This window comes from Cryptomeria japonica, chromosome 5, assembly GCF_030272615.1.
Source record: "Cryptomeria japonica chromosome 5, Sugi_1.0, whole genome shotgun sequence".
Classification (NCBI taxonomy): domain Eukaryota; kingdom Viridiplantae; phylum Streptophyta; class Pinopsida; order Cupressales; family Cupressaceae; genus Cryptomeria; species Cryptomeria japonica.
In genome coordinates, this window is record NC_081409.1 from 818,343,682 (window position 1) to 818,415,770 (window position 72,089).

Sequence of the window (72,089 nt, forward strand, 5' to 3'; positions counted from 1 at the left end):
GTGACTCTACTAGTGGATCCGACAATGGAAAGGAATAGGTGTTCTATGATATTGTTAGATTTTGCCAAGATCAAGAGCTCAATGAAATGTACAAAATAGAGACACAATATAGGACAAGAATAAATTATATTCTTATCAATAGAAAATGATCAATAATCAACTGGATTCAATTGGTTCAATCGTTACATACAATGAATAGAGTCCTTCTTATATAGGCAAGGCCATATGGATGTATGAGCACACAAATATGACATGTGGCTTAATGAGAAACAAGGGTAGGTAGGAAATAGGTGTGGGTAGGTAGGAGAAATAATATAATATTCCACATGAGGTGGATCACCCATCGAAGGTGGAATTATCACTCCACTATAAGTGGATATGATAGTGTAATAACAAGATCAACACCATAAAAGGTGGAATTTCTCCTACACACACTATCCCAATGTGGCACAAACACCCAAGTGTCTCATATCCAAACTACTAAGAAATGCATTATCCTAAGTAAACTTAAGTAAGTGTAATAATATCCATGATGAATAATTATTTACACCAACACCCCCCCTTAAGTGCAACTTAGCGGAATGCACTTAAGTCTACAATGCAACTAAGCAATGCAAGATGGGTCCCAGCTACTAGGCCATGTTAGGTACCCATGTACAAATGCAAATGCATGCAAACCAATGCAATGAAATCTCTCACAAAGTGGGGAAAGAGAGAAAAACCCAATGGGAAAAAACCCTCCCCCAAAAGAGAGATGAAAGCTATACAAAAACTCTCAAAGAAGTATGTGAGGAACAAAACCCCATGTGAGGAAAAAGTCCCCCCCATATGAGAGAAGAAGGGAAGTCAAACTATGACCCCCCCTCAATGGAGAATCTGCACCAATGGAAGAAACTCGATGTATGAAGAAACTGCTCCATGAACGTCGAACAACATTCCTCCCCTTAGGAAGAAACAAAACCAAAGGTGTATCCATGAAGTCTCCCCAATCATGAAGGGAAGATGTATGAAGAAAACTCATGATGAAAGGAATCTCTAAAAACTGCTCAAGTGTCCCCATGTCGATGCTAAAAGATACCTCCTCCAAAGGTGGTAAACTGTGCGACACTACTGAAAAAGGCACTCCAAGATCTACTGGAGATGGATGTAGAACATGTCCCAAAGATTCACATGTCTCCTCAAAAAATAAAGAGACCTCCTCTAACTGTTGTACATAAGTATCCACAATCATGTCAGCCTCGAAAGAATGATCATGTAGAGAATGAACAAGAGGGTCAGAGTGTGCCCTCACAACAATCGAAGAAGGATCATCTTCATCAAAGAGAAGATGAATGTCATCAATGATGTCTCCCAAATCTGCAATGTAGGATTCCACAAACAAACCTGCAATGTCTGTCAAGTAATCATCCCACGAATCTGAAGCTGGAAGACAATGAATATCCTGCTGCACTAAATCACATGAAGGCAAAACTGTTGCACTATCTGCATCATCAGGTGCAATAGGTGATGTGATATCAATATGAGGAGATGGAATACAAGGCTCAAGAATGGGGTCACATGTGAGAATCCCCATGTTCAAGTGTCTAAAGTTCTCCTCAAAATCTAAACCATCACAATAAGTGTGATCATGATGTGTAGTATCATCAAATGTGAAATCATCATCATCAACAAAATCTGAAAACTAGTATAACCAAGATGCATGATCAACCACCCCAGTCGTAATGATAGCTCTAGTCTCCAAGTCTAATGAAAACTGAGTCAGGTGTGAACTCCACAACTCTCTTAGTTGCGCCATGTGTGATTTGATAGATAGAAAGGAGATTGTTTGTCAAGTGGGGTACACACAACACATCATTGAAGGAGTTATCCCCAATGTCAATAGATCCTTTCCCAATCACATCCATGTATGTATGATTTCCCATCAAGATCTATGGCATGGTGCAAGGCTCAAATGTAGAGAACATAGACTGCAAAGATGCCATATGATGAGAAGCCCCTAAATCTAGAAGCCATCTCTCTGAATCATGACTGGTAGTAGCACATAGAGTTTTTCCTTTTCTTGTTCCAAAAGAGTGAGTCTTCCCACTTGGAGAAGCCATGAATTCTTTCCCTTTTCCTTTTGAATGTGAGGAAGTGGAAGTTGATGAATCATCCTTCTTGTAAACTTTAGGCAAATCAATGTTATGCTTTTTGATGATATGTGTGAGTTCATCAATCTTCTTAGAATGGCAACGATGCTCCTCATGACCAATATTTTTACAATAAGCACAAGTAGGTCTCTCCCTCTTTGGTGAATTATCTCTCTTGGAAGAGGATGAATCTCCTTGTTTTGGAGAAGATGGTGCTTTTTCTTTAGGCTTTGATTTCCATTTCTTCTTGTTTGAGTTGTCCTTTCCTTGATTTCCTTTGTTCCCTTGATTTTCCATTAATGCTTGAGACTTAGAAGCCTTAAGAATGCCCATGCTTATCAACTTAGTTTGTTCCATCATCAACATTTCATTGAAAGCATCAAATGTAGGCATTTTGTAGCTTGAACCCATTGTCATCCTATGGGTTTGGAAACTAGAAACAAATGCTGCATATTCTTGTGGAAGCTTGCCTATCAAGTTGAATATCAATTGAGTATCCTTTTTCTCAATGCCACAATCTTTGAGTTGTGCCCCCAACTCATTTGCCTTAGTGACATAATCTTGTATAGTATCAAAGTTCTTGGGATCCAACATGGTGAGATCACTATCAATTTGATATCTCCTAATCTCATCAACTTGACCATATAAGTCTTGAAACTTTTGCCAAGCATCCTTGATTAGAGTACATTTCTCAATATGAAAAATGAGATCCTTTGATACATACTTTCTTAAGGTACCAATTGCCATGATATTTTTAGTGAGCCAATCCAAGTGACCAACTGGATCAACCTTAGGATCAGTGGGAGCAACAATAGTTCCATCAATGTAATGAGTAAGTCCTTTTTCCATAAGTTTACTCCATGCATCAATTTTCCAAGTAGCATAATTATGTGGAGTTAAGAGAGGAAACTTAGAAGAACCCATAGCAGCAAAAAGGAAGGAACACAAGAGCACAAAAGCACAAGAGACACCCCACAAATTCAATCAATCAAAGTACCCCCCCTAAAGTGATGATTTTGGCACTTTATACTTAGTGCGATTACAATGAGCCACTTGCAAAACAAGGCAAAGTGGACTTATGATGCAAATTTTACAACTTCTCAAATGAGATACAAGAGACTTCAATCAATAGTGCAATGAATCTAACTGATATTCAAGCAAATATACAAGTACCAAGAGAGCCAAAAATGGCCAAGATCTGAAAGTACAGTTTCTACTTACAATGACATCAATTTGATAGCATCATGTGAAAGTAGATGAAAAATACTCACTTTCAAAAAAATGGCACCTAAAAAGGAGGTCGTATGACCCCAAATGAAGCCTCTAAAGTTGCAAAAACTAGGATTACTCAGGTACAGTCACCAAAAACTGCATTTTCTAAAAAATCCGTGCATCAAAATCAGAAAATTTCTTCACCACTGTGGAGAGCATGAAATTCTAGCCCATTTCAAAAAACATTGCTCCCAAAAAGGAGCAAAAATGAGCAAGTTATGGCCATTTGAAGTTCAACTGCAAAATCAAAAAGCTCAATGAGAGGGGGGTCCAAAAATTTTCAAACCTTGCTGATGTGGCGCTGACATCAGCAAGTCACTGGGTTAAATTTGATGGCTGTATGACCATCACAAAAACTTCACCTTCTGCTGACTGGGCGTCTGTACTGTATGGACGGATGACATGGCAGGTGACTATAAAAGTGACTGTGCAATCCGTATTGTACGGATTTGCTGACTGGGTAGCTCTACGTGCAGTGTACAAAATCTGACATGGCGGATGACTCGGCGACCATACTGATGGGTTTTACCCACGGGCCAGTGGCCGCCTGCCACGTGGCGGGTGCAGGTCCTCTGGTTTATTGGTTGCCGGTGGGAGAAGGCGGTCGGAGCTGATGGAAGCCGGTGGCGGTGTACAGAGGCAAGCGGCACCGGAGTGGTGGATTGGTGGCGGTCGGGAGTTGCCGGAGCTGGTGGGCGCGGTGGCACAGAGGGCGGAGACCGGCGGAGGGAGCGGCCAGAGGCAACGGTGTTCAGTGGCTATTGGTGGGTACGGGCGGCTTGTGGCGACGGCGTTCACTGGTAGTCTACGGATATAGTCGGCGGTACCTACGCGCAGAAGGATACAGGTACGGGGGGGTCTGCGGACCCCCAAACAAACCTTTTTTTTTATTTATTTTTTTTTGATATGCTTTTTCAATTTTTTTTTTCAGATTTTTTGATTTTTGATTTTTTTTCTAAAAATTTTTTCTGAAAATATTTTCTTTTCCAAAAAATATATTTAAAAAAATTGAAAATCTGTACGATACTAGTAAAATTGGAGAAAAAAATTTTCTCACCAAAATAGGCCGACTTTATAACCAAAATTCATGGAAATGGCCTTCTGAATGTAATGGTGAGGTCGGATCTAGTCTAGGACGCCTCCAAAAGATGCTGCTCCTCAGATCTACCTCTTGATGTCACAATAATGCCTCTTCAAGATGAATCAATGAAGCCCCAATGGCTCTGATACCATGTTAGATTTTGCCAAGATCAAGAGCTCAATGAAATGTACAAAATAGAGACACAATATAGGACAAGAATAAACTGTATTCTCATCAATAGAAAATGATCAATAATCAACTAGATTCAATTGGTTCAATCATTACATACAATGAATAGAGGCCTTCTTATATAGGCAAGGCCATATGGATGTATGAGCACACAAATATGACATGTGGCTCAATGAGAAACAAGGGTAGGTAGGAAAAAGGTGTGGGTAGGTAGGAGAAATAATATAATATTCCACATGAGGTGGATCACCCATCGAAGGTGGAATTATAACTCCACTATAAGTGGATATGATAGTGTAATAACAAGATCAACACCATAAAAGGTGGAATTTCTCCTACACACACTATCCCAATGTGGCACAAACACCCAAGTGTCTCATATCCAAACTACTAAGAAATGCATTATCCTAAGTAAACTTAAGTAAGTGTAATAATATCCATGATGAATAATTATTTACACCAACAGATATAAAGGAAGATGAACAAGAATTGGTTATCCAGAATGAAGAAAAGCCCGTGGTAATAAAAGTTGAAGACAAGGATGAATGGGTAATTAATAGTGGATGCTCACATCATATGACTGGAGATAAAAGAAATTTTTTGTCCCTACAGTAATTCAAGGGTGGTCAAGTCAGATTTGGAGATGACAAATCATGTATGATCAAAGGTAGAGTTATTACTTCTCTAGATGGAGAGCATAATATTGATAATATTTATTATGTAGAAGGTTTGAAGCATAATATTTTAAGTGTTGGTTAATTGGTGGACAATGTAGTCCAACTTCAGTTCAAAGATAGAAAATGTAAAATCATTAACAAAACTGGTTTGGAGATTGCAGCCAGTACTCAGACTAGAGTTAATATCTTTCACTTGAACACTGGTGATAATACATGTTTGATTGTTCATATTGATGAGAGTTGGTTATGGCATAAAAGGTTGTGTCGTGGTAATTTTGATTCTATTGTTAAGATTAGTTCAACAAAGGCAGTTAGAGATATACCTAAGATTATAAAGCCTGACAATCTAGTATGTAAGGAATGTCAATTGAGAAAGAAAGTTAGAACTTCTTTGAAGAGCATACGTGTAAATCTAATGATGTGCTTGATTTGATTCATACTGACTTATGTGGTCCAAGGACTAGAAGCTTTCAAGGTGATACATACTTCATGATAATATTTAATGATTATTATAAAATGATGTTGGTGACTTTTCTAAGGGAGAAGTCTGAAGATTTTGAGGAATTCAAGATCTTTAAAGAGATGGTTGAAATAGAAAATGGATTGAAAATCAAATGCTGGAGATCAGATCAAGGCAGTGAGTTCACTTCTCATGAATTTAACAGTTATTATGAGACAAATGGAATTAGGAGACAATTATCTGCACCTCGAACTCCTCAACAGAATGGAGTAGTGGAAAGGAAGAATAGAACCATTTTGGATGCAACAAGAACCATGATGATGGAAGCCAAATTGCCTCACATCTACCAGAGAGAAGCAGTAAATACAACAATCTACACATTCAATAGAGTTCATATTAAAGGTGAAACTAGTAAGAATCCTTATGAATAATAGTTTGGACATACACCTACTCTTAAATATTTTAGAATTTTTGGAAGTAAATGTTATATCAAAATGGATGGTTCAATTGGGAAGTTTTATCCTAGATGTGATAAAGGGATATTTCTTGGATATTCGATTATGAGCAAAGCATATAGATGTTATAACAAAAGATTACTAAAAATTGTGGAGAGAAAAAATGTGAAAGTGGATGAGAAATAAAGATATCAATCTATATCATATAACATAGAACGAACAATGGAAATGATCATAACTGAATCGACAATGCCTCAACCAGCACAAGACAATGAAATAGTTACACAAGCACAATCAGAAAATTCAACTGACTGATGATCAGATTAGATAACCTAAAGTTTAAAAGATGCCAAGGTATGCAAGATTAAATTATTCTGAACATCAAATCATTGGAGACAGAAACAAGAGATTTATGACAAGAGGAAGACTGGCAAATGAAGAGGTATGTCGTATTTATCAAGTTGAACTAGCATCGGTTATTGAAGCTTGTAAAAACAAATATTGGTTAAAGGCTATGGAAGATGAATTAGATTAGATAGAAAAGAATAACACTTGGACATTAGTTCCCCGACCTAAAAATAAGAATGTTATTGGAACTAAATGGGTTTTAAAAAATAAACTAAATGAGGATGGACAAGTTATAAGAAAGAAAGCTAGATTGGTTTGTAAAGGTTGTTCTCAAATGGAAGGAATTGATTTTGGTAGGACATTTGCACCTATAGCTAGAATTGAAGTTGTTAGACTATTTCTTGCCTATGCAGCATATAATAACTATAAAGTCTATCAAATGGATGTTAAATGTGTATTTTTGAATGGTGAACTTCAAGAAGAAGTATACATTGAGCAACCTAATGGATTTTCAGTAACATATGACAAAAATATGGTTTGTAGGTTAAGGAAAGCATTATATGGATTGAAACAAGCTCCCAGAGCTTGGTATGCAAGGTTGGATAAATATCTTTTAAAGCTTTGGTTTTACTAAGGGCAATGCTGATAGTAATTTATATCATAAGGTTAGTGGTGATGATATTCTTATTATTGAAGTATTTGTTGATGATATCATTTTTGGAGGTGAAGATAAATTGTGCATGAAATTCACTAATAACATGAAGGATGAGTTTGAAATGTCCAGGATTGGTGAAATGAGATTTTTCTTAGGTTTGCAGATTACTCAAACTAACAAAGGCATTTTTATCTGTCAAACTAAGTATCTAACGGATTTGTTGTACAGGTTTGGTATGGATAATTCCAAACTAGTAAGTACTCCTATGGTGACAAGTGAAAAATTATCTATCAAAGACACATTTGCACCAGTAAATTCAACAAGGTATAAGTCTATGATTGGTGTCTTGTTATATCTAACTTAGACTAGACCTGATATTATGAATGAAGTATTATTTAAAGATATAAGAGTAATCCTATAGAAAATCATGAATGTGCAGTAAAGAGGATATTCTGATATTTGCAAGGAACAACATAATATGGCTTATGGTATTCTAGAGATGATAACTTCACTTTATGTGCATATACAAATTTAGATTGGGCAAGAGATACTGATGATAGGAAGAGCACTTCTGGTGGAGCTTTCTTTCTTTTAAAGAAATTGGTTTCATGGATCAGAAAAAAATAGTCATGCATTTCTTTATCTATAGTAGAAGCTGAATATGTTGTAGCAATAACTTATTGCACTCAAGTCTTATGGATGAAGCAAATGTTGAAGGATATCAAGGTAAGTTGTAGTGATTCAGTAGTTATCTATTATGATAGCTCTACAGCTATTGACATGTTTAGGAATCTGGTATTTCACTTTAAGACTAAGTAGATATCAATAAAATATAACTTTCTAAAGGACAAGGTGGAAGAAAATGAAGTCAAATTAGTTTAAGTGATCACAAAAGAACAAATTACAGATATATTCACTAAACCATTGTCTAAGGAAACATTTGAGTATTTGAGAGACAGGTTAGGGGTATCTACCCCTCCGGCAGAAACTTAACTGATGAAGTAGTGTATCAGTTCGACATGCATCATCAACATTATCCTTGGCTCTGGATTGATGTACTAGTTGTACTACTCAAGGGGAGTAGTCAGCTTTGAGATTCACAAAATTTTTGATATCTATGTCATATCTTTGGCATTGATGTGAAAGAAAGAGAGATATATGATGTGAAAAAAAATGTTATACGGGAGAGATTCAGATCAATTTCAGATTGGACTGCACTCCTTAGGGGGAGTTGCTGGGATTTTTTAAGTTTTTCATTATTATATCTTCTATGAGAAATGTTTGGCATTTCTTGGCACTTAGATGTTTTCTTTTTCATATCTAGCGTTGCCATCAATACCAAGGGGGCAGATTGTTGGTAATATGAAGGAATTGATTATTTGTTGCATTGATCTTTTGTCATTGATGTCAACAGTAGTTGTTATGTTTGGTTACTAGCAGAAGATCTAGTGTTACCGACAGAAGGGACTATCTATTGGACACTACCAGCATGTTTGGATCAATGGAATATGTTTGGTTTGATGTGTTACATGTTTTTGGAGTATTTTTTGTCAGTTGGTATTGACTTTGTGATCAGATGCTATCATACACTCTAGTAAGCCTATACCGATAAGGGTTTAAGGTTTTACCGGTAGAGCTTTTACTGAGAATCTTTGACAGGATGCATAAGTGGTGTTGGTGTGGCTTCTAGATGGAATTCAAGATGATGAAAATGATCTTTGTTCATGCTTTAACTGATTGGAGACATCTCTTTGGCGTGGTAGACCTAGATTAGGTCTGATACCTATCTAGGTTATGGACTGATATCATGCAATGTGTTCTCTACACATTACTAGGATGATTTATGGATTGGTTAATGTTGTTTTGGTCTAAAGATGACATGGTATATCATTGTAATGTGGATATATGTAATGATCTTATTGTAATATCTTTTAGGTGGCTGACCTAATGGGTATGGACGTTAGGATTTGTATAAATTAATGTAAGATCTCATTCTAGGTCATGTGAATGGGAATGGGAATGCAATATCATGGCAGTAGATTGTAATGTGTCAATAATGTAATATCATTCAGGTAGGAGATTTGGTTGATCATTGGTGATCGAATTGGGTTTATGTAAGAGGTCAAAGGCCTCATGTATTGATCTTAATCGAGACTATAATTAGGCATTGTAGATGCTTTCTCTAGTAGTTCATTCTTCTAGATTGTTGTCCAATTATATTGAAGTGGTTATAACCTCTTTGTAGGTAGTAAGAGTCCTTTGTAATGAGTAGTATGCTCTAGGCAGTGTGCCTTCCTGCATGTGCAGGCCCCTCATTGTAACACATACTTTTTACATAAGTATTATCTCACTATGGGTAGGCCTCCGACTATGGTTTTTCCCTTTACTGGATTTTCCACGTACAAATCATGGTGTTATGTGGTATGGTTGCATTGTGTTAATTCTCTGTTTCATTCTTAAGTTTTACTGCTTATCGGTATCTATTTCTGCTATTTCGGTATTCATATTTATGTGCTCTGATTAAAGGTTATATAGTGGTTTTATTAATATAATCTTTTGACAACTGATTCACCACCCCCCTCTTAGTTGTCCATCGGATATTCTAACAATTTATGTATATTACAAAAAGTTTAATCAAGCGGACCTATCTAAAATCTTTGACTTCATCTCCTAAGGATTATGAAAAAAAAAACATATTGTATAAAATACACAATCATAATTCAACATTCAAGTGCAATAATATCAGTTTACTCAAGTAGAGTTTAAAAATTTAACGTTAAATATATTTTTAAATGCACAAATAATAGTATTCATTGATGCCATGCACATGTGGAAGACGTGAAATAAACTAAAAAATAGTCTATTTAAATTATAATAATAAGGATATATTGAGCCAACCAATACTTTGTCCTCTCTTCATTATCCTCTATTGCAACAACATCATAGACATGTCCTGTGCACAAAACAATTTTATTTTAATATTTAATGAGATATAAAAACAAAAATATACATTGTAAGATTTCATATATGTAATATTTAATAAATAAAAACAAATTTCAAAAACAATTTTACCTTGTTGAATAAGATCTAAAATGTGATCATAGTCATTTGATGCAATCATCTGATCCATATCTTCATCAGTTATTTCATGCAGACTATTTTCATCTATGGGTGTCAATGATCTTTGTTACCATTCTTCAACCCATTCTTTATTCTCACAAAATTCCCAATCTTTGGAAACACAAAACTGACAAAAGCAAGCAAGCTCCCTTGTGAATATAGTACATGTATTTGAATTAGAACTCTTAAATGAATTCCATTTAGCTAATCCAATGATGGTATTACAATCATTCCGAATAGGAATACTATCTTCCTCTACCAACCAGAAGAAACATTGAATTGCAGAGTTCTTAGTTGATCCTTTTGACAACTTTGAATTGCACCAATCTACAACTACATGAGCATCTTTGAATTTCACTGCATCCTCAAATTTTAATTGTTCTCTATCAATAGCTCTTTTTACACATGAGGAATGAACTCCATCATGTTCCCCCTTACCATGTCCCACTTCATAAAAACTCCATAAATGTTGGACATTGGTTTTCTTGTGAGCTCTCCATAGCCAATAAATTTTTTAATTGTCCAGTCTAGTTATCTAACAATATCATATGTTGTTTCATGTTAATTTCTCTTTCCTTAAGATTATCATGAAATGCCTTGAAGCAATGCTGAACAAAGTGTGACAAGTGTAATCGATTATCACTAACATAAAAATGATACTCCCTCAAAAAAAAATTGTTATCTTCTGTACTGTAATGGTCATGTCTATATATAATATGCACAAATATAGCCACTTGCATTGAGTTGTAGTATTGTGATTGAGTTTCCTATTGTGGTTTCAGAGTATAATTTTCTATAAAATCCACAACTGATACTATTATTCCAACTGGAAATGTGTTCATGCATATGCAAAACTATCCATCAAGCCATCAGGCATGTTGGGAATGTTTCACGTATTTTGGAACAATATGACTTTTAAACTCACCGATAAATGCATTCAAACTATTTTTTTATGTAATCAATTTTAAACGTTTCTCCATCTTTCCATTCTTTAGAGGGTATTCTATATGTTTAAATCTCTTAAAATCAGCCATTTTTTGTCCAAACTCAGATGAAACATCTTCATGCAAACATTCGCCTATCAAAGAATAGTTCCCACATAAATTGAAAAGGCCATAAATGCATGAACTAGAGATAAATAATTTCTCATTAGGTGGTTTACAAAATAAACTTACAATAAAATCTTTTATAGTTTCAGGTGGAACATAAACACCACAATCCTGCAAAAGATCATTATCATGCAACATACAACGTATATATCAAAAAACATCATAATAGTAATGAAATATTCATTGTGTTACAAACCATTTCCCAAAATGGTTTGAGAAAATAATTTTAATTGTGTCAAAAAGTGTGGGTCATACACATGCATTGTATGGTCCTGAAGCGGGCATTTTTAAAACATAGTTTTTAGAAATCCATTCAAAAAGTTATTTTTTATTAGGTGGGTATTAAAATAAATTACATATTTGGAAAGTAGACTCGGAGGAATATCTATTATATTACAAACTTTTTCAAAGACTCAATCTCCAAGTGTTTCAAAATTTAAGCTCGAATGAGACAAAATCTGAAAATCAAGAAAAACACTTCCACTTTTTGGCCAAAAAGTGGACTCGGCTTCTTGTACTGACTCTAATCCAACACATGGGGTATTCAGGTATAGGTCCTTTGGGAAAACATCAAGAAGTAATTATGGAACCCATCAAGCTATAAACCAAGTCTACAAACAACAAAACTGGACTTTGATACCATCTAGATAAACCATCAAGTCAAAAGCGACAATCTTATCAGCCACATCAAATACTAGAGGAAGGAAACAAACAATAAACTCAGAAAAAATATGAGAAACAACAAGAAGAGTTGGCGATCAAAAGAGAATAAGTTTATAACCAAGTTCCAAAGGTACCGGTAGGAAACATACTAGAAGTAGAAATTCCAGAAGAAATGAGAGAACATGTAGAAAGAATGAAAGAAATGTTTGCATCATTAAGCATTCCTGTCACATATAAGGGAATAATACCAGAAGAAGATTCAAAATTAGACTCAAATGAGTATGAATGGGGTTTATAACCTTTATCAGATGCATCTAGTAAAGAAAATCCTAAAGAATCCAATGATACGATAGATGAAGTAGAAGAAATAGCACACATGAAGCTACAATGAGAACTAGAAGAAGCTAGACTAAAAAGACAAGAAGCTTATGAGAAATAGATAAGACAAGAGAAAGAACAAGAAAATAAATTACCTACTACATCTCTATCTATTGAGTCAAAACAAATCAGGTATGCGAACATAACTGAAGAACTGGAGGCTAGTCAAGTAGGACCAGTCATCAGTCTGAAAGAAGTTGAATGGGAAAGATGACAAAAACTGGCAGAGTTATCAAGGCTATGTGAACAAATATGTCAACTACAGGTCATAATTGAGCCAGAACAAGAAGGAATTTGCAGCATAAATTTTTTTGATATTGATACCATACATGCTTTTACTAAGTCTCTTGAAGAGGAGTCAGATGCTTCATCTTCTAACTTTGATCAACCTAAAGTAAGATCCATCTATGATATTACCTATTAAGCACCAAACTATGACTACATTGTCATGAATGTTGAAACTTTGTCTAAAGAAGCTATTGTTGTTGAACCATAATATGTAGTCTAGTCTAAAGTAGGAGAAGGTTCTAGTGGTAGGTTTGCTGCATTAGATTTTCTAAATGCTAATGCAGGATTCAATAATCATGTTATGACTCTTCCCAGTCTAAAGACACTAACTCAAGGTAGTCTTCTAGAACTCAACTTGTCAGTCCAAGGTTGTGATGACAATACTGTGAATTTCATTGAACCTGTCAAATCTTTATCCCTTGTACACCCTAAGATTTTTCACCGTACTCTACAAGACCAACCTATGGATATCCCTACTTTTTGCAATGCCTATGCCTTAGCATGTTATCTTAATGTAGTTGAACCCATGAAATATTCCATCAATGAACAAAGTGGATGTCAAGTATCTTAGTCTCAAATATCAAAAGAAGAAATCTAAGTGTTCTGATGGCGAAAACAACATTGTGGCAGTATCAGAACCGAAAAATGTAAAAAAAAAAAGATGTATTTGATGGTAAAAACCTTCCTAAGGCACCTGAAGGTGAGATGCTTGATATTCTACCTCATCACTTTCAAGAGAGATTATCAGTATTGATTAAACCTACACAATCAATGAACATTGGAACAGAGGAAACTCATCATATAATACATGTGGCTCAATCCCTATTAGCAAAAGAACCAAAAGAGCTTACTGATTTCTTCATAGAGAAAAAGATCAAGTTCGCATGGACATATGTTGATATGCGAGGTCGAGATCCCGACCTTATAATGCACCATCTTTCTATTTCTCTTGGAGTCAAACCTATCAAACAAAAACTCAAAAAAATGCATCCTCATATTTCATTGCTTATTAAAGATGAGCTAGAGAAATTACTCAAAGCAACATTCATTTAAGAAATTGATTGTGCTGAGTGGATATCCAACATTGTCCCTATTTCAAAATCCAATAACTCAATCCACATCTGCATAGACTTCAGAGACTTAAACAAGGCATGTCCAACAGATATTTTTCCACTACCCAACATTGACATGATAGTGGAAATGATTGTTGGTTATTAAATGTGCTCTCTAATGGATGGATTTTCCAACTACAACCAAATCAAAATCACACCTGAAGATCAAGAGGAAACAATGTTCACATGTGCATGGGGAACTTTCTGCTAGAATGTCATGCCCTTTGTCTTAAAGACTGCAGGTGCTACCTATCAAAGAGTTGTCACTACAATATTTCATGACATGATGCACAAAAGCATGGAAGACCATGTCGATGATACCCTAGTCAAATCTATGAAAAGATCGATACATCTCTTAGAATTGGGTCTGGTCTTAGATAGAATGGAAAGTTTCTAACTTAGACTAAATCCTAAGAAATGTGTATTCGGAGTTACATCTGACAAACTCTAGGATACATTGGCTCAGCAAAAAGGATTGAATTTGATCCTAAAAAAGTTAAAGCTATAATGGAAATGCCACCTCCAAAGAATGTAAGTCAAATGAGAACTCTACAAGGGTGGTTGCAATTAATGAGACACTTCATTTCTCATCTAGCAGATAAGGCTCAACCATGAATGAAAGTATAACGGAAAGGAGTTACATACAACTGGGATGAAGAATGTGAACAATACGTCAAACAAATCAAGGAATATCTTTTCAATCCACCTATTTTGATGCCATCGATTCAAGGAAAAGATTTGATTATCTATATATTAGCTACTGACACATCATTGGGGGCTCTTTTGGCTGAATAGTATGAGAACAAAAAGGAATGAGCTATATACTATATCAGTAGAATATTGGTGTCCTATGAGATGAATTACACTATCATTGAGAAAGCTTGTCTAGTAGTGGTCTTTGCTTCACATAAATTAAGACATTACATGATAGCACATTCCATCCAACTGGTTGCTAAGATTTATCCTCTAAAATATCTTCTAAGCAAAGTAACTCTCATAGGAATATTGGCTAAATGGATTATAATCCTCATAGAATTTGACATTGAGTATGTAGAATTTAAGGCTATTAAAGGTAAAGTCATTGCAGATCAACTTGTTGATGCTTTGCTTGAAGATAATAAACCTCTGAATATAGAATTTCTAGATGAATCCATAATGCATATTAATCAGTTATCATAGAAAATGTTCTTTGATGGATCTTTTACTCAACAAGGTTTTGGTGGAGGGATTTTGTTTATCACTCCTCAGAGATACTCAATTACAAAGTCGTACAAGATCCTCTTTCCTTGTAACAACAATATTGCAAAATATGAAGCCCTGGTGAATGGACTCAAACTTGCTATTGAATGGAAATTCATTGAGATATACATCTATGGTGACTCTTAGTTGATAATCAACCAGATCAATGATATATATCAAGCTTGAGATGAAAAATTGATGTCTTATAAAAGAATGGTTGATGATATTCAGAAATACTTTGTCTTTGTCTCATTTTAGTAGAGTCCTAGACCAACAAAAAAAGCAACAGATGCTTTGACTACATTGGCATTTATTCCAAAACTACAAAAAATAGCGTTCCGTTATGAGTATTTTTGTGGAAGAGATTCGCTATCCTTCTTATGATTCCCCTAATTCCTTGATGGCATGTTTCATTGTTGGGCATGAATCATCTTGTTATAACCATATCTATTCCCACTTACGTGACCAAATTATCCTTGATAACCTTACACGCAATGAAAAAAGAAACTTGATCCATAATGCTTCAAAATATGTCATCATCACTAATGATTTATATAGGCAAAGTTTAGATGGTACTTTTCTTAGATGTCATTAACTTGAAGAATCTTAATGTGCGTTATCTGAAGTCCACGAAGGTATTTATGGATTGCACTCAAATCATCTTACTCTAGCTTGGAAACTTCTAAGGGCTGGCTACTAGTGGCCAGATATGGAAAATGATGTTGTAAACTTTGCTAAAAATTGTTAGAAATGCTAGCTACATGGTAATGTCATACATGCTCCAACAAGGGAACTCATATCTTTTATCACACATTAACCTTTTCAACAATGGGTCTCTGACCTCATTGGCCAAATCTATCCTTCATCATCCAATGGACATAAGTTTATCATAACTACTACCAAATACTTCACTAAGTGGGTTGAAGCAGATTTGCTAATCAAAGAAACTAAAAAACAAGTGGCTATGTTCATTCTTAACTACATCATCTATAGGTATATAATCTCCTCCTTGATTGTAACAGACAATGGGGGCCAGTTCAAAAACAAGGATGTAGATGAGCTTTGTGACAAGCTCAAAATCAAACAACATTGTTCATTCATATACTACCCTCAAGGTAATGGATAGGCTGAAGTGTCTAACTAAATTTTGTTGGCAATTGACACTCAATTGGTTGATTTCACTATGTTGTCATTGATGGCAACATGGCAATTTGTTTTGGCTTCATATGTTAGGTTATTTGTGTACCAACGGGCACTTCACCGGCACCAGCACCGGTAGGCTGAAAGGAATTCTTTGGTTACCGACAATGCAAACCAACATGGTTTAGAATCAGGTTATCGGTATTGGATGTCGATATCTTTTGGATCCAGCATCGGCAATTGTTTTTGATATTTATGTTATCTAGCCGACATGTATACTGATATTATAATTATCTTTGTAAGTCAACATAAGGCATGATGAATTGTAAAGGGTATATAGGTCATCTGGTTAGATCATTTTTGATATATAAAGAATATGATATGTAATGGATTGATAGGAGAATAGGATGATGTTATGTAATGAGAAACATATGAGAGAGATCATGTATGTGAGTATATTTGTGTAAGGGGTATTCCGGTAAAGGATTTAGGGTTTTAGACTGGAACAGATGTAGCTTAACTAGAACTGTATTCAGGGATAGAAGATGCTATCTTTGCAGTTCAATTATTTCTCTGGATTGTAGTCTGGATTTGTATGTAGTTGGTGAGGCTCCTTTTGTGATTGAGCAGTGTGCTTTAGGGTATAAGCCTTCCTTCAAGTGTAGGCCCCTATATTTTGTAATATCTCTTCATATGGCCAATGAATTGATATTGTGGGTCACAAACCCCACCGTGGTTTTTCCTCTTTGAGTTTTTACATATATAATTTTGTGTGTTATGGTATGCATTTATGTAATTGGCTTATTGGTTTCTTTACTTCTTTCAATTCTATATGTATCTGTATACCGGTTGATGTATGCATATTTTAATAAGGTTAAAACTGATTCTAGTAGAATAGTGATTCACCCCCCTCTTAGTGTTCTTGGATTCCAACAAACTCTACTAACCATCTTGCACAAAATGGTCAACAAATCTGGAGAGGATTGGCATCTACAACTCAATCTGACACTATGGGCTTATAGAATGAGCATTAGAACACCTACTCAAGCTACACCTTTTGCTTTGGTGTATGGGGCTGAAGCAGCCTTCCCTATTGAGGTTGAAATTCCTTCTTTGAGAATTTATTTACAAGGTCTTATCACTAATGAAGATCGCAGAATATCTAGATTGCAAGAACTCAAGTATTTGGATGATCGTCGACAAGTGGCATTCGATCATCTGAGAGATTACCAGAAGAGAATGTCTAAAGGCCATAACAAGGAAGTTTGACATAGATAATTTTAGGTTGGTGACATTGTTTTGAGAGAGAATCCTAAAAGTCAACAGAATTGGGAATAAAAATGGAAGTTTGAACACAACTAGTTGGGTCCCTATATTGTTACCATAGTCTTTGGCTATGGTGCTTACCAACTCTCAACATCGAAAGGAGAACAACTCCGTGAACCAATCAATACTCTCCACTTGAAGAAATTAAGCATTTAGCATTCTTTGCTCTAGCAAACTCTATAGCTAAAAATTTCTTAAAAAAATAAAAAAAATTACCTAAAAAAACAATTATAAAAATGGTAAAAAGCCCTAAAAAATATTTACAAAAAGTCCTGAGAAAAAATTTAAAAAATCATAAAATGTACTAAAAAAAAATAAAAATAAAAAAAGAGAAAAGAAGAAAAAAAAAAAAAAATCAAATGCCTTGTTGAAAGCTTGGTAAACAGGCACCTCGGTAGTAAAAAAAAATTAAATTTGCAAATTTGGCATTTTCCTATTTTTTTTGCAAATTTGGCATTTTCTTATTTTTTTGGCATCTTTGCTTTAGCTTGTACATATCCTTCAGTCACTTTTGTGAAACCTTGGTTCTTCTTGGAACCCTCATATCTTGGAAATGATCAATGTTGTAGTCTTAGGGCAATCAAGTGATCAATCTAAATGTCCTGTGCACTTTAACCGAGTCATCTTTATGTCTATAGTACCTAGTCATCCAATCCGAGTCAATTACCTGTATCCTAACCACTGTAGGGTTTTGCCACTGATATCTCACCAAACACACAAACATGAACAACAAAAACAATCACTAAAACTATTTGAGCTATGATTGGAATTTTCTTTGTATGTTGTCTTTTCAATTGGTTTTCTCTTATTATTCCCTTTGAGTAACTCAAGGAATTCTATCTTGACTAAGAGGAGCAAGGACTGGGGGCATAATACTTTTTTTCTTTTGGCTTGTAGGAATGATTTCAATGATCTAGAAACATCTCATAAACTAGGTGTATGTGAAAAGTGCCTTCACATCAAGGTAAAATTGCCACACATACCTTGACATCAAGGTGGAATTCATGCTTAATCTGTCCTAGGATATGAACAATAAAAGGGTCATTTTGGGCAAGATGATCACTATTGCATAGTAAAAAAAGGAACTCTCCCAGACTGGTGTGTTTGCATGCACACAACATTCAGGTCATCTTGGCTCTTTATGCCTTGGTGTTTATGTTCGCTTGCTAGAACAAAAGGACATGACATTCAGGTCATTCTGCCTCTTTATTCCTTGTGCTTATGTCTATCTCTGACATTTTAAAATTCTCAACGATGATAAATAGCATACCAAATCCAGTGACTATAGTCTTAGGTTGCATTCATACTAAACTTTTTGCATTTGAAGAAATTTCAGCATGATAACTTTACTTTTTCTTTCCTTTGAATACAACTTGAATCTAACATGATCATCATTTCTCTTCCAAGTGGTCAAATTTATTTAATTATCTTTGACACGATTGAGTACCTGTGTATTGACATCATAATTCCTACATAAGATGTTAGCTACATACATGAGCATATCATATAGAGCACACAAATCTATTGCATAATCATTTAATGCATATTATCACATTGAAAGCAAAAACAAATAAACACGGGATTCACATTTGCATTAGAATCATTATATTTATCCATTAAGACATTCATTTACATACGAAAAAAATGAAAAAGAAAAACTCTCATGATCATCAACGTTACCTACATCCATACTATAAAGGAAATGCATACATATAAGACATCATATAGAAAAATGAATATCACAACCATCTCATAAATCATCCTATATCAGTCAACATAGTACAATGAAGTTAAATCATGTGTCTCATATATATATCAATGTCAATGGGATACAAATGATCTCAAAATGTCATAGATAATGTCATCAGAGAAAATAGTGTACAAAATGGGATACAAAATATTGAGAGGCATAAAAACTAACTCTCTCCTTTTCTCTCATCACCTGGAGAAGGAGGTGGTGGCTACAGTACTGGTATATCATGCTGCCTCGATGCCCTAGCTCCCTCTGATCTTGCCATATACTATGAATAAGGCACCACTTGCCTATTTGTTGGCACTGCTACACTATAAGATGTGGTATAATAAACCTCCTTTCTCATTTTATGCATCACCTCACATTGGAGACTTTCACACTCTTCTCTCATACTCTATAGCTGTTGATCTCTCTCCGTTATTTGTTTTTGTGCCATTGCGATCTATGTCTGGAAGCCCCTAAGTCTCCCTCTCAGCACATAGATGATATCTAGAGGTGTTATCCCTCTGCGTATATCCTCCTCACCTCGGTCGGCTAGCTCTTCCATCCACTACCTAACCTATCAATTTGCCTCCTCATCACCAGGGCCTTCTCCCTCACCCATATCTACATCAACCCTAGCCTCCACTCTAATATCCCCACCTGGATCACCTCCCACTGCTCCAAGTGATCCTCCCTCTCCCTATATCCACTTTCTTCCTATGATAGGTGATCTTCTTGAGCTAGCACCTAGGTCTTCTCTTGCTCTTTGGGGTGCTACATCTCCCTACGCATGCACTAGGGCATCACTAGGCTCATCTATGCAAGGTTCCTACTCTGTCGAATCTATGAACCTCAGAAATAGATGTCTATGCAAATAATCTCTCAATTGGGGACTGACCCCCACATTTGTGACATCCTCCAAATAGTCCTAGCTCTGTGTCTGTCTCCCTACCAACTCCTACATTGAAAGGGCATATGATAATCTCATCCCCCATCCCTATCTTTCCACATTTATAAATCATGCATATGTTGTGAACTCCAGAGACATGCCTTGTTGTCTCCCATACTGCCTCAAGACCCGACTAACAAAACATCCCTCAATAGTCACTGAGGATCTCCCAATAAGAGGCTAGGTCATGAACATGTGCTTCTGTTGTCTCCTCTAGTCATCACATTCCTCTAAACCCATGTATGGCCTCAACAAAATGGATATCAAGTTATCTAACTCATGCCTCTAGTAGTCAGGCTTCCCCAAGTGGGCTGTGTAATGTAACCTGTGTATCTATAAATGAACGACTGTCCATCTTGTCAGCCATCATCAATAATAGGCCTACACACTGGGATATGTTCCCATGCCCATATCTATAAAACCAAAACTCCAACTGCCATGCTATTCTCCCCTATAGATGATCTCGTGCATCTCATGGTAGATGTGGACCAATAAGCACGAACCCCAACCTAATCTCACAGGGTGAGTAATGAGTCTCTCTAGAATCCTACCCCATCCAAAGAGGAATCCCTATTGACCCTTGTCTGACATCACAAAACAACCTATAATCCTTGCCAACACACAAGTGAGAGGTAACTGTTCTCCATATCTACTCATCAGGTGATCCTAGGTGATAGAACAATCTAAGATAGTATCATCTCGAAATACTCACCTCTAAGCCTCAATCCCCTATTATGAAGTGCCGTCATAATCTACCCTATCTCTAGCATATGGAATACTCATAATCCCGTATACATCCTTCGAAGTGATGGTCATCTCCCTTGTCGACAAGTTAAATGTATTATGCTCACTATGAAATCTCTCAGCCAAATTTGTGAGTAATATGTGATTCACATGGATATCAAGCATCTCTAGTAACCATCTGAATCCACACAAACCAATGTGACCCCTCTACACATATGTCAATCATCGAACTAATCTCATCATGGGTAGATATGTGCATCTCAACTAGATATCTGCCAACTGCACCTACAAATTGAACAAAATATCATCAGTACATCGTCAAATTTGACCTAATAATGTGTCTAAAGTGCTAAAGAATGTAAATCAATAAGAATTAAAATTAAATTTTTCTGGTCGAACCTCAAAAATGCCCACTATTTTCCATACGAGTAATCACAAAGAATAGCAAGTCGTACAATAATTATCTACTATCCATACGAGTAAATAGACTTGTACAATCAGCTGTGCAATATCATATGACTAAAGGGAATTTTATGAATGTGCTCGTACGATTCAAGGGTCATAACCAAAGGACAAATCTAATAAGCCCATATGAGTAAAGAAATTCCACAAGTTTCTCATAGGGCCAACCCTACCATACCAAATGAGTAAATGACAAAGGACAACACAAAATGATAAAAAAAGTATGAAAAAATCAACCAAAATGCACAAAATTTGAATAAAACGAGGCTTTAGATCATTGACTTACTGCTCGAGTGTAGTTTTGAGGTCAGTTGTGGCGTCTCTAGCACTCAAATCAGTGATTTTGGATTGGAATTGGCATATTTCTTTTAAAGAAGCTTTTTGACTGTTTGAATTTAAGAGGTAAAAATGAATTTAAAATGACCCCTTCAACCCCTTATATAGGAAAAACCCTAATTTTCAAACTTGCTTCGATTGACACGAAATTTGTACCCCTAGCTAAATTGATCATCTTGAGTTCATTTTTGGAATCAAAATCGAAATCTAACATCACTTTTCTACTCAAATTCTCACAACATTGACCAGTTAGCACATTCATCTTCATGTCAACCTTTGGATCACTCTGCACTCAAATCTCTTCGAATCAACTCAAAATTCTTTCAATTTATTTCAAATCAATTAATACATCATTCTCTATGCTCAAAATGTCATTGTTAAATATTTTTATCTCTCGAATTTCTTAAAATCACTATGGTATCTCGCTATCTTTCAATCCTTCTCTCTAGGGGGCATACTCATTACATCATCATTATCAGTGATTACATCATGAAAAGTCAAGAATTGTTTTTTAGATCTTCATCAAAAGTTGAGCAGCAAACATCTTGTAATCAAAGATTAATAGAAAATCAATCAAATCTCATCAAACAAGACCTCATTACTAGGGGTATCTCAAATTCATCGCATTATATCAAGTTGAGGTTCTTCAAATCAAATCAATCTCTAGGGGCATATCAGTTTCATCATACTAAATCAAGCCAATATTGGCTTCATCTGAATCAGTCTCTTAATGATAATCATTTTCATCGCACCTCATCAAGATGATTATTCGTTTAAACCTAATCAAGTGTTTAAAGAGAATTTTTGACAATGATCGCACACTCAATCCAAATATTTGTTTAGTTTCATCGCATCAAATCAAGCTGGACATTTTGTTTCATTAATTAGTTCTTAGTCAATCAAGTTCAGAATCGATACCATCTCCTCACTCAACTGATTCTAGTTCAATAAAATTATAGATTGGTAGTTGCTTCTTGATCCATCAATTTCAAGATCGATATCTTCACTCTTCATCAGTCCTAGTTCAATCAAGTTTAGGATAGGTATCACTCTGATCAATCTATCCAGTTTCATCGCTTTAAATCAAGATGAATATCTCGCTCTTCATCCATTCATGATCCATCAAGTTTAGAACTAGTATATCTTCGACATTAACTATTCTCTGAATCTATGCACTACTTTCACATCAATTAAATGAGGGGCAAATATAATAACCTAAAAGTGGTCATCTAAACCATGGAACCCTAATATCCACTAAATCACCAAGGTCCTAACCAAAGGCGATTAAATCAATCTTGAGAACCTAAATAATTAATTCCTAAATCATCAATGACACATGACAAATTAATCTTTTCAATCAAATAAATCCTTTTTACTTAATTATCCTATTTATTTAATTAAATATCCTAGCATATTTAATTAATAAATTAATTTTTCATTACATAATAAAAAAGGGGAATTAATTTGACATAATTTGAAAAAGAAATTTCAAAAAAGAAGAAAAATTGAAAAAAAGGGAATGAATCAAAGAAATCTTGCTTTAAGAAAGGAAAATGGAATATATCAGTTTTTTTGATTTTATCTTAATTTTAGGTCAATCTTATCTCCTTCAAATTTGAAGAAAGTAGCCAATCACATCAAATCACCTGGATTGTGCTTCCTCTTAGAGAATCTTGACCGATCATCATCACTCAATGTTGACTGTTGGTCTGTCTCTATATTTTCTACAAATTTAGGCTCTCATCTCTCAATCAAGAAGGTTGGAGATTTTATTGTTATCATGCTGGTTTTTCTCTAGAATCATTGAGAATATTGCATCTTATTTTATTGCATATTTTCTTAATCATGTTATGTTGATTTGTTTAAGCTTGGATTCATTTAGCTTGATTTATTTAATCTTGCATCCATCTAGCTTAATTTGCTTAATCTTGCATCCCTTTAACTTAATTCGTTTAATCTTGTATTCATATAGATTAAATCCTCCCTCTTGGTGTGGTGTACTCTAGTCACTAGTATTGGTCAGATAAATTTGAGAGAAAATCCATACTCACATCTTTTAGGAGGCAATAGGTCAATTTGTTATGGTTTTGTATTTATTTATTTTGATCAACTAACCATGCATGCAATGATCAATTGAATGTTTGTATTTCAGTTACAGATTCCAAATTTCACACACACACTGCTACAAACTGATTACATATTTGCACTTCAAATTGGAAAAGTTTGAATGTTTCAATAGGGACATTGGTGTAAAGTATATTATCAAAATTATAAGTATCATCCAACGTTATACATGCATGGTCATCCTTTGTAGTGGAGGTTAATGAAATCTGAGGAAATTACAACTAGACCATATTTATTTTGTACTCAACAATGTAATAATTAGTCAAGTCCAAATACCCCATTCATCACCCAAACATGCATTTACTTTAGATGGAGAAGATGAGTTAATCAAAGATAAATTATAAGTTGATTGCATAGGGGTAGGCTTAAGAATTTATCCTTTATGTGGATTTACCTTTTGAGGGTCCTCTTTGTGATGATCCTATATCTTAGGTGACTCTTCTTCTAGGAAAATCTCCTTCTTCTAGGGGCTCTCTTTAGGGGATACCGTAGAAGTAGAAGTTATCCCATTAGAAGATAGTGATGGAATATAGTTATGAAAAGATGGAAAAATCATGTTTTGACCAACTACTACCATTTTGACATAAGTGTATAGCATCAAGGTCAACATTGATTGTAACCACCTAATTGTTAGAAAAAAACTTAATAGAACTATGAAGAGTAGATGATACTACTCCCAAATAATGCAACTATGGTCTACCTAGAATAATACTGTCATGCCCAAAATTTAGGGCAAAAACGGAACAAATTTTTTTTTTAAACATACTAAATTAATTAACAAGTTCACTCTCACGACAAGCGTTAATGAAATTTCCATTATTAAATTCGAGCTAATTCTGATACGAACTAAGCATCGATAAATTGTTTCATTTTAATTGCAGAAAACTAACCGTTTTAATTTTATCTCCAAGGGATACTCAGTCATTAAGTTTATTAAATCAATCAAGCTAAAGGATATGGGAGAGAAAAAAATTAATTTAATCTCCAATATGACTATATAGTTTAAACAACCATTTTATAAATTTCTCTTTATTATTTATTCCAAATAAAAACCAGGATTATATAAATATATATATATATTTGTATATACATATATATATATATATATTTAAAATTTAATTACTTACCCAAAATTCTGATCAAAATTCATATATCTACATATATATATACCCATATATATATATGGATACATATATAAATATATATTTTACATAAATGACAAATATTTTAATTCTAATTCAAAAGCCATTGAAACTTCATAAATATTATTTTCATATTTTTCCCCAACCCTAATTAGGGTTCTAATTTCTTATATATATATTATCTACACTAAATAACATATTTATTTTTATTTTTTTAAAACTAATTTACCCTAGCCCCATTCGTGCTAGGGTTTAACCCATATTTTTTTTTAACAGTCCAAAATTCTTACTAGGCCGAAGACCCCAAAGTCGGCCGCGTTTTATATTGTTGCAGGCAGCGGAGGAAAGGGAGGCGGGTTGGCCGCGTGCCACTGTGTGAGCGCACAGTGGGCGCCGCAGCACCACTGTGTGCCCACACAGTGGGCGCCACTAGCGGCTCCCCACTGTGTGGCCACACAGTGGCGGTCGTGGCCATCCACTGTGTGCCCACACAGTGGGAGCCGAAATCGGCTCCACTGTGTGTGCACACAGTGGGCGCCGTGGGGCCGTCCACTGTGCGTACACACAGTGGAGTCCGCGAGGACCCAAAACATATTTTTTTAAATTTTTTTTAAAAAAATATAATATATAAAACATATATATATATAGCGGCGCCCACTGTGTGGGCACACAGTGGTGGTCGTGGCCGTCCACTGTGTGCCCACACAGTGGGAGCCGAAAGCGGCTCCACTGTGTGTGCACACAGTGGGTGTCGCGGGGCCGTCCACTGTGCATACACACAGTGGAGTCCGCGAGGACCCAAAACATATTTTTAAAATTTTTTTTTTTTAAAATATAATATATAAAACATATATATATATATATATATATATATTTATATATATATATATATATATATATATATATATATATATATAAATATATATATTTATATATATATATATATATATTTATATATATATATATATATATATAAATATATATATTTATATATATATATATATATATTTATATTCACATAACTTTTATAATCATAGTTAAAAGATGAAATTTATTTCAATATAAATTTATATATATATTTTTTTAAAGAGAATTTTCATGCAAAATTTTAAACTAAAATAATTAAAGGGAAAAGCATTAAGTTAAATCAGATATATATATATAATTAATAAGCTTTTAAATCAATGCTAACTAAAATACAATTTAGAATACTATTCAAAGATACATTATACTTTTTCTGGAAATAAAGAAATTCATTGATTTTTTTCTTCTAATAAATTATTCACATAAAACAACTTTTTCCATTTAAAATACTTAAAATCTTTCAGCATAAATAAACTTCTATTTTGCCTAAAGTAAAAATATAGGTAAAATCTAAATGAAAACAATTCTTTTATTTCTTTCCAAAATACAAGAAGCTTTTGCATGCAACACAAATTAACTTTTCTTTTTCAAATAAACCAGAAGTAGAAATAACAAGCTTTTCTTTTTTAAAACATCTCTAAGATATTCTACCAATTTATAGAATGTTTTCTCTGAATAGTCACAACAATAAAACTTCAAGTCTACTTTCACAAAATACAACTTGCTTCTCTTTTCTATGAATGAGGCATATTTCTATAACAACTTTAAACAAACATCTGCAACTGAATTCAAGTATCTTCAATAACATTCTTCTGTATCTCTTTCATGGTTCCTATTCTCTTTCCTCTGATTTTCCTGCATAATAGAAAACACAAATATGACCATGGAGTGATCACCTCCCAGCCTAGGCTAACTGGTAGCCACCCCTGAGCTCGGAGAACCAAATCCTAGACGGGTTACAAATAGGCAAACACATAGAAAGCAATGCATACAAATTCTTTTCAGACACATTCCGAACTTGGCTTTCAGAGCACCACACTCTGGTGATGAACATTTTCAAAGGGTGGTAGTGGACCAATACCTTGAGGAGAACTGCAGGTATGAAATAAACAAGAAGCCACCTCATGGCACAATAAAAATATCAAGAATCTCAACCCCTTATTCCTTATGCCCCCCAAAGGCATTCTAGCCTTATATCCCTCCTTATGACCCCCATTGTACAAATAGGCCATGCAGCAATGGTCACACAAAGATCCCTTGTGATCACTCTCAAAAGAGAGTCTCTCACTCGAGGGCTGTCACTGCTACCACCCTCAAGATCGTCTTCTCTCCCAAGAGTAAGAGATCTTGAGAAAACTCCCAAAACACAACATTTTCATAAAGCAAAAATACCAAGAGATTTTCAAATATAAACTTTCAAGAACACAGATTTCTTATACAAACAACTTCCAGACATAAACAAGAAGAAGACATTACAAATAATAATTGAAACCAACCTTAATCTGCCCAAAGGTTATTATGATATCTGAAGAAGAGCTGCCCAATCCACAAATCTTTTTCCTTCTACCCTTATTCAATTTCTCTATTCCATAACATTATTTTCTTTCCAAATTTTCTTCTATCTCCAAAAATGGAGAGTGGGTGATTACCCTGCTATTCCCAAAAATCTTCCTTAAGAAGCTCACTCTCTGAGTTCTCACAGGATTCTTAAAAAAACAAAAAGAAGAAAGAAAGCAAAAGGCAAAATGACTCTCCTTCCAAAAGGAAAAATATTGATTTGATTTAACTTCAATTTTCAATTTTCGCTCAACTAAAAAAAAACCAATTTTTAAAGCGTTAAAAAGATCATTATAAAGTAGAAACTTGCCTAAAATTACCCCTAACCCCTAGGTATACCTTATGGGCTTTAGGAAACCCTATTAAACTACCCCTAGGTGTTCATTTAACCCATTTTAAACCCCTCTGAAGTTTATTTTCGGGTCAAACATAAGTTGACCACCCCAATTATTATATTCCCAAAGTATTTATGACAACACATTATTTTAGTTAAGAAGAACTATAATTAAACACTTTCCCACCAAGAGACACAAATAAAACATTTAAATTTAAATCCACACATGTGTCAAGTGACACAAATAAAACACTTTTACAAAAATAAAACATGAAATTGTCTCTTGTGGTGTTTACACAATAAATTTAATTAACACTTAACACTCATGCAGCATATACTGTTACAAATAAAATACAACACAAACAGGGTGTTGTCTCTCCAAATAGACAAACCCCGGCTTTACGAACATACATAGGTCTAGGTTTGATTCTCCGTAATTTTCCATGGTCACATGGTAAATTTCCTGCGCATCTCAATTTACACATTAGTACTTCCAAATATCCATATATAATATAATTCAATAATATAACAATACACATCATTACTTGCATATAATTTTCATCTGCACAGATTGAATACATCTTTTAGCAAGCAAATTCACATAAGCAATTTCATCCCAATTCACATAAACTAAACATACATCATAGTTCTATATTCAGAGTAAAGTCCTGCAAATTCAATAACGACATCTATCATTGCAATTTCATTCTATCTAATAATCATGTAGTGTTCTATCTCATAAAGCATGTAAGTAAATCATCAAATCATAGCAATGTTATCCAAATCCTGAAATCATATAAGTTCTAAGTCTCAAAATGCATCAAAATAAAGTATCCATAATAGTCTAAAATATAAAATCCACTAAATGTCAGACTGAGTCGAGGTGAGGCCTCACATCCTCCCCCTCTAGGCATGAACTTCCTCCTGGAGTTCATCAAAGAGGTGAGGGTACTCTGATCTCATACGTGCTGCGTCCTCCCATGAAGCCGTAACCTCATCATAACAATCCTACTGGACCCTAACCTAGTCCAGCTTTCGACCTCGAAGGGCCAATGTCCGGCGTGCCAAAATGCGAATGGGCTCCAAAGCTAGCTGCCCGTCCGAGTCCACCTGCAAGGCATCCCAATCTTAAAGGTGAGACTCATCATAGATATATTTTCTCAAAACTGAAACATGAAACACATCGTGGATGCGTGATAGGCTAGGTGGCAAAGCTAAACGGTAGGCAACTTGGCCTATCCTCTCCAAAATCTCAAAAGGTCCTACAAAGCGAGGTGCGAGCTTAGAACCCTTTCCGTAATGGATTGGACTCTTATGCGGTCGCACTCTCAAGAAAACTCTGTCTCCAACCAAGTAACTACGATCTATCCTCTTTGCATCGGCATACTTCTTCTGTCTATCTTGAGCCTCTCTGAGATGCTGCCTAATCAAATCCACCTGCTGTTCCATATCCCGAACTAACTCAGGACCAATAGCAACTCTATCCTCTATGCAATCCCAACTCAAGGGCGTCCTGCAAGGCCTGCCGTATAATGCCTGGTAGGGTGGCATTCCCAAGGAAGTGTGATGCCCATTGTTATAGGAAAACTCCACTAAGGGAAGATACTCCTCCCACCGGGTCTGATGATCCATGATGTACATACGAAGCATATCCTCTAACACCTGATTGACCCTCTCTGTCTGACCATCTGTCTCCGGGTGATAGGCTGTACTGAAATTGAGCTTAGTGCCCATAGCTGCCTGCAATGACTTCCAAAAAATAGAAGTGAAAAGAGAATCCCTGTCAGAAATAATCTTGCAGGGTACGCCATGTAGTCTAACAATGTCTCACAAGAACACCTGTGCTACTGCTGGAGCTGTGAATGTAGTACGAACTGGTGAAAAGTGAGCTACTTTGGTCAACTTGTCAACTGTCACCAAGATAGCATCATGGCGACGAGAAGACATAGGGAGACCAATGACGAAATCCATGGATATAGTATTCCACTTCCACTCTGGTATAACATGAGACTGAAGCAACCCACCTGGATGGCGGTGCTCCGCCTTTACCCTCTGACACTCGAGACATTGAGCTACTATCTCAGCAATGAGCTACCGCATTCCCGGCCAATGATACAACTGCCTCAAGTCAGCATGCAACTTCTTAACCCCGGGATGCGCTGCATAAGGAGCTCTATGAGCTTCTGAGACAATGAACTCTCGCAACCCTCTGGAGGAAGGTACATAAATGCGTCCTCTATGGCGTAACAGTCCATCGAACTCCAAAGAATAATCCACATATTTCCCTTCCAGAGTAACCTAAGAACGTAATACCTGACAAACCTCTGCATACCATCCATCCTCTGACAAGTGCCGAAGTATATGGTCTCTCAAGTCTATGCCCATGGATATGGTGTAAACCTCATGACATCTCCTACTCAAGGTATCTGCAACTACATTTTCCTTTCCTTTGATGTAGTGAACGTCAAAATCATATTCGCACAAGAACTCCATCCATCTCCTCTGACGTGCATTAAGGTTCAGCTGAGTGAAGATGTACTGAAGACTTTGATGATCTGAATGCAACTCAAAGTGATGTCCTAAAAGGAAGTGTCTCCACCTCACAAGTGCATGCACTACTGCTGCGAGCTCAAGGTCGTGAGTGGGATAATTAAGTTCATGAGTCTTAAGTTTCCTAGACTCAAAAGCTATGGCCCTACCACCCTGCATAAGAACTGCCCCTAAACCCTCTAGGGAAGCATCTGTACAGACCATGAAGTCAGCTGAAGGATTTGGTACAACAAGGATAGGAGCGCTAGTAAGTGCCTTCTTGAGTTCCTGAAAGGCCATCTCGCACTTCTCTGTCCACTCAAATTTCTTCCCTTTACGTTGAAGAGAGGTAATAGGGTGTGCGACTTTGGAGAAACCCTCGACAAAACGTCGGTAATAACCTGCTAAACCCATGAAACTCCTGACCTCTGTCACACTGGTAGGCGCTGGCCAATCCATAATAGCCCTAATCTTTGATGGGTCAACTGAGATCCCATCACCGGAAATAACGTGTCCAAGGTACTTAACCTTAGATCGAAAGAAAGCACACTTTGATAGGCTGCCAAACAACTGATTATCTCGCAAACACTACAATACCTGTTTCAGGTGATCCTCATGCTCCTTCTCATTCTGAGAATATATCAGTATATCATCGAGGAACACAATAACAAAACAGTCCAGAAAGGTACGGAACATGCCATTCATGAGGCTCATAAAAACTGATGGGGCATTCGTAAGTCCGAAGGGGACTACGGTAAACTCATAGTGACCATATCTAGTGCGAAATGCGGTCTTGTGGATATCACTTTCCACTATTCTCAACTGATGGTATCCTGACTTCAGATCTATTTTGGAAAAGACTTTGGCACCCTGAAGCTGGTCAAATAAATCATCAATTCTAGGCAAAGGATATTGGTTCTTGATGGTTACTTTATTTAGCTGCCGATAATCCATACACAAATGGAGAGATCCATCCTTCTTCTTAACGAAGATGACTGGTGCACCCCATGGGGATACGCTAGGACGGATATGACCCTTCTCAAGAAGTTCCTCAAGCAGAATTTTAAGTTCATTAAGCTCATTTATGGTCATTCTATAAGGTGCTCTGGAAACTAGCTCGGCTCCTGGTACTAGGTCTATATGAAAGTCAATCTCTCTACGGGGAGGCATTCTCGGTAACTCTGAAGGAAATACGTCTGAATATCCCTTAAGGATAGGATGGTCATCCAGCGATGTTTCTTTTTCCTCCTCTTCCCCTCTATCACTGATCATGATAGCAAAAAGCTGACATCCCTTTCGCATGCTCCGCTTAAGCTGCATTGCAGAAATCATACGAAGAGACACGGGCCTCTGAATCTCGGTGATAACTATGGGCGAACCAGGGTCATCCTCACACTCGATCTTTTTCAGGTGGCAATCCATCTTAGCTCCGTGGGCATAAAGCTAATCCATGCCAAGTACGATTTCGTAAGATCCAAGTGGAGTCACTCTAAGGTCAACTAAAGTGGTGGTCTTGCCAATCTGCAGCTGACATGCCTTAACCTCTGATTCCACTGACACTCTATCCCCTGAAGCTAATTCCACTTCCCAACTGACATCCTACCTAGCTGCCACTAGCCCGCAATGCTCCACAACCGATGGAGATATAAAGGAGTCAGTAGCTCCTGAATCAAACAAAATAGATACATTGTTACCTCTGATCATACCTAAAGATTCGATAACCGTGGCCTGATGATCAGCCTGGCGGTTGTCAACCGCTGCGAATACTCTATGGGACCTGCCCATATCACCAACTATCGGCTCAGAAGCGGCCATCTGCTGACTCCCTGCTACCTATCCCTGAGGGAAATCCCTCGCCAAATGCCCCATGGCTCCACATGTAAAGCAAGCACCCCGTGCCTGGAACTGGGCACCCTGAGGCCTAGAAAAAGCCTGACCTCCTGATCTACGGGATCCGCTGTACCCACCCCTGGAGGACTGCTGAGTCCCCGCCGGCTGTGTGTACTGCCCCTGTGCTCTTTGATCACGTTTTTGTCCCTGAGTCTGCCACTTCTTGGGCTTGGAGCCCTGTGGATACTGCGGAGGCTTCTATTTCTGGTTCTGTGGTGTCTGTTGTGGAGGAGGGGGTTTGGAGAACCCTTGAGAATTTTGATTGTTCCCCTTCCAATGTGGTTTCTGGAATCCATAAGTCTGAGGTGCGGGATTTCGGTTCTGAAACCGATCCCTATTGTCCTGTGGTCTAACCTAAATTTCCTCGGCAATCAATGCCTTCTCTACAGCAACCCGAAGGCTCTCTGGAGCAGACATCCTAACAGGCCCGGCTATACCGGCATTCAATCCCCTAATGAAGAGGTTTACAAGAAGTTTCTCATCCTTTAGATAATCTACATATGGCAACAACTCAACGAATTTACTCTCATACAGGGTTACTGACAAGCCTTTTTATTGGAGATCATGAAATTCATCTATACGACGCTGCCTGAAGTGCTCTGATAGATACCTCTCACGGAACCTCTCTGTGAATATCTCCCAAGTGAGTGTATCAGGAACTAATCCGCATTTGTACTCTTCCTGTCTCCACCAGGTGGAGGCTGTCCCTCTCAGAAGATGAACTGCAACACGTGCTTTCAAGTTGCTCTCATATGAACGCAACGCAAAGCACCGCTCAAGACTTAGAAGCCATGCCTCGGCCTCTACTCCATCTGTAGAACCTCTGAAGGATGGTGGTTGGAGGCACATGACCTCCCTGATGAGATCCCCTGGATCTCGACGAGCTCTCTCAAAATACACTGGTTCCACCACAGGAGGTGGTCCTGGCATATGCACTGACTCTGGCTCATTACCACCCTAACTCTCTACAGGAATCGGAGCTGGGCTCCTGCTTCGTTCTCTATCAACAGATCTATGACTCCTAGAGTCATGACTCCTAACCTGAGGGTTCTCTGCTAGAATCCTTTCCTGAACAATGCCAATAAGATTCTGAATGGCTGCTAAAATGTCACGGTTAGGTTCATTTGGCTATTCGGGAGGTGCTCCAGGGTTCTCCTCTAGAACTGATGCCTCCCTCTCTACCTCATCGCATGCTATGCGCACACGTCTAGGACCCCGTCTGCAGTTGCGAGCTTGTCGCGTCAACGGAGGCATCCTAAGAGGAAATAAGACAAAACAATTAATTGATTTCTTTTATAATTAAATTCAATTAAACACAAAATTCCATTTAACAAAATAATTTAAAATATTCCAAGGCAAAACGTAAGTGAGTAAGGCTCCTAGTGTGGAAACCTTGCTCTGATACCAAAATGTCATGCCCAAAATTTAGGGCAAAAACGGAACAAATTTTTTTTTAAAACATACTAAATTAATTAACAAGTTCACTCTCACGACAAGCGTTAATGAAATTTCCATTATTAAATTCGAGCTAATTCTAATACGAACTAAGCATCGATAAATTGTTTAATTTTAATTGTGGAAAACTAACCATTTTAATTTTATCTCCAAGGGATACTCAGTCATTAAGTTTATTAAATCAATCAAGCTAAAGGATATGGGAGAGAAAAAAATTAATTTAATCTCCAATATGACTATATAGTTTAAACAACCATTTTATAAATTTCTCTTTATTATTTATTCCAAATAAAAACCAGGATTATAAATAAATATATATATATATATATATATATATATATATATATATATATATATATATATATATATATATATATATATATATATATATATATATATATATATATATATATATATATATATTTGTATATACATATATATATATTTAAAATTTAATTACTTACCCAAAATTATGATCAAAATTCATATATCTACATATATATATATACCCATATATAAATATGGATACATATATAAATATATATTTTACATAAATGACAAATATTTTAATTCTAATTCAAAAGCCATTGAAACTTCCTAAATATTATTTTCATATTTTTCCCCAACCCTAATTAGGGTTCTAATTTCTTATATATATATTATCTACATTAAATAACATATTTATTTTTATATTTTTAAAACTAATTTGCCCTAGCCCCATTCGGGCTAGGGTTTAACCCATATTTTTTTTTAACAGTCCAAAATTCTTACTGGGCCGAAGACCCCAAAGTCGGCCACGTTTTATATTGTTGCAAGTAGCGGAGGAAAGGGAGGCGGGTTGGCCGTGTGCCACTGTGTGAGTGCACAGTGGGTGCCGCGGCACCACTGTGTGCCCACACAGTGGGCGCCGCTAGCGGCTCCCCACTGTGTGGCCACATAGTGGCGGCCGTGGCCGTTCATTGTGTGCCCACACAGTGGGAGCCGAAAGCGGCTCCACCGTGTGTGCACACAGTGGGCGTCGCGCGGCCGTCCACTGTGCGTACACACAGTGGAGTCCGCGAGGACCCAAAACATATTTTTTTTAATTTTTTTTTTTTAAAATATAATATATAAAACATATATATATATATATATTTATATTCACATAACTTTTATAATCATAGTTAAAAGATGAAATTTATTTCAATATAAATTTATATATATTTTTTTTTAAAGAGAATTTTCATGCAAAATTTTAAACTAAAATAATTAAAGGGAAAAGCATTAAGTTAAATCAGATATATATATATAATTAATAAGCTTTTAAATCAATGCTAACTAAAATACAATTTAGAATACTATTCAAAGATACATTATACTTTTTCTGGAAATAAAGAAATTCATTGATTTTTTTCTTCTAATAAATTATTCACATAAAACAACTTTTTCCATTTAAAATACTTAAAATCTTTCAGCATAAATAAACTTCTATTTTGCCTAAAGTAAAAATATAGGTAAAATCTAAATGAAAACAATTCTTTTATTTCTTTCCAAAATACAAGAAGCTTTTGCATGCAACACAAATTAACTTTTCTTTTTCAAATAAACCAGAAGTAGAAATAACAAGCTTTTCTTTTTTAAAACATCTCTAAGATATTCTACCAATTTACAAAATGTTTTCTCTGAATAGTCACAACAATAAAACTTCAAGTCTACTTTCACAAAATACCACTTGCTTCTCTTTTCTATGAATGAGGCATATTTCTATAACAACTTTAAACAAACATCTGCAACTGAATTCAAGTATCTTCAATAACATTCTTCTGTATCTCTTTCATGGTTCCTATTCTCTTTCCTCTGATTTTCTTGCATAATAGAAAACACAAATATGACCACGGAGTGCTCACCTCCTAGCCTAGGCTAACTGGTAGCCACCCCCGAGCTCGAAGAACCAAATCCTAGATGGGTTACAAACAGGCAAACACATAGAAAGCAATGCATGGGTGAACTCACAATAATGGTTCCCACTTTTTTGCCACTTTTGACACTGAGATGTACATTTTTAAAATAATCTTCAACTTCCGAGAACTATAACTTTAAAAGTATTAAAAATTTGAAGATGATGTAAATTAGTGATTTATAGCATTTTGTTTGTAGATTCTATATACATTTTTTTCAAATTTTTTTGAAGGATTTTTTTTAAATTTTCCATCTCCCTCAAAAAGTAGTTTTTTACAACAAACTAAATTTTTTAAGAGTGAGGTGCCCCCCAAAACGTATAACTTTTTTTCTATAAATGATAAAAACTCAATTCTTTCAAATTTTGGTTTGTAACATCAATATCTAGGGCTTGCATTTGGTTTTATAGTGATATGTTAAATATTTTTCATTTTATAAAGTTTTGAAGTCCGACTAGTCATAATTTAGACATAGGTTTATGTTTGAACACATAACTTGTTCTATATAAATTGAAATTCAATTTTTTTTTTTTTGTTAGAAAGAAGACATCAATACTAGGGGCATAGATATTTTTTAGAATTTTTTTGAATTAGTTTCTTATTTTTCCCAATGTGTTGAACAGAGAAGTTCATGTTCGATGAAAAACCAATTTTCCATAAAATTAAAAAAACAAGAACATAATAAATTCAAAATATAACAAAATTATACTCGTTGGAAAGCTTTCTCCGAGTACTACAATCTAATATTTTTGGGTTATCAAGATTATTTCATTCAAGCTTTGAACCAAAGCTCCGAAATCATTAATTCTTCAGAATTCTAAAATTTTTTGGGAGAAACCTCAAATTAGAGGGTTCGAATGAACAATACTTCAAGCGAATGGGGTTCGCTCGAATCCATTATGGTTCAAGCGAACCCCCATTCGCTCGAACCAATAGGCTTGATTTTGCCCCATACAAAGTCACTCGTGGTTCGAGCGAACCCAGGTCCGCAACGTGGTTCGCTCGAACTCCCAGGGGTAGTTTGAGCGAATACCACTATTTCGCTCGAACACCCAAAAAATCAAAGTTCCCACTTTCGCCAAATTCCTTCGTTGGCAAAAGTGGGAACCAGCTTTGTGAATTCACCCGCATACAGATTCTTTTCAGATACATTCCCAACTTGGCTTTCACAGTGCCACACTCTGGTGATGAACATTTTCAAAGGGTGGTAGTGGACCAATACCCTGAGGAGAACTGCAAGTATGAAATAAACAAGAAGCCACCTCATGGCACAATAAAAATTTCAAGAATCTCAACCCCTTATTCCTTATGCCCCCCAAAGGCATTCTAGCCTTATATCCCTCCTTATGACCCCCATTGCACAAATAGGCCATGCAGCAAGGGTCACACAAAGATCCCTTGTGATCGCTCTCAAAAGAGAGTCTCTCACTCGAGGGCTGTCAGTGCTACCACCCTCAAGATCCTCTTCTCTCCCAAGAGTAAGAGATCTTGAGAAAACTCCTGAAACACAACATTTTCATAAAGCAAAAATACCAAGAGATTTTCAAATATAAACTTTCAAGAACACAGATTTCTTATACAAACAACTTCCAGACATAAACAAGAAGAAGACATTACAAATAATAATTGAAACCAACCTTAATCTGCCCAAAGGTTATTATGATATCTGAAGAAGAGCTGCCCAATCCATAAATCTTTTTCCTTCTACCCTTATTCAATTTCTCTATTCCATAACATTATTTTCTTTCCAAATTTTCTTCTGTCTCCAAAAATGGAGAGTGGGTGATTACCCTGCTATTCCCAAAAATCTTCCTTAAGAAGCTCACTCTCTGAGTTCTCACAGGATTCTAAAAAAAACAAAAAGAAGAAAGAAAGCAAAAGGCAAAAAGACTCTCCTTCCAAAAGGAAAAATCTTGATTTGATTTAACTTCAATTTTCATTTTTCGCTCAACTCAAAAAAAAACCAATTTTTAAAGCGTTAAAAAGATCATTATAAAGTAGAAACTTGCCTAAAATTACCCCTAACCCCTAGGTATACCTTATGGGCTTTAGGAAACCTTATTAAACTACCCCTAGGTGTTCATTTAATCCATTTTAAACCCCTCTGAAGTTTATTTTCGGGTCAAACATAAGTTGACCACCCCAATTATTATATTCCCAAAGTATTTATGACAACACATTATTTTATTTAAGAAGAACTATAATTAAACACTTTCCCACCAAGAGACACAAATAAAACATTTAAATTTAAATCCACACGTGTCAAGTGACACAAATAAAACACTTTTACAAAAATAAAACATGAAATTGTCTCTTGTGGTTTTTACACAATAAATTTAATTAACACTTAACACTCATGCAGCATTTACTGTTACGATTAAAATACAACACAAACGGGGTGTTGTCTCTCCAAATAGACAAACCCTGGCTTTACGAACATACATAGGTCTAGGTTTGATTCTCCGTAATTTTCCATGGTCACATGGTAAATTTCCTGCGCATCTCAATTTACACATTAGTACTTCCAAATATCCATATATAATATAATTCAATAATATAATAATACACATCATTACTTGCATACAATTTTCATCTGCACAGATTGAATACATCTTTTATCAAGCAAATTCACATAAGCAATTTCATCCCAATTCACATAAACTAAACATACATCATAGTTCTATATTCAGAGTAAAGTCCTGCAAATTCAATAATGACATCTATCATTGCAATTTCATTCTATCTAATAATCATGTAGTGTTCTATCTCATAAAGCATGTAAGTAAATCATCAAATCATAGCAATGTTATCCAAATCCTGAAATCATATAATTTCTAAGTCTCAAAATGCATCAAAATAAAGTATCCATAATAGTCTAAAATATAAAATCCACTAAATGTCAGACTGAGTCGAGGTGAGGCCTCACAAATACTATAAGGTAAATACCCCAAAAATACATATAAAAGGTTTATAATAGTAACTAGTCAAATATTCAATGAAAAATAATAGTACCCAAAGTAGTCATACCAATATTATTAAAACCATGAATAGACAAAGAATATGGAACACGATCATTTGGATGCACTTTCATTTTTGGTAATAAGTGTAAACTGCAAATATTGAGTGTTGAACCAATGTCAGTGAGAGTCCACATAATATCAATAGCATTGATATAACCAATCATCATGAAGGGAACTCCTAAATTTTATACTTTTGGAGGTGGCACTTTAGGTGGATAGAACATAATATTTGGCATATGTACTTGAATATGATCCATCAAAAAAATTATATCCACTAGCCCAACGAAAGAATGTAACAAAATATTTTTAAGAGATTTTGATACACCAAAGCAATCAAAAGTAAATCCCATAGTGAGATCTTAGCAAGAGTAACATTAAATTGCTTAATAAGATCATTGTTCATAGGTTGCTTGGCTATGGGAATATGTTCTTGAGGAACATATTGTTAAGAAGGTGGTAAAGAAATAATAGAAGGGTAAATATTTTTCTTGATTTCTTCTTGTATTGTACACATGGTAAATGATGTTATATGAAGCATTCTTAGATTGAGAAAATTTCATGAATAATTCAAGACAAGTACTTTCAAAACTATCAATTCATCTTCTGCAAAACATTATGAATTACAAAAAGTACTTTACCTTTATCAAAATCATCTATTGGATAATGGTTTCTTTCACTTTACCTTGCTTCTTTTCATTCATGGCATTTGTCTATATTGCAGTTTTAGAACTTTTAAAATACTCCTATTAATCAATTAAATCTCCAAGATTTTGTTCCATGATGCATATGTTTTTTATGGTACTATTTTTGAGAAAATGCACTCCATGTGTAGATCACATAAAAAAAATTATCAATCATAATCCTAGAGATGCTAATGAAAAATCTAACACTTGTACCTCTCCTAGGGGAATGATAAAATTTAGAGACTCGTGCTTCAAAGGAAAAGACTATAAACATGGGTAATTCTTAATGGACTTATGATAAAAAAGACATGCCTCTAGGAATTCATCTAGTGCAACATCAACATTTCAACGTCATCCTTGAATAATACCTTATTGAATACATAAAATTCTTATAGGAAGGGATCTTACATAAGGCAATCACATTAGAGTTCACCAAAATGTATATAAGGGGATTTTCTGCCCTTGAGATGATTGGATCTCAAGGAGCAAATAAACTCAATGCTACCTCACTTAATTTGTGCTTTGGTGAACATAGGAGATTAGTGTAAAATAGACAAACCTAGCTATTTACAATATTTATAAACATGAATCACTAAAAAACACAAGGATATAATATGATAATATTTTTTAAGTATATAAACATAAATCTTAGAAAATATAAATCTTGCTATTATTTTGGTGAAGCCTCCAGTACATTGTAGGGACGTCTACATGTTGTGTTGTCATTTGCATGGGCAAAGAATAAAAAGTGCTAAAAATAACTATAAAAACCACTCCATGTTCATTTAATATTCTCGTTGTATATGCACACTAAGATAATGAAAAATATTAGGGATGTATAGGGGTTTGCCTCAGTCAAACCCTTGTTTTCATATTTTCAACTTCATGGAGAATCAAATATATATATTAGATAAAATAGATACAATAGATTTTGTAATAAAAACAAGCATTTCTTAATGGAGGAAAACAATATTACAATAGATAAAATGAAACTAGATGATAGATGCACTAAGAGATTTTGATAAAAATAGATAGTATTACAATGCAATAGATAAAAGATATAAGAGAGAAGAAGAGTGTTAGATATCCAAAACTCCTTTCTAGACATAAAAATGTGGTTGTTCTTTGAGAGAAGACTAAGTTGCTGCAAGCTAACATGTATTTTTGTAGAGTTTTCCTATAGATCTGAAAGCAAGAGATTCTAGAATGAGAGTTGTGTGAAAATGCGGGAAAAATAAAATTTTTGTTTCTTAGAACAATAGAAGTGACTATTTTGAGTGCATTTGAGAAAAAAGACACACATGGACAAAAGGTTGATGCAAAATATGCTCATTTGAATCTAGAATCTTCTTGGGACATTTTTGTCGAGTCACCACACTCTCATCTAACTAAAATAATCCCAAATCTAGATAAGGAATTATTAAGGTCACTTCATCTTTAAGATTCATGTTATGAGAATGATAGAATTTCAATCCTCAATTTATGTCATCAATATATTGGGGATTAATGTAAAAGTGTCATAAATGCAATAGGTGCAATTTGTGACACTACAACATGTAAAAAGTAAAAATAAAAAAGATAAAATAAAAAGATCATTTAAAAAAAATATGTATTAAATAAAATAATTCTAAAACAAAGTAAACTAACACTTACATGAATAATTTTATTTCTTTTGATCTAAGAAAAATCTAAAATAAATAGACATATTCTTTTTTTAATCAAAAGATTAAGAGAGTTACCTTAGATATCATTACTAGTCTAAATCTTCAAAACCTCATTTAATATCTATATTAGAATTTCCTCTTTACAATTTAAAGATGTTTTTTTACTATTATCTTCAAGATTCATATGAATTTTGATACTTATTAACTTTGAATATCAATAAGATTATGAACATTAATCTTACTAACAAAATTCTATTAGAATGAATTTATGTGATATCATTATGAACTATCATTACAGTTGAAAAATACATTTTAAAAATTTATTTATAAATAAAAATAATTATCACATAAATATTAATAAATTTAAAAAAAATTAAAAATTAAAAATAAATTAAAACAAGAAATAATCATATAAATTTATCTCTAATGAAATAGTTTTAAAAAAATATAACAATATTTTGGAAATGAAATGTATAACACTTAAATGAATTTTATGTATATCTACATGTATTATATGCCTATGTGTTTGCATGTCTTTATATAAAAGTATCTATAAATATGTCTATCATTTTCAAGATGTTGGCTTTTCATGAGGTTTGTGATCTAAGTTGAAGATGCTCTTTGAGAATCATATGTCTCAGTGTCTCTTACACAATTCTTCCATAAAAACAGGTAAACTATTTTTACCTTTAGGATGTTTGTGATCAACATTGAAGAGGCACCTTGTGAATGATATGTCTCATGTCCCTTACATAATTCTTTTATAAATATAGGTAAACTATATTTACATTTATTTGAGGTTTATGATCAAAATTAAAAAGACACCTCCATAATGAGATGTATAATCTATCTTAAACAATTCTTTCATAAAGATAAGTAAACTAATTTGAAAAAATCTCATTTGTATAAAGGAATGGTAATCTAGTTTAAATATAAATAGATAGTTTAAAAAATTCTCATAAGTATAAAACAATTTTCAATATGTTTACTTTTTACAAGTATTATGATAAAGTTGAAGAGGCATCTTGAGAATGATATGACTCATGTCCCTTGAGCATTTTTTGGGGAAATATAGGTAAACTTTATTTACTTTTTACCAGGTATATGATCAAAGTTGAGGAGGCATCTTGATTGTATCGTATAACTTACACAATTGTTTTCTAAAGATAGATTAGATAATTTGAAAACTTATAATTAGTATACACTAAAGGTAATCTAGTTTGAAAATATAAAAAACAGGTAAGCTCGTTTGAAAACTTAATTATTTCTACTATTCATCATTGTTTATCTAGTGCTTTTTGTAGTTAAAAACTTAAAAGAGTTCCAATGAATTTGATAGCACCTGCAGCTTCATTCATCTAAGTTTCTGTATAGAATCAATCAGTGAGTCATTATCTCTAGCTCCATAGCATGAGGTGGCTTGTGATGAAGGGGTTGAGAATTCAATGAGTATTGGTTTAGAGTTCCACATTACTGAGGGCCCTGCTTCTCTTCCCCTTCTTAAGTTAGATCTGTTTCCTAAGACCTCAACTTGTCCTCTGGTCATTCATGTCATTGACATTATTGTCATTAACATGGCTCTCATTTCCCAACAAAATGAAAAGGTCAAGCTTCACATGGCTTGCCAAGATTGGCATTTTTTTCAGGTACATACACGTGAGTGAATTGTTAAATATGGATATTTGTGTTTTCTCTCTCGTCGTTGTTTGAGTTTTTGTAACATTGATATAATGGCAAAATTTGAAACTATTTGATCCGATTCTATGGAACATGTGCAATGGAATTGTTTTACTTCGGTAGTGAACCGTGGTATTCCCGTGTCTTATAGAAACACTAAAGAAAGAATGTAGAAAGTTCTTTGATCTTCGACTGGAGGGGTAGAGAATATATGCACAAACAACAGATGATATGGAAGGCTATGGTCAGGCCTATATTGTTTTTCAAGATATAAAACTTGACTGGGGAGATATGGTGTACTTGTTTTTGTTGCCACTGAGTTTGACAAAACTAACTCGTGGCCATCCACACCTGCAGACTTCAGGTACATTCTTTTTACATATTCATCATCCACTAATTTTACAGCATAAGATAATGATAATACTTTATATTTTGTTCTATTTTTCTGCTTCTCCTTCCCCTCTTAAGTTAGATATGTTCGTATCATGCTTCGGCTTCATTGGTGCCTCTCCCATGGGCGCAAAATTCACCAAGCAAATAGATTTCTGTCCAAAGGTCACATTGATTAGATTTTTCATTTTTTGATGTATGTTATTCTAAGACCTTCCGTATCTGCAGATGAAACATGGGAAATGGGCAGCGCAAATAGCTTGGACTTCAATAAATCACCACCTTCTAATGGACAGGAGGATTTATAGAAGGATTTTTATGACGATATTGAATTGATCAAGATCAGCGATGAACAAGAGAAGGATAGTATTGAAAGGAGGCTCAGATTATCTGGAGAACAATACAATTGTTCGGAAGAATGCTTCAAACGGAACACTACGGTGGATTATGTATCTATACTTTTCACCATTTAATAACAGCTTTTTTGTTTCACTCCATCAAATTCTTACATTTAAAAGTTCGCTAAACATTTCTTTATATTGCTGGGACTATAAAAACAGAAGATTCAATAGATGCTAGACAAAAAATCAGTCCGTTTCTTTAATATAGATTTAATTTTTCTTACTATCATAAATTGTTCGATCTATCACTCACCATCAAAGATCTACAAGCTCTTTGTTATCTGTGGGCCACAGAAATATGGCTTATTATTAATTTAAGCTCAGGTTTAGTTTAATTTTATTTTTTCAATAGATCCATGGGTATTTATAAAAACCGCGCAGATACTAATAGACAACCAACTGTAAATTGATATTTATTTTAGTCTTGTATTTTAAGATTAGCTTCAGAATATATTGAAATTTAAAATTTATAATTGATTTTAATGAATCTTAGAACTTACTTTTTGTTAGGATATGGCTTTAATTACAATTTATTTAAGTGTTTCACATATAGCTTTCAAACTCATAACTTATAATCTTTTATTTTGATTTATGAATCATTTGATGATATTGACACCATTTCCCTAACATATCCTCTCCCTAATTCTATATAGAGACTCACTGCCTAATTTATACTTACTATTCTTTTCCATATATTAAGATTGCCTTGTATAAGTTGGTGTTCTTGTATATTGATCCATCCAGTTGTTCTTTAACTTTTCTTTAAGCTTCTAATATAATCTTGTTATCCTAAAACTTTAACATTTCTTGGAATCATAAGTTTCCATTTATTTTTATTGTATTTATAGTTTTATATCTTACTTATATCATTCCAATGTTTATATTATTCATTTGCTCAAGTAATTTATAAGTATTTCAAGTTTTTCTTTATGTGTGAAAGTTAAGCTAGTTGTATTCCTTTGGGCTAGTAAAACAAAGAAAAAGAGTAAAATCTAGAAGAATCACCTACACCGTATTGAAATATGTCAAACCATCTTTCCAACAATGAAAATTATAGTCCCTTGGAGAAATATTTGAGGCCTAGTGGCATGTGGGAAGTGTTGTTAGTTTAAGTGGTGTTAAGGTGCTCCACCCCCAAGAAAAAAGGTTTAATGGACTATAAATTGAAGTTTTGATAGTGTTATTTTTATATAGGAGGCACTAAGTACCTAAATTCTATAGACATGTATGATTTAGGGTAGTGTGGATTGTGTATTTAACTCTCTTAAACTATAATTTTATTCTATGTAAAAAAGAAATAACTTTCACACAGACAAAAAAAATTAAAAAAAATAAAATTTATAAACATATAATTCAAGTGTCAATCTCAGCCTCCTTTTAATACCACCCTCGTCTTTTCTGTTACTATATTCAGCAATCCATTCTCGAAATGATCATATTGTCCATTAGAAGGAGATACATAGAATAAAATTATATTTTTAAAAAAATCAAATTTGTCAAGGCCATGCAACTGAAATTATTTACTTGACGATTTTTTTGATCATAGGAAGATATTTCAAAGAAGTGGCAATATGATAAAAGGGGTCTAATAAAATAGATCTAGCTTTCTCTAGAAAGAATTTTTTTCATGTAAATCATTGTATTGTAATATTTATATTATTTATGTTTATTTCTATTGAGTTTCAATTAAGATTGGAAGAGATTAAGGTAGAAGGACATATATCATGTCAATCTAGTTCTCTCTCATGAATGATTCATTGTATGAGAAGCATCTTATTCTATTTGTGTCCTTGAAGAAAAAGAGCTTTCATTCATTTTTGTCCCTAAAGAAAAGATGGAGCCAAGCATTTTGAGAGTTCTTGTGATTGTTCCTGAAGAAAAGAGAGGACATGACAGCTTAAGATTTTTATGAGTGTATTAAATATTCTCACATTTTGTTGAAATTTTGTATATTAGAGGAGGGACTATTTCCACAACATTGGAGAAGGTATTTGAAACACTCAAGAAAATGTGGATTCTCAAAGGAGAGTTATTGACATGTGAAACACTAAAGGAATCATTTTGACCTGGTTGGAGGAGATATGACCTTTCAAAGGAAAGTTAGTGTCTCAGTGTGCAAGAAGGCTAGGAAAAAATTATATTTTCTCATATAATGCAAATGTTTGAGGGTTCTATAGTCTGAAGATCCACTACTGAGATTAGTGTATTATTTCATGGGGAGGGAGGAAGATTGGTAAAGGCACTATAACAAAGTCTCTAGAAGGGTTACGTTCGACTATTGAAAGAATTCAAATTAATTTTCATTGATATAATAAAGAGAGAAATGTTGAAAAATAGTACATATTTAATTACTAAATGAATATAACTTTCAAATTAATAAATAAATTAGTTTTAATGTTAAAGTAGTTTGCTAAATAATTAGTTGGGAAGTTGAATACATGTAGGATAGTTGGTTAGTTTGATGTGAAATTTAAACTCTTTAGAAGTCATTGCACATAAATATTATTATCATCTATGAACATCAATAATCTTTTTTTGGCTATTGAGGTTTTTTTTTCAAGTTAATGATTGCTCTTGGACGTCATTTGGATTATAAAAGAATCCATTTTTTTATGCTAGTGATGCTTCCATATGGGGACAATGGGTGTCAAGTTGCTTGCACCTCATGGAATTGAGAATGATATATCTCATTCCTTTAAGGCATTTTTTTTCTAACTTTAGATATATTACATATGTGAGAATAACATAATATTTGAACAAAAGATTATGTTCAAAAAGACTTGAATGAAAAATGTGTGTCATATATAATTGAAAAGATATCATAAGTGATATATATTTTACTAGAAAAGTAATTAAGGCCACAAAATTTTAAAATACATCTGGTTGACATTTTAAATATTATTTCTAATTACTACAAAAAGTAAAATAAATATAAATATAAAATATACAATATACAATTTTCAAGACACATTGTTTTTAATATGTTTAATTGAAAATGATCACAATAATAGATATAAATATTTTATATTAAATATTAAATTTCATTTTTCAAAATTTCAAAAGATTATATCTGAATTTTAAACTCATAAAAATTTAAAGATATATAAGCAAGTACCACATAGTGGCTAGTACTTGACTTGTTTTTAGTATAGTTTTAATAGTAATTATGATTTAATTTATTAACTGAAAAAAATTAAAAAATTAAATTAAATTAATAAGGAAAAAGAATAAGTAACTCTTAAATAAAATGTCTTCAGAAAGTTATATTTTTTAAATTTTTTTTAAAGAATAAGTGATATATTTTTATATTTAATTTTTTCTAAAATAGTAATATAATAATAATAATTTTATACTAATTTTTAAATATTATAATAATAATAAAAATATGTGATATATTAAAAATAATTTAATATTAATAGAAATATAATATAAGATGGTATAATAATATTGTAATTTTAATTATTATAGTATTTTTTATTATTATATTATCTTAATTTTTGTTATTATTTTGACATAATTTATAGTATAAATTTTTTTATAAAATTTTTAAGTGAGTAAAATAACTATAAATAATAGTAATTTTTGAGTAAACAATGTAAATAAATTAAAATTAAAAAGTATTAGCCAGTCGTTTACAAGAGAAATACTTTTTTTTTAATTATAAAGTTAACAAATATGCATGTATACTTTAAAATAAATTTAAAAATTTAAAAGAAAGAAAAATATTTGTTTATGATTGATCAAAATAATTTTTTTTAATAACTATTTAAGCATAACAAAAAAAATTTCATTACAAGAGTATTGCCTAACGGCAAGTACTAATAAGATAGAAGATGATGTGTATCAACACAACACATATACATCGTAAAAAATAATCTAAAGATTCTTAAATTTCTTATAATAATTATTTCTCTAAGAAGCTTAGCAAAAGTATAATAAAAATAGTACGCCCTTGGGAAATCTGCTTTATAATGGGTGACATCCAGACAATGTGCTTTGACATCTGTGCTGTTTATCATTGCTTCTTTGATATTTGTGGTATTTATCATTGTTTTCGATGGCATGATAGGAGGTGCCTCACTCCTATAAAATACCGCATCTCCCCTAGCTTCATTCATCTAATTTCCTACATAGAATCAGTCAGTGAGTCATTATCAATTGCTTTGCTTAAAGTAATGGAAATGGGTAATCTGCAGCATTCAACGTGTAGTGATTTAGGTTTCCACATTGGTGCCCCTGCTTCTCCTCCACTACCTCTTAAGTTAGATCTGTTACCCAAGCCGCCTTTGCATCATGCTTCCCCCTCTTTGGTGACTCTGCCACGGGCCCAAAAGTGAGCAAGTAAATAATTTCTGTTGCTTGATAGATTAATCAGAGCTTTTGTTTTTTTCAATCATTTGTCATATACTAAGATTTTCTATTACTGCAGACGAGAATTCTGAGGTGTGCAGTCCAAATAGCCTGGACCTCAATAAACCGCTTCCATCCAACGAAGTGGGGGATTTCGAGAAGCATTTTAATGTCGAGAATGGATCGTTGAGGAACAACAATGAAAAAGAGAAGGATGGTATTAAGAGGAGGCTCAAATTGTCAGGAGAACAATATGCTTATTTGGAAGGATGCTTCAAACAGAACACGAATGTGGATGATGTATGTATACTTTTCACCATTTAATAACAGTTTTTTGTTTGGCTACATCTAACTTATCCCTTTTCTTTCTAGCATACCCGTCAAAGTTTAACTCTTTAAACAAATCTATATATTGATGGGACTATAAAAACAGAAATTTACTTTTATTGAAATCCTTGTCAGTATGCTTTTTAATAAAGTTTTTCATTTCATTACTTTAAATTCTTCGATCTGCCATTCCCCATCACAGATCTAGAACCTGGTAATTATATATAGACAAGGGAATTTTATCTCGCTTATTTTGGCTCCGGTTTAGGTTTTTTTTCACAATCTATTAATTGGCACTTTCAAAATCTACACAGATATATAGAGAAGCAACTGTAAAAATAATATTGATTTTAGGGCTAGATTCTAAAATTAGTTTTAGAAATCGTTTGCAACTATTAAGAAACATACTGAATATTAAAATCTAGATTTCACTATTGATAGTAAATAATGCTCATGGTTTTTTTCAGTACAAATCTATTATAAATTCTGATATTGCAAATCCGAAAGGAAGCTCTGGCAAAGGAGCTAAATATCAGCCCTCGTCAAGTTTATGTTTGGTTTCAAAATATCAAGGCAAGGTAATAAACTCGGCCTTATAATAATTCTTTTCATCACATTTAATATAAATACAAGTATTAATAAAACTAATTTATGTCGATAAAATTTGCAGGAACAAATCAAAGCAAATCAAAACGCATTGTAATTTGTGGAAGAGGTACAACAAAGCATTAAGAGAGGAAAACAAAAGCCTGCGGAAAAAGTTGGCAGAAATTAGCGCTCTGAAACAGGCGCAGGAAACACCATCTCTAAAATTAGGGCTCTGAAATTAGTGCTTCAAAACAGTTTTCACCAACCAATATTTTGTTTATTGCACTGGTATTGGGATTTATAAGATCCGCAGACCTTCAATAAATCTGAGATAGCTTACGCTTACTTAAATCTTCTCAGGCGATTTTAAATACATTAAATTTTATTTCGGTGGATCAGAAATGATCCCTATTTATGACCCATATTTAGTAGACTTTATGTTTTGTGGATTCAAGTGAATTGTTCTTACATTGCACGCTTCTTAAAGAGACGCTTTAGAGTGCTCTGTCTTTTATATATATATATATTTTTAATCGATAATTTATTTTTTTTGTCAATAGTAACTCATTATATTTTTAATTGTTTATATTTAATAAATACTTATTCATTAAATAAGAATGGGAAATAGACCTTCCCTAACTAGGATATGTTCTTAATATTGAATGTTTTGGTCTCCCTATCAAACTTAGACAAGCATGACCACTTATGTTCAAACCCTTGGTGGGTCATTATTATTCTATATGTGACATGTTCAGAAGTGTTTTAATAAAAAAGAAAAATGTGAAATGTATGACAACATGTGAATATTTAAGATATACATTTTACAAAAACAATTCTTAATTTCTGAAAAATATATTTATAATGATATTATGTTATCATATTATAAGAATATATATTAAAAATTACTTAATTCATCATATTATTATCCAAAATTATTAATATTTTAAATTATTGTTATTCTTTATTTTTTTAAACGTTTTAAATTTGATCCTATCCTAGAAAAACATGGCCCTTTTTAATCCACTAATATTTTATTTCTCTTTTAAGAGTTATATTAACTTTTATCTTGTTCGTCATTCATAATTATGAAATAATTAATCAAGACTAATTTATGTTGAATTATATATATTTATTTTTTTGATACACTCTATTGTTAAAACGGATACACTAGAATAGATGATAAAAATGCATATAAAAAAATTAATATAATAGAAAACATAATAAAAAGAAGTCTGATGATTAATACTAATTTAAATGAGTCAAAATAAAAGATATTTTAAAATTGAAATAATAAATTAAAAAGTATGTCAATTAAATTTTAAATAATTTAAAATTTATTTAATAAATTAAAAGAGATTTTATATATAGAGAGAGAGAAAAAATCAAATTTGTAAAAAAAATATTATATAAATAATACAAATTATACTTTATTTATATAAATTATAATATATTTTCATAATTTCAATGCAAAGAGGGAGGGTGAATCAAACTCAAAATATTTATATTCAGTATTTACAATGAAGATGACTTTCATAGCTAAAGATCACTTATATAGGGCATAACCATTTTTCACAATATACCATATGATTTGGACTGCAAAAAGAGCATCTATACAATGTTGATAATAGTTCTAGTTAAAGCATTTTCTAATTCATCTACTAAATCTCTAGATATCTAATTTTCTCCAATTCTATACCATCTTCACACTGTTTGTCTTTCTCATAGCCATGCACAGTCATACATATAGTTACAAAAAAATTGTAACTTTTTTATATCATCAAGATCAAACACATATATTATGGAGTAAAATAGAGGGAGATGTAATGTGTATACTACCACTAGACCAAAAACACCAAATTATGTAAATGTAGAATGAAACAAAATGTGTATACTATTGGCTCCAACCATTGTTAGAGGTCCATCCTTTCGACATGCTACCATATATCTTCAAATGTGATTATCTATTCCTTATTCCTTGATTGAGACTAGAAAGTGATTACCATATACTGGATAAAAAATTACCAAGATTATGTGATCATCAAGGCCACTTAAGATAAAACATGAATATTTGGAAGTTGACTATACAAAATCTTTTCATTAGCTGAAGTATGTAGGAGATACCAGACAACCTCTATTCAAGAAGAGTTAACATCAATGAAAAGAAGTGGGGCATATAGCAACAAATAATATATTCAAAACCTATTCCTCAAAGTTTGGCCTTATTTTTTAGGACCATGTAGCATGGGGTGTAGGGGTTTGCCTAAGTCTGACCTTAGTTTAGTAATTAACATTGAATGAAATAATGCAAATACTAAAATAAATGTTAACAAGATATACCTCAAATCTAAAATTGTTGATGATGATGCAATGCTCTTGGAATGTAATCATAAATGTTGAATGTAATTGCTAGATAAACACATGGACATGAAAAAACATAATCACACACACATGATTGCATGAAGATTGATGTAACTTTACCCCACAATGCTTGAATGATGAATATGCAAGCTTGACCCTCTAAAAATGCTTGATGATGACCACTTCACGGGTGCACAAATACTTTAGGTAGATTATGAATGTCAAAATACTTGGATAAGATGTCTTTATAGAATCTTCCCATCATAAATTACCAATTGGGATAACCTCCAATGATCATGTATAGTCTCAAGGACTAGAAATAATCAAAGATGTAATAGACGATTTCCATTTCAAATTGAGGCTTATTTGAGGGGGACCAAGGTACTTTAGGGTCCCATGGTTGAAACCAAGGTGCTCCACACCCTAGTTCTCTATCAAAAAAGACAATAACAAATAACATGTGGGAAATACCTTGAAGATGGGATCCACCAAGTGTTATTCATAACATCAAAGTTGGAGAATAGGGTCAAATTAGACTTAGAGAGGGAATAAGGATAGAATATGCTAAAGAAGGAGTACACACATGAGGTGTAAATTGGACAAATTAAAATTTATGATGCTACAACTTATCATTAAGTTGCTACGTATAGTACCTAAGGCCAACAATATTAACCATGCTACCAATGATACCCTTAAATGTTTAGATAAATAGATCCATGAAATAGTTGAAATTTTAAATATAATGATTATGTAAAGAACTATACTATTTCAACATCATCCCCTTAAAATATTAGGAGAATAGTTTGACCAGAATGTAATGGTGATTATTAAAATCATTATATAGATTAGTGAAAGAATTCATGTGTTTTTGAGGATCGCCATAACCATTATATCAATCAAATTTTATAACTTGAACCCCTTAGGGTAGGGAAGTGTCAAGGGTATGAGGGGATAGTTAGCTATGGAAATAGTATGGTGGTGTCGCATCCTAAACTGTACTCCTTTACAATTTTGTTCTCATTTGCACCTTCACCTTGGTGCTCATGTCCTGAGGCCTAATTGGAGCCTTTATTCTTCTCACACCATGAAAATTCTTCATTTCCCCCTTCATTCATGGTTCTTGATTAGTCAAGACCAGGGTGTTGATTCCCTAGTACTTAGGGACCAAAGTGCCCAACACCCTAGTCCTTCTGATAAGGACCTATTTTTGGGCCCCTTTGTTGGAAACTAACACTCATCCAATGGTTTTTGGTGGCTTATTTTTTATTTAGGGTTGTCATTGATGAAAAATATTCATGAAAATTTGATTTGGTGGTTGTAATTTTCCTTATCTACAAGTGGGTGTTAACCAATAGCTTGTTATCTGGTATTATAGGAAGAATAGAACATTTTAGGTCTAAAATATTTCTGATGATTGCAGTGCATTGAATCATGTTTAGAAAGATTGGGCTAACTTAAAAATATAATTTTGTTATTGTTTTGGTCATCCAAATTTATCTTTGGTGATTCGGTCAGGCTGACATTTGACTACATGTTACAATCGCAAGCTGACATGCTAAATGATATATTTTTGTGGGTGTGGATATATAGGTTTAGTGTAGATGATCTTTTCAATGGTGGTACAATTGTATGCGAGTGAGATGTGATTGAGAATCCATTTTGGTGCATTTTCACATGTGCATTCTTAATCTAATAGCTAACTATGATAGTGAATAGGGTAGAACAAAGAAGGTGATCCGGTCTGTGTATTTAGTACTTAACCAGAACTCATCTAGCCATTATAGATGCTATTTTGGAGTTCATTCAGTGTAATAAATCTTTGTAACTAATTTTGACTCCTAATTTTAACAATTGGTATCAAAGCTTGGTCACAGGTTCAAACCCCTCACTTGCACTAGGGGGGGTTGTTGCAATGTCTGCACCCTTGATCTCCTTTTGTTGTGCAACACAACGCTTGGGTTTGTGACATGGCTTAGCTACCTCCTGTGGATTCTATAAGTCTAGTTGTTGTATTGGGCATTAACAAGTTGACCTTCTGGTGCAACTACAACTGCACTTGTAACACCCTTAAAAATAACATCATTTTGGTAGGAACCTAGATCCCATGTCAGCCCTATTCGGATAATGTGAAAATATGTGTTTGGATTGACTGATTGGTGTGTTTTCATTGATGTTAACATATTTTTGTGTGTGTTCTAGTATTGCAATTTGATTAAGTGAATTAGTTTGGCCAGTATGTTGTAGATGAGTTGTTTTCGATTAAAGGGTTTTGCAATAAGTATCTCTAGTTGATTTAGCTCAAGTTTCAATGGTTCACATGGAGATTCAATCAAGCCATGAGATCTGGTATTGTTGTTGGTTTTTCAGTTGTTCAATGTTGATTAGTGTTCTGGGTTTTTCTCCATATTTATACACTTGGAATATCTTGGTTCATTGATTTGGTATAATATTTGGTACATTATGGAGTGACCTTAATTTAGATGGTTATTCATTTGGGGGTTCACAAGTGAATCTTTCAGTTTGACAATCAATTTAGTTAGTGTTCTTGAAGCTCGCTATAATGATGATGAAGATTCTAGTAAGTGGTATTGGTGAAGTTGTTTATGTAGTAATTCATGATACTTGTGGATGTTACTAGATCATGTCTTATTTGTGTTGATGGTTTGCATTGATTCTTGTGTACGTTATAGATGATTTTCCATAATCTGGTGGTTTTCTTCATGTTCTTGGAAAATATGATGATTGTGGCATGTTGTGGATGTTCACGGCATAATTTATGGAGGTTTTTCATGTTTGAGGCATTGATTCTGGTCCATACTATATCTTAGCTGACATTGTTTTTGTTCGCATATAATATTATAGTGTGTATGGTTATATATTTGTAATTTATGATGTGTGTTGAGTTGAATATAATACTCATGTGAGAGAGGTATCTATGTGTGTAAACAATATAATGATCTTTTGGAAGTAGTGAAGTAGTGCGAAGAACTTTGAAGATGATGCAGGAGCATCTCTAGTTCACAAAAATCTTGCATCAATCAAAAAAAATTTCCTTTTTTTGGCTCACCAGATCATTTGGAGCTGGATTATACTTGAATACTTGATCATATTTCTTGTTTTCAGACTGCATCTCATTTAGATCACTTATCAAAAATATATCGCTACAGGTTTTCATGACAGTTTCTTGTTACGGTTATTCCTTTGTTGCCGGTTGCCCGAGACCTATGCTGGTGATCTTCTGGAGCCCATTCCAAATCTTTTAGAGCCTTGCGCATTGATTTTAATGTTCCTTGGTGTGTCACTAACCTTTTCCCATGATCCATGTTTCATCCTTTGGATATTTTGGAGCAGTCTCTTGGCGAAGGCCGACCATGTTCCTTTTGCACGTTAGGTCTTAGTCTTCAGGTTTCGATCCCTTTTAGGGCAATTGGATCCTTTGTATCGATATATATTTGTAATCATGATTTAGAATGTAATAATCAATTAGAATCAATAAGAGTATTAGATAGATAGACTGTGCCTAAAACATAGATCGTTTGATTCAAGGTCCTGGTTGTGACCTATTCTAGAAGGCATGTTTGTTGATATGTTGTAACATGGTTGTTACTGGTTGGGTGTAATCAAATTTCATGTAATAAAACTATTTGTTCGGCATTTCCTCCCTCATATCTATGTGTTTTCATTTTTTTTATTCATGTAGACTGATCCGGATTTATCTCTTTGAGGTCCCTCCTCAATGGTGACTGCTTCAAGTGGTATCAGAGAGAAGTCTCATTCCAAAGGTTGTGTGTCATGCTTTCTTTTGTAGGGTGGTGGATTTTAGATCTGACTTGTAATTATAGAGGAATAGCACAAATCCATGGCATGAAGAGGAACTAGGAATGGTGGAGCGCATGGGAATGCAGACCCTATTGTGATGGAGATGTTGCAAGGAATAGCAGCCCAGTTAGAAGACATGGAGATAGCCCAGAGAAGAGGCTGACATATTGAAGATGTAAGTGAATATGAAGGAGAAGAAGCCTCATTAGAAAAAGTAAACCTACTGCCAGTTGATGTTGATGAAGAAAGGTTTTTAAGGGTTTTGAGTAGGGCAAACACTAAACCTTAATTTACCCCACTGAAATATGATGGGAAGTTAGACTTAGATGAATTGATGGATTGGATCTCAGAGATGGAGAAGTATTTTGATTTTGAAAATTCTATAGAAGAGAGGAAGATGAAATATTCTTGTAGCCAGTTGAAAGGTGATGCATGTCTTTGGTGCTAGCATTTGCAAGTTGATAGACAAAGAAGAGTTAAAGAAAAGATTAAGACATGGGATCGATTGATTTCTAAGTTGAAATCAAAGTTGGTGTCGACGAATTATCAAGTGGATTTGTTTTGGAAGTTGCAGAATTTGAGATAGAGGGAATCTAGTGTGAAGGAGTACACCGAAGCATTTTACAAGTTGAACAAATTACAAGATATTTAAAAGGATTGATAATGTCTATACTATAGAGCCCCTCCCTGATCAAGCTCTGGTTAACTTAGTTGACCATATTAATAAATGTTATAATTCAATAGGATGCGCTATGTTAGATGAATAGATTAGTGGGAAAAATAATTAAACCAGGTTATGGAATCATTTTACCTTGCGGTGCACATTTTGATGTGTTATGGATTTAGAAATTATATGATCCAATGATTTGATAATCTTGATATTAGTATGTCAGCTATCTCAGAATTTGCAGTGCTTCTTTTGATATTTAAAATTATGGATGCATGCTCTATATATAATTTAAATTCTATGTTTATGAGGATGATGCCATTTAGTAGATGATTGTATGTGGCTGTTCTCAGATAATTGGATACTTGATTTTATAATGGAAATTTTATGCGATGTCTGAATTGTATTGTTTTGATAATATTATATGTGATTTTTGGAATTACTAATGTGCAGGAAAATTATTCCATGTGACCATGGAAATTATTCGGAGAATCAAGCATAGGTCTATGTGCAATTGTGAAGCAAGGGGTTTTCTATTTGGAGAGACAACCCCTCATTTTTAAATGTATTTTAATTTGTAAATGTTATGCTTGGATGAGTGTTTAATTTGGACATATATTTAATTTATAAATTTCAAAAGGGACAATTGGCATGTGCGTTTTAGTGATGTGCAATTCTTTTTGTAGTGTCACTTGACACATGTATTGTAAGTTGAGTTGGCATTGTCATGTCTCTTTTGAGGAAATTTATTCTACCAATGCATATATTTTCAATTATCCTAAAATGTTCCCAATTTAACCTAGGATAGGGAGCCATTAGAAGGGTCAACTAAAGGTTGACCCGTAGGTAAACTTTGTGTAGACTTCCAAGGGGTTAAACTAACTACTGGGGTCAAGTTAGGGGCATTTTTAGTGAGCCATATGATGTACCTATGGATGAAGGCCAAATTTAGCCATGTGTCCACTCCCTAGGGCTTGTTTAACCTCCCCAAAAAGTGAGTTTCCCAATTTGGCTAAATTTCATCTTTAGAAGACCCTTCCTTGGTTAGATAACCCACTTCATTATTGTCATTCCTCTTCCCCATTCCTTTTCCACTTTTTGAGGTGCCTTGGTTAGGGAGTGTGTAAGGTTTGGGAAGACCAACCAATGAGCATCCTTCACCATTCCCAAGTGGGTTGGAAAGAGTGAAGTGTGGCTTCATAGGGAATAGTTTGGGAGAGAAAAGTTGATCACCCACTCTCCATTTTAGAGACTTAGAATTTTTAGAATTTTTTTCAAGTATTGGGAAGATTTTGGCTAAGCTTTTAAGAAGAAAGAGTTTTGGATTAGGGAAGCTCTCCTACAAACCCTCTTACCCTTTTGTCAGATTAAGGTTGGTTGAATTGCTATCTTTTGTATGTTGATGTTATGGAAAAGATTGTTGTTGCATTGCTTTCTTTGTTGTTTTTCCTTGTTGTTTTTGGAGTACTTCCATATGTGATTTTGGTAAAGTTTTCATGTCATTGTTTTTAGGAGTTTTCAAGGCCAAATTCACCCTTGGGAGGGTAGAGTGGCCTTGGGGTGAAGGGTTGTTTGATAGCCTTTAAGTGAGAGGCTCTCTTTGGAAGTGAGTGATTCTCAAGGGATTTTGTGACCCTTGCTATATAGTATTGTGTTTATGCAATGGCGGTCTAAGGGGAGTTGTTGGCTTGTATGCCTTGGGGGTAATAAGGAATTATAGGGACAAGTTTGGAACTTGTGGATATGTTATATTTGCAGCCTTGTTATGGCATTATGTTCATTATTTGCAGAATTCTCCTCAAGGGTACTTATTCCACCTTCACCCCATTTGGAAAGTCACATAAGTGACATTGTTAAAACCTTGGGTTGGGAGTGTTTTTGTTTTTTTGAGTTTTTGCATTTATGTGTTTGTTTGTGTGTTTCCCGTCCAGCCCTTGATTCTCCTAGCTCGGGAGTGGCTTCTAGTAATCCTAGTTTGGGAGGTGAGCCTCCATTGTCACAACCTCAAGCTTTTTATTGCAGGGTTTTGCTTGGAAAAAGATTGGAAGGGAAGCTATGGCATGATCCTATGGTTTATTGTATTTAGTTGCAAGAGAATAAATGTATTTGGTAAGCCCTCATTTAGTAGAAATGATAAGCTTGGTTTAGTTATCTTCCTATTTTAGAAAAGGAAATTATGATGTACTAAATGTAACTATTTGACTAGATTTGCCATGTAATAATGATGTGTTTTAATTTGAAGTATATAGTCTTGCAAAGAGAAGAATACATTTTTGTTAGTTAGATGAGAGGGGGGGGGAGAATCAGATAAAATCACAATTCAAACTATTCATCAGATTCAACCTCAGTAGAACTTACTTGATATGCAACTATGACTGTAAATCATTCAAACTCATAAAATGATAAACTTGAAAGAACAAAACACATATAACACCAGATTTAACGTGGAAGCCCAAATAGGGAAAAACCACTATGGGATTTCAGACCCACTAAGAAAATATACTCTTCTAGAGTATGCTCAGTTAAAAGCCAATCCTATTAAAGATTACATAAACACATTGCTAGATGTGACTTGGTCAAGGGATTTCCCTCAGATCTATCAGAATCTTGCACTTTGTTAGAAGTGACCTTGTCAAAGGATTTCAAAGACTCATTCAGAATGTTACCTTGCTAGAGGATTTACAAATAAGACTATTAGGTCCACTCGGTTAAGAGATTTCCTATCACTTACAAAAATAAATAATAGTAATAAAATATATCTGCAACTTCACATTTGAAATGTTAAAGTAGACTCTATGTGCTCAAAATAATCTTGTCAAAAGACTTATCTTCCCCCTTACTAGGCTTCTCAATCTATTCTTCAACTAGATCTTCAATCTTTTGTACTCGGTAATCACCTCTGCAGTATCACTGCTCTTCTATTTGCTCGAATAATTTGTTCATCAGCTTTTCCTTATTTATAAGCAATTCCTAACCGCTTAATCTCCTCAATCACATTTCCCATGATTAATATTAGCCATCAGATCTTCAAACTTGACTAGGTTCATTGAATCCTTCAAACTAAAAAATGTTTTATCTTTCCTTGAAACTTGTATACCTACCTTGGTACTTGTGCTCGGTTATGACCATTCAATCTGTGCTATAGATCTAACTCTTGAATTTTCATTGTCATTGATCCTTAACAAATTTCTTGCATGACGTGTTCCAATCTTCTATAAATCTCTAGCTCATTGGCATCCTTCATTTAATAATGTATTTATTCATCCAATGCATTGTGTTACTGCTCGGTTGATACTCGATAAATACTGAACTTTACTCAATAACTTTTTTCCTCTTTAACTGATACTAATAACCTTGTTGTTTACCAACTAGCTCCTTGCTCGGTAAAATAGAACAATATCAAACCTTTACTCATTCTATTACATGAAATATTTTCTCCTTCTTATTCAGTCTTTGAATACACATATATAGAATATCAAAACAATCAAAATAACATAATCTTATCACTGTCTAACTCGGTACTAGTTTCCCATTGAATAACTTATTACTCCCCTTCATTTTGACATTCTTTCTATGTCACTTACCAACATCTGTATACTCATCAAAACACACTCTTTAAGATATGGCAACATCATACTGAATCAGAAAATCAATTGCTTGACATCAATGACAAAATAATACTATTAAGATAGTAATCATCCTTTATCAATTATATCATCAACCTCCAACAACCTTCTCACTATCATCATACCAACAAACTTAATGTAATGTAAACAATTTTTGGATTATTTCATTAAAGTCAGTTTCAGATTTAAAGATAGAATGGGAAATATCTATGTTCGATTCATACGTTATCATCTCAGTTTTATTATTGTTTTTTGGTTAAGGAGAGAGAAAAATATAGTTGCAGAAAATGAATCTCCTATTTAATGGTGTTTACTCTTGTTGCATAATGAAATATTGCTACTACTAAAAGAGTCAATGTTGCTGAGAAAAAATAACAATTAGGATTCTAGAAATAGAGGGAACTTCATATTGAATTCATGTATTGTTTATTTATCTTTAAATACATAATGCTGGTAAAAAAGGAAAGTATCATTTTGTTGATAAACGAAGGTGCAATTCATAAATTAGTTCTATAAAATATCTATGTTTCTTTCCTCAGTTATATATATATAATCTGATAGATGAAATAAACCTTATATAAAAAAAAAGAGAATTCAAGAAAAAAAAATATATATGCAACCATAGCCTATATTTGGGTTTGGGTTAGCATTTAGAGAAGAATGAAATATTAGGTTAATTATTAAAATAAAATAAAAAGGATAGCTCGACCCTATTTAGGGTTTGAAATTAAATTTTATTAAAATAAGAAGAGGGGAATTCTTTTTAAACTTTGAAAAAAAAAGAATTTCCCCCCATTTAATTATATCCATATATGTGCAATTAATTTAAACTCCTAATATTGACTAGGGAGAAAATTGATTTTAATATAGTATTTTTATCAAGGCATAATTAAAATTGGGGATTAATTTGATATAGTTATATTATTCGCATAATTGATTTAATTTTATTAACAAGGGTTATTAATGAGGAATATTATATAGTTATTTTTCATATTTAATTAAATATGTATGTTAGGTTAGATTTAATTTAGGGATTTTTATTAATGAAATTTATTAATTGTTTTATCCGAATTCTAGCCTATGAGGTCATTATTGGCCAATTATTTAATAGTTGAAATTTGAATGTATTAGGGGGATTTAAAATTTACTTTAATATAAATTATATTTATTTGGAAAAAAATATATTGGAAATAGGTTAACTTTATTAATTTAATTAAAGGCGTTTTCGCGGTTGCTCAATTAATTATTTTAATATAAGTTAGCATTATCATCATTTTATTTAGCCTTGAGTATTTTAAGTGCTATTGAGATATTTAATATCTCTCGATTTTAATTAGAGGAAATTAATTAGATTAATTAGATTAATTAATTAAGTCACGATGACCCTAATTAGTCTTCTCTAATTATTATCGCTAAATTGGTTTAGTTAATTAAATCAACTATAGTAAATGATACTATTTAACCCAGAGTTAACCCTTAGTAAAGACAAAATGGATTTATTAAAAGTAAAATGTTCAATTTTAATCAATAGGGTCAATATTGGCCAAGTATTAAATATTTGGTATTTATTAATTAAAAGGGATTAAATTTTATATTAATGTGAAGTTAATTTTTAGGAAATTATTATACTTATTTGGGTTAATTTTATTGGTCGAATTTAAAAGAATTATTTGCATTTGCTCATTAATTATTTTTTAAAGCCAATAAAATATGTGTTAACATGAATTTAACTAAGTCCTAGAGCAATTAAATACTGCTCAAGGTGATTAATATCTCTGGATTAATAATTGAAGAATTATTGGGGGTAATTTATTTCAACTAATAAATTAAGTTGTGACGACCCTTTATGGGGTATAATTAGTCAAGTTGTATTGTAATATTAAATTTGTAAAGTTAATTAAATTAACTTTAGAAAACCATTCTAATATCATTGAAGATTTCATTTGGAACAACTGGTTAAGTTGTCACATCTAATTAAGTGTCAGATGCATGTAATTAAATGTTCAAAAAAAAATTAGTTGTGTTTTTGCCCAAAAGTTTGGGCATGACATATACAAGATGAACTCAATATGATCAAATTAGAAAGTTATGAAGAGGCTTAACAGTGTGCACTAAAGGCCGAAGAGAAATTTAACAAAAGACATGAGCATAGATAGAGAGGTAGAGGTAGAAGATTTACCAAACAAAGAGGAACTAGTATAGATTAGAACAAGGACAAGGAAGTAAACAAAGAAGTTAGTTTATATCGAAAGGATGATAGAAACTTCTACCTAAGGAGAGAATCAGATAGTTACCAGAATTAGAACTTTGGATGACAAGACAAGAGGAAATTTAGAGGAACTTTCTTTAAGTGTGGAGGAGAAGGACACCGTTCATTCGAATGTAAGAAGACATAGGCTACCGAAAGAGGAACAATGGTGGAAGAAAAACCCATCGAATCAGATAATAAACTAGAAGATGGATAATTGCTGATGATGTGGATAGCTTTGTGTCATACCAGAGTAGATGAAGATACCTTGTAGAGGAAGAATATGTTGAAAACAAGATCTAAGGTATCTGGTAAGTGTTGTAAAGTTGTTATTGATAGTGGTAGTTCAAATAATCTTGTTTTAGAAGAGATGGTGAATAAGTTGAAATTGGAGAGGTTGAAACACCCTAATATTTTTCAGATAGCATGTATTCAGGGTGACCATAAGGTATTAGTAAGTGAATAGTGTTTGGTTAAATTAAAAATTGGGAATTATCATGATGAAGTTTTGTGTGATATTATGCCTATGGATATTTGTCATCTTTTGTTGGGTTGACCTTAGTAGTTTGATAGACAGACAATACATGATAGAAGAAATAATACATACACTATTGTGGGCAATGGGATGAAGCAAATCTTGTTACCTTTGGAGGAACCTTTGAGGAATGAAGTCTATACAAATGCAAAAATTTGTTTAGTAGATCAAAGGAAATTCATGGATTGAATGAGACAAGAGAATGTGCATTTTTCCTTCATTCTTAAGAAGACTAAGAGACCGGAACCAAAAGAAGAGCACCTAGAAGAGAGAAGAGACTTGCTGGTAGAATATGGGGACATCATTTCAGATAGTGTACCTGATGGATTTCCACCTATTAGAAGTATTAGTCATTGCATGGAATTGGTTCTTGGAGCTAGATTGCTTAAAAAAGTTGCACACTGGTTGACATCGGTAGAGAATGAAGAACTAAATAGACAAGTGCAGGAGTTGGTTGAAGAAAGGTTTAATGAGGGAGAGTATAAGAACATGTGTAGTATAAACAATATTAGCACCTAAGAATAATGGAGAATGTGTACTGATTCAAGAGAAATAAATAAAATCATAATGAAATATAAGTGTCCTTTTCTAGAGGATGGATGACATAATGGACTATTTGAGGGGAGAAAAATATTTTATAAAGATAGATTTGAAGAGTGGATATAAAGGTGATGTGTGGAAGATAGTATTTAAGATAAACATATGACTATGTGAATGGTTGGTGATTCCTTTTGGATTGACTAATGCATCGATTACTTTCATGAGGCTGATGAATAAGTTATTGAAGAAGTTATTGGGTAAGTTTGTTATTATGTATTTGGATGGCATTCCAAATTTTAGTAAAACAAAAGATGAGAATTTGTTGCCGCTAAGACAAGTTTTGCAAAGGTTGAGAGAAGAAAAGTTGTCGATCAATATCAAGAAGTGTACTTTCATGAAGGATGAGTTAGTGTATTTAGGATTTGTGATATTGGAGAATGGTTTGATGATGGACCCTGAGAATGTGAAATCCATTGTTATGTGGCCTACACCAGAAAGCATTGGGGAGGAAAGATTATTTCATGGACTGGCTAGTTTTTATCAGAAGTTTACTAGAAATTTTAGTTCAGTTTGTAAACCTATGACTATGACCATAAAAAGAGATTGAAAGGCATTCAAGTGGACCACCACAAAAAACAAAAATTTGAATTGTTGAAGCAAATAGTGACTGAGCAGCTTGTATTATCTTTACTAGATTTCAATAAGGTATTTCAAGTGGATTATATTGGGAGTGGAACAATAATAGGAGCAGTTTTGAGTCAAGAAGGAAAAGAAGTAACCTATTTCAGTGAGAAATTGAATGATTCCAAGGAAGAGATTCCAGTATATGATCAAGAATTTTATGCCATAGTTCAAGCCTTGAAGAAATGGAGACAACACTTGTTTCATAAGGAGTTTGTGTTGTATATAGATTATCAAGCTTTGCAGGATTTAAATAGTCAGAGTAAGTTGAATTTGAGACATATGAGATGGGTAGAATTCTTGTAGAGTTACACCTTTGTGTTAAAGAATACAAGTGAAAAATATAATAAATTTGTTGATGCATTGAGTAGGAGAAGGAATTTTCTGACAGAGATGAGAGTGATAGTATTAGGTTTTAAAGATTTCAAGACCTTGTATGATGAAGACCCAAATTTTGTAGAACCTTGGAAGGCATGTAGAGAACCGATTATGGTTGATAGGAGAAAATGGTTACATTATTTCATTTAGGATGGGATGTTATTCAAGGGAGTTCAGTTGTGTATACCTAAGAGTTCCATGAGAGAGAACCTGGTAAAAGAGAAACATAGTGGAGGTTTAGCCAGACATTTTAGCATTGACAAAATAGTTGTATTAGTGAGTGAGCAATATTTTTGGCCATAGATTCCTAAGGATGTTAAGAGATATGTGCAGAGTTGTAGAGTTTGCCAAGTTGAATAAGGTAATAGTTAGAATGTGGGATTGCAAAAACCTTTGACAATACCGGTAAGACCTTGGGAGGATATAAGCATGGATTTGGTACTTGGATTGCCTAAGACACCAATATGGAATGATTCCATATTTGTGGTAGTGGATAAATTTTTGAAGATGGCTCATTTTATACCTTATAAGAAGACATTAGATGCATTACATGTAACAAACTTATTTTTCAAGGAATTGGTCAGATTGCATGGATTACCTAAGAGCATAGTTTCAGAAAAAGACACTAAGTTTGCTGGCTATTTTTGGAGAACACTTTGGAAGAAGATGAAGACAAATTTGAAGTTCAGCCCTAGTTTTCATCCACATACAAATGGATAGATGGAATTTGTTAACCAGAGTTTGGGAAACTTGTTGAGATGTTTAGTGGGAGATAAAACTGGAAGTTGGTATTTGATCCTCACATAAGAAGAGTTTTCCTACCATAATTCAGTGAATATAAGTACCTTAAAAACACATTTTGAGATTGTTATCAGAGTGCACCCTAGAGGAATATCAGAATTGAGAGAAATTAGCAATGAAGAACGGAAGAGTTCAGAAGTAGAAGATTTTGTAGATCACATGGCAACATTGCATAGTCAGGTTAAACATCATTTGGAAGATGTGAACAACAAATATAAGGAGAAGGAAGATGAGAAGTGGAGACATAAGGAATTTGAAGTTGATGAAAGTAATATTTTGGGGAAGATTAGTTTTCAAAATGTGTATGAAGTCGAGCTACTAGATAGTCTAAGTATTTCACCTATATTCAACATTGCAGATATTCATGCATAACATGAACCTGAATTCAGTGAGGATAATGTTATAGACCTTGAGAAAAAATTGCACCAGAAGGAAAAAAATTAGATTGAAGAGATTTTGGATAGTAGGATTAGGTATAGTACTCTGACCAGTAAGTACAAAGAATATCTTGTGAAGTAGAAAGGCAGACCAGTTGAATATTCATCTTGAATTTCTCAGGCAGAGATTGACAACCTTGGTTTCCATCTAACCCCAACAAAGTTAGAGGATCAATTTTTCATTAACCTTGGATGTCTGATGCAGGAGCATCCCTAGTTCACAACAATGCTGCATCAACCAAGAATGTTTTCCTTTATGTTTTGTTTTTTATTTACAGTTTCAGTTTTCCTTTCTATGTGTCTTGGTTCTGGGTCATTGGATCCTGTGGAATTAGATTCTTCTTGAATACTTGATCATATTTCTATCTTTCATACTGCATCTCATTTGGATCACTTACCCACAAGGTATCGCTACTAGTTTTCATGACAATTTCTTGCTACCGATTGTTCCTTTGTTACCGGTTACCTAAGACCTATTCTGGCAATCTTATGGAACCCATTATGAAGCTTCCAGAACCTTGGTAATTTATTTTGATGTTCCTCAGTGTGTGGCCAATATTTTCTCATGATCTACATTTCATCCTTTCGATTTTTTGGAGGAATCTCTTGGTGGAGGCTAACCTTGTTCATTTTGCACGTTAGGTCTTGTTCTTCGAGTTTTAATCCCTTTTGGGCCAACTTGATCCTTTGGATCAATATATATTTATAATAATGATATAGAATGTAATAATCGATTAGAATCAATTAGAGTATCAGATAGATAAACTATTCCTAGAAGATATATCTTTCGATTCAAGGTCTTGGTTGTGACATATTTTACAAGGCCTGCGTGCCGGTATGTTGTAACCTAGCTATTACTGGTTGTTTGTAATCAAATTTCATACAATAAAACTATCTATTATGCATTACCCCCATCATGTCTATGTTTTTCTGTTGTGTTTACTCTTATTGACTGGTCCATATTGATCACTTTGAGGTTCCTCATCATTGGCAACTGCTTCAGAAGAAGCACGAAGGATAATAATAGGTCCCCATATGGAATAGTTTCCACTATTACACCAATCCTTCTGTAAAATTCTGCAAATGGTTCATGGACTGATGCAATCAACATCATGCTTAACTAAGTTCATGAAGGGGTACAACCCCTAGTTGACTTCTAAGATACTCAAATGTATTCTTAGGTGGAGGTTTGGTAAAAATATTGCAAGATGCTCCTTGGTAGAAACATGCTCTAAGATAACATCTTTTCTCTTCATGTTTTCTCTCAATAAATGATACTTCAATTCAATGTGCTTGGTTTGTGCATGCAAGACAAGATTCTTAAAAATATTAATGGCACTTGTATTATCACATAAAATATTTATAGGTTATGAGATCTTCATCTTAAAACCTTGTAAAATGTGTCTCATCCAAATAGCTTGTGTGCAATTCATATAAGCTGCAACATACTTAGCTTCAGTAGTAGATTGTGAAGTACAACTCTTCTTCTTACTAGTCCATGAAACAAGTCTTCCTCCAAGAAATAATGCTCCACCTATTGTGCTTTTCTGATCATCAACATTTCCTGCCCAAACAACATCTATGTAAACCTTTTAATCAAACTATCCTCCATATGAATACCATAATCCATAGTCAACAGTACCTTTTAGGTATCTAAAAATTCTCTTGGTTGCTATCAGATGTGTTTCATTTGGATTCTTCTGGAATCTAGCAACTATACCAATCGCATGGGCTATATCCGGTTTACTATGAACAATATAGTGTAATTTTCCAATGATTGACCTGTATTTGTTTTCATCAACATATTAAGATTCATCTTCCTTAGACAACTTACAATGTGTAACCATTGGTGTCCCAACTAGTTTTCAATCACTCATGCCAAATTTCTTCAAGACCTCTTTCAGATACTTAGATTGTGTAATGAAAATACCATTCTTCATTTGTTGTATCTACAAGCCTATACAATTTTTTATTTCCCCTAGTAAAGACATTTCAGACTCATTTTTTATTTCATCTGCAAAACTATTGCTTATGACATCATTACCTCCAAATATGATATCATCAACAAATACTTCACTGACCAGTATTTCATCTCCTTCAGACTTGAGAAAAATGTTACTATCATCACTGGTTCTTAGAAAGCCTATCTTCATCAGATGTGTTTGAATTCTTTCATACCATGCTTTGGGTGCCTGCTTTAATCCATATAAAGCCTTATGCAATCTGCATACCATGTCTTTCTCATTAGTAAAAGCATAACCATCTAGTTTCTCTATGTAAACTTCTTCTTCCAATATCCCATTAAAAAATGTAGACTTAACATCCATCTGGTATACCTTGAACTTCTTATGGGCTACAAATGCAAGTAAAGTTTTGACACCTTCCAGTCTTTCTATTGGTGCAAAATTTTCACCATAATCTTCTCCTTCTTCTTGTGCATAACCCTTGCAAACCAACCTACCCTTATTGTGAATTACAACACCATGTTCATTCAACTTGTTCCTGAATACCCATTTAGTACCTATAACATTCTTATTTACCAGTCGGGGTACTAGGGTCCAATTGTTCATCTTCTCAATTTGATCCAATTCCTGCTCCATATCTTTAACCCAATGATCATCACCAAATGCCTCCTTAGCAGTTATTGGTTCAATAGTGGAGATCATGCAATAGTTCTCTCTTATTCTCCTTCTAGTTAGTACTCCAGCATCCTTATCCCCAATAATCTATTCAGGGCTATGATTCAATCTCACATATCTAGGAATAATATGATCATTATCTTCAGGTTCAACTTCATCATTATCATCATCTTATAAATTTATCTATTTCGGTTGAACAAGTGCATCAATATTTTCTTTGTTGGTTTCAGATTTAACAGTTTCTGGTTCCAAAAGAAAAATGCAAGGATCTTCATCCTTCTTCTCCAAATTGTTTTCCTTTGAAACTTCAAGATATTCATCCACTCGAACATCAACACTCTTAATAATTCTTTGTGTCCAGTTGTTAAAACATTTGTAGGCCTTACTCTTGGTGGAATAGACAAGAAATATGCCTTCATCACTCTTAGCTTCAAATTTGCTAATGTAATAACCTCTCTTAATAAAACATTTTCTTCCAAATATCTTAAAATAGCTAACATCGGGTGATCTTCCGTACCAATATTCATAAGGGGTCTTGTCCTTACCTCTTTTCCCTAGAACTCAGTTCATAGTGTAGATAGTTGTACTGACATCTTCTATCCAAAATGTTTTCTCTACACCTCCTTGTATCAACATTGTCCTAGCAGCTTCAACCACAGACCGGTTGTTGCTCTCTATGATACCATTTTGTTGTGGTGTCCTTGGTGCAGAAAGTTGTCGTTTGAAGCCGTTCTCATCATAGTACTTAGCGAATTCCTCAGAAATAAATTCACCACCTTGATCTATTCTTAGAAATTTTATCTTCTTTCTACTCTCTTTCTCAACTAAGGCCCTAAATGCCTTGAACTTACCAAAAGCTTTAGTCTTATCCTTCAAGAATGTGACCCACATCATCCTTGAGCAATCATTAGTGAGGATAATGAAATATATATCACCTTGAATGCTTTTTGTTTTTATTGGTTCATAAAGATCTGTACGAACCAAATCTAACAAATGCTTTACTAAGAAGGATTTTCTCTTGAAAGCTAAAGAAGTAATCTCTACTAACTGACATTCTTTGCAAAGAGCACTAACTGGTTTGTCTAACTGAGGCAAACTTCTCACTGGCTTGGACTTACTCTCTTTAAAAATGTTATCAAAGTTTATATGACAAAATATCCTATACCAAAGCCAGCTATCATCTCTTTTTGCAATCAAACAGTTGCTAACTTTAGGATTAAGGTGAAACAGGTTACCTTTATCTTGCTTCCTAGTTGCAATCAATTCTTCTTTGTTGTCAAAGATTTTGCACATAGCATTTTTAAACTCCAGTGGGTATCCTTTGTCATTAAGTTGTACCACATGCAAAAAATTATGCTTTAGACCTTCAACCTAGTAGACATTATCAGCACTGCTCTTCCTATTGAGAAAAATAACTCCCTTACCTTTGACCATGCAGGGTGAGTGGTGCAGACCACCTAGCTCAAAGTTGTCTTTTCTTGCATTTTAGATTTTTTGTGTCATTTAAAGTTATTTTATGTTGTAATAAGGTGGAATAAATCCTATGATTCTTTATGAAGCCATAGTTTGATTGTTCACTCTTTTGTTGTGCTCGAGATTCAAAATTTTCATTATCCTGAAAAGTTGTCAAAATGTCAATTTTTGGTTTGTACTAGGTGGATGCCTAGAAACTTGCTAGAATATTTGGAAATGATTTAAATACATTTTGGTATGCCATTTGAGTCATTTTTCATTCCTTGAGAGCCTTGGAGTGTGTTTTTGCACTCATAGGTAAAAGTTGTCAAAAATCGGTCATGACAACTTTTGCATTTTTAGGCAAAAGTTGTCCATGAAGCAAATGGTCTTATAATTTGGTTGGAACCAACTTAAAATGGTTTATAAAAACTTATAATCATCTCCAATATTAGGTTAATAAAATTTTGGTTTGCATTCAATTCATTTGCTAAGGGTTTCCTATGCTTTTTCTCACGTTTGGACTATTTTTGCTTTGAATTTTTGCTTTTGTATGACCTGTATGGTCTAGTAGAGTGATAATAATAGCACAACAAGTTAGGAAATTTTTTATCTTTCAAACAAGTATTATATGAAGGTCTGAAGTGCTTTGGATCAAAAGTTATCACTATTTTTATAAAAGTTGCTCACAAACCCTTGAAACTTGTGGTTTTGATTGTAAAAATGCATTTTACCTGAGCATCCACGAATGGAAAAAGTTGAAATCCAGTGGATGGCTTGGGTAGGCTCTATAAATAATTTTAGAGTAGGCATTTTATGTTTTTGCAGGCCACAAGGAGGAGAATGGGTGAGATGAATAACACACAATCTTGTAGCTAGTGTGTGGGGGCAACAAAGATTGCTCATTTTCAGAGCCATGGAGAAGTGATATGCCATAAACCCATAGTATTTTCAAATGGCATATGGGTTTAATAAAAGAATCCAATATTTTTTGGGTGGGTGATTTTGACTAGTGAAGAGTTTGGAGCACATCTTCCAAAACTGCCTGGAAGCCCTAAACCCCTTAAAAATAGCTCTTTTTCAATTACCCTAGTTGTACGACAAACCTAGATGGGAAACTTTGTGATCTTGTTTAGCTTCCAAATGGGTATCTGAATGTGTAAACATAGCTAGGGTTTGTTAAGAAATTTTGAGGAAAACGACCAAAAAAAAGTCTTAGAAGGGATAGTCAAATAGGCCTAATAGCAGCCGGTAGTAGCAAGTTGAAAGCCTAGGCCTTGGGGGGAAGGCGTAGACCTTTTCAATGCATAAAATGACCTTGAAAATACCTGAAAAAAATTACCATAACCATTGAACATTCTTTTAGAGTGAAGATCCTTGGTGGAGGACTTTGGAGCGTAGTTGGAGCTTTGGGAACCTAGTAGGTGACCATCTCAAAATTAGAGATTTGGGTCAGAACCAACAAGAAAAATCAAGAGTCTGTACCTAGGAGGAAATCCAATAGACTGTAGGCATTGGAGGTCTAAGGAGTGTACCCTAACAAGTTACCTTGGAGGAGCTTGAGTAGAAGGGTGGGTTGAGGAGTTGGCGTGTGTAAGGGTGAATTTGAGAGCTAGGCACAAGATCTCTACATCAGAGTGGTATCAGAGCCATTATTTGAAAGATTTGGTGTATGTCAGATTGTGAATAATTAGAAGAAAGTTCAATGCCTCCAAAGGCAATGACTCCAAAAGCCATCTGACAGATGATGGCAAAGATGATAGAAGGATTGAACGATGTAGAATGAAGCAGAGGAAGTAGAGAGCCAAAGAAGAAGAAGGGAAAGGTTAAGACAAAATGGGGTGATGAGACTAATGAAGAAGTGGGAGATGGAGAGGAACCAACAGTAGTAGCTATGCCTCAAGACCAAAAGTTATTCCTAGATTCAGTCAAATCCATTTCTAAGTAAAATTTGGATGGATTACCCACATATGGAGGAAACCTTAATGGAGAAGAGTTGCTAGATTGGATAGAATCTCTAAATAATCATTTTGATTACAAAGAGGTAGTAGAAGAGAAAAGAGTTAATGTGGCCAAATAAAGAATGAGAGGATCAACATTGGTTTGATGGAATATGATGCAAGAAGAAAGGATACAAGAATGCAAAAAGAAGATAACTTCATGGGAGCATATGAAGATCAAACTTAATGCACAATTCCTTCCAGGAGATTTTGAAGTTAAAATTCATAAGAGACTGCAAAATCTGAAACAAAGGGAGCTAGATGTCAATGCTTACATGAAGGAATTCCATAAACTAAGCCTCAGAGCTAAGAAGCATGAGAATGAGGTGGAGAAATTGGCTAGATACATGAATGGATTGAGACAAAATATACAAGATGAAATCAATATCCTTACTCGTGATACCATTCATAAGTGTTTTTAGTTAGTATTCAGGGTAGAAGACAAAATTAAGAGGAGAAGTGAACAAAATAAAAAATTTAGAGGTGGCAAATCCTTTAGAGGAAGGGGCACTTTTAGTAGAGGACAGGAAAAATCAAGGAATGAAGAAAAATCAAGGCAAGAAGGTGGTGGAGACTCTTCAAGGGGGCCATTTAGAGGATCCTTCAGAGGAAGAAACAATTCTAGGGGCAGATTTGGAGGCTCAGGAAGAGGAAATTCAATTTTCACTAGTAGATGTTACAATTATAATCAAGTTGGCCACACAATGGGAAGGTGTCCAGAGAAAGCAACCAGCTCTTCACACTCATACATGGGTGAGAGAAGAACACAATTAGTGCAGGAAGAAGACAATCAAAGTGTGTCTTCCCCTCTCAGCAAGGTAGACCTAGTGATAGATAGTGAAATTATAATGCTAAGAAGGTCTTTGTTGAAGATTCCTAAAGCTCAAGAGCCACCACAAAGGAAGAGTTTGTTTAGAACAACTTGTAAGTCTCAAGGCAAGATTTGAAAAGTGATTGTAGACTCAAGTTCAACTAAGAATATAGTTTCAACTGAAATGGTGGATAAACTCAAGTTAAAGAGGCTGCCACATCTCACTCCCTACAAGGTGTCATGGATCAACTGGGGCCAACATGTCTTAGTTGATGAGAAAGAATGGGTAGAATATGAG

The 72,089-nt window shown here is 33.9% G+C and overlaps 1 protein-coding gene across 1 annotated transcript; it reads left to right on the top strand.

Annotated features, from left to right (window-relative positions):
* The first annotated feature begins 4,014 nt into the window (after nucleotides 1-4,014).
* On the top strand, nucleotides 4,015-49,035 carry LOC131876207 (homeobox-leucine zipper protein HOX27-like). The gene is made up of 4 exons (XM_059221047.1): nucleotides 4,015-4,201; nucleotides 47,964-48,184; nucleotides 48,719-48,789; nucleotides 48,882-49,035. Exons 1-4 carry the CDS (start codon nucleotides 4,015-4,017, stop codon nucleotides 49,033-49,035), a joined length of 633 nt encoding a protein of 210 aa, XP_059077030.1.
* Nucleotides 49,036-72,089: the final 23,054 nt, after the last annotated feature.

What these genes read in the sequence shown, in the direction of transcription:
- LOC131876207 (XM_059221047.1), top strand. Translation starts at nt 4,015, where the DNA reads ATGGAAGCCGGTGGCGGTGTACAGAGGCAAGCGGCACCGGAGTGGTGG. An exon ending in AGAACACGAATGTGGATGAT is followed by an intron (nt 48,185 to 48,718) that starts GTATGTATACTT and finishes CAAATCCGAAAG; the next exon opens with GAAGCTCTGGCAAAGGAGCT. An exon ending in TTTCAAAATATCAAGGCAAG is followed by an intron (nt 48,790 to 48,881) that starts GTAATAAACTCG and finishes TAAAATTTGCAG; the next exon opens with GAACAAATCAAAGCAAATCA.